The sequence below is a fragment of the Enoplosus armatus genome, chromosome 24, assembly GCF_043641665.1.
Source record: "Enoplosus armatus isolate fEnoArm2 chromosome 24, fEnoArm2.hap1, whole genome shotgun sequence".
NCBI classification, from domain to species: Eukaryota; Metazoa; Chordata; class Actinopteri; order Centrarchiformes; family Enoplosidae; genus Enoplosus; species Enoplosus armatus.
In genome coordinates, this window is record NC_092203.1 from 807,846 (window position 1) to 872,301 (window position 64,456).

Sequence of the window (64,456 nt, forward strand, 5' to 3'; positions counted from 1 at the left end):
CGAAACATTTTAGACCCAACCAAATTAGGATAAAAGACGAAATGACTGGACAAGAACCAACACAATCCCAGAACAAAATGGAAACATATATCGTCCTAAACCTGCATAACCTTCCACAGCCCCCTTCCGTGCCCTGTTTTGTTTATTTATGTTCATTATGACTGTATAGTTTGATATGCTTTGGCAACGTTGCGTTGTGTGCAGTCATGCCAATAAAGCCACTTGAATTGGATTGAACCGAAACACTGGCATGTAATACGTGTAGGGCTTTATGATTTAGGTCTACAAAAGGTAAATAACGATCGCACGCGGCAGCAAAGGTGTGAGTGCCTCCGTGTACACAAAATACCCTGAATACACACCACCCGCTCCACCTCCCAAGGAAATAATCCCCAAAACAAACACCCGCCGCTCGAACAAACAGTCCTAAACAATAGATGCTTTCACCGTGTAAAATTAAAAGAGGAAGTGGATTAGGGCGTCGGAGAGCGGGGCGCTCAAAAAAATAACCAGTCAAATACTGTGTCCGCTCAGATTACCTCCAGCCCAAGAAGCACACCTGCTCTTGATCCAATCAATTTGATTTTCTAATTAAGTCTGAAGGTGAGGGTCTGCGCAACTACATGCAGATAAACCTCCGCAACACCTGGCCAATATCGAGTGACAGGCGGGAAGCACTTGATCCCCTCCTTTTCTGCCGGCGCTGTGGGATAATCAGCCTCGCGCTCCGGCCCACGGTTTCATTAGGTTGCTTTGAAAGGACTACCTAATCATCAATAATACATGGAGGTAATGCTTCCTTTTGAAAACGAACAGGGGAAAACTAGGCCGCAGGAGCCGCAATCCATGCCCCTTTCTCTCTCAAACTATAAAGACACTTGAAGATCTTTAATTCAAAAGCAGAATACACCTCAGCCTCTGCTACAGAATATATTTTATAGTGAAACTAAGTGCCTCCTGATTCCCCTCTAAGTCACTATTTGCCTTTCATCCGTACTTCCCCGCCATTTCCCCAAGGCCTCCGTGCTCTCTTTCACACCCATAAAATATTGATCTTTAAATATTTACCCTGCAAACATCCACAGCACCTGACCCGTGTTCCCAGTATGTGTGAAATATTCACCTCTTGCTAAATAATTGATGGCGGCGTCCATGTTTCAGCACCTTTGCGAGCCTTTCGGAAGGGGCCCAAGCTGAGCTGTTCGAGCGTGTTTTACCAGAAGGATCGAGCCTCGGAGCGTCTGCAATTTCTCGGCAGCGACAAAGCGGAGCGAGCGTTTTAATTGGGCCCTCGGCTGAGAGGCTGGTGGAGGGGGGGCGGGGGGGGGGGGGGGCGTTGTTAGAGATAGTGGTGTAAAGAGGCCAGCATGATGACCTCTGAGATGTTGATGGGGTTGTTTTTTTCTTTTTTAGGTGAATGAGACAGCGTGGTAATGGGGATTCGGATGACGCAGAGGATGGAGTTATGGGTGGGTGGGGGAGAAGGTCTGCCTCTGCTCCTGTGGAAGTCACACTGATCCACTAGCTTCTCCAGCAGCTGGTATTGTAACATGGTAACCCCCCATCACCACCCACCCTCCAGCTCCGCAGTCACAGCAAAGGTCACGGTAGCAGCAAATCCTAGTCAAAGCAGGAAGCCCCACAGGATACCTGGTGTCCTGTTCACTTTCTCATGTTAGCAGAGTGGAACAGCATTGTATTTTGTGAATTATTCACGACAGCCTCAGGGGTGGAAAGTGCCCAAAGATCCAGCTCAAGAGGAACTGTTGCTGAAAACTTTAGAAATATTTGTAGAGCGCTGCTTTGACATTCTGTACGGGCAGCAGAGGGTTGGGGTTCAGTAGCATTTTGTCAAATCGGAATCCAGCATCGAAAATCCGTTTATTAGAATCCAAATCCTTTCAAATCTCTTGTGGAATCTATCAATGTTTGGCTTTCAACATTTGCAAGTAACTAAAAGTATAAATGGCTACTACTCCTGGGAACTGGGTAGTTCCCAGGAGTTCTTTATTGCTTGCAAGAGTCACACCCCGTATGTATATGGGAGAGACTGTCGGACAAACTGTTACACCACATATATATATACCCTGCATCACAAACAAGCCATAAGCAAGTCACAAGTTTCACCACCTTCGGCTATCACCCCCATCTTGTTTATCTACTAGGGCAACAGGCTCTGCACCGCATGCGCTATACCTTGTGATACAATAGACACAGTACTTCTCTTTGTCTGGCACATATCCACATTGGTGATACTTACGCTTATGCCAGACTTGTGAGCACGACTATACTAGACATGGCAGGTGGAAATGTGAACGAAGTGGGAAGACTTTAATGGCAGCAGTGTAACAAAAACACAACATGGTGAGGTGAAGACCATATATGAATATAAGCGCGTTGGAATCGTACGTTCAGCATGTTAAAACTACCGACAAACAATAAATGCGCTTATTCATTTTCTTGACTCATTTTGACTTTGAGCTCATTCTTTTAAGGTCAAGAGGTGTGAAAGTGAAGTCTTATCTCTGCACTGACTCCCGCCCTGACTCACCCTACATGCATATTACTGCTTATTTATAGCCCCTCTTAGAGTCACTCGAGTGTGGACAAGGAATATATTCCATTATAGGTGCCTGTGCTCGCCTGCATACCCCTTTTCTATTATGTGCCCTCATGTGTGTCTGTACACCTCACTTTATATATGTAAGAGGCAGCTAATGGATATACGAGCTGACAGCCGGGCCACTGTGGATATCGTGGTACGCGGTTGCCCTCGGCTCCCTGAAGGGCAGAGCCAAACCGGCCCAGTCACGCCTGCCGGCTACCAAGACTCCCGATTCCACAGATTCAGGTAAGGCAGTTAGGACTAGCTCTGACTTGAGAACTGCAGACATGACGTTCCATTACCTGAACCACGTGCTTGTTACTGTAACCACGAGGACAAAGGTCTCCTAAACCACGACGCTTCCCTAATCTTAAGGAACTACTTTTTCTTAACCCAAACCAATCTTTCGCCAGTCACTCCGCTTTTGTGTGTAAACCTAACTGACCCTTCATCATAAAACTGATCTGTGATAGCATATACTTTGTTGTTCAATGTAGAGGACTTGGTCGGTCGTTTTCGAGGCGTTTCCGGTGCTCAGAAAAGGTATTCGTCATTCAGCGGCTGTTTATTTTGTAGTAATTGCATGTCGTGGACTGAGCTGCAACACTTGCAGGGGGACTGTCTTTGGCTTTCTCAGGAAGGGAAGCAGCCAGCGACGAGACGTGTGCAGCTCATTAAGACTCAGAAGAACTAGGAGTGTGCCTGTATCTGCTGAGTCCCTGTCCTCTGCCTACGCTCATGGACTGGAACTGAAGAAGAGCAGAAAGAAGAATCACTTTCCCTCTTTTCCCTTTGCATCATCCCATCATCGACACATGCTTTATGTTGTCATGGAGACGCCTGCTCAGCCTCCGACTCTTGAGCCTCACACCCCCTCTCTCTCTTCTGTCCTAGCTCTTGGTGTCCACTCGTCTCTCCTTTTTCATTACCCACTTATCCGTCGCAGGGTCGCAGGGCGCTGAAGCCCAGCCAGGTACACCGTGGACAGGTCGCCGGTCTGTCACAGGGCTGACTCAGAGACAGACAGACCATTCACACTCACATTCACACCTACACGCAATTTATATTATCTAGTTCGCCTGACCTGCAGGTCTTTTGGACTGTGGGAGGAGTAGCACAGATCCTGATTTTCATGTAGCCAACGGAAACATAATATGTGCCTACACGAAAAGAGGCATCTGGATTTTATCAACACTTCTACCGCAGACGCGAAATGACATGTGGCAAGGGGCCCTTTGTGTCAGAAGTTTTTGTGTGTCCCTCTTCCAGTTCAAGATGCCCCCCCCCCCCCCCCCCCCCCCCCCCCAACCCTAACCCTAACCCCCCCCGGTTTGCTGTGGAAAAGCTTGACCTTGGCCTGCACAGAGCTCTGGCCTCAACCCCATCAAACACCTTTATGGATGACTTCACTCTCACGCTCTTGTGCCTGAATGAGAAGAAAATCCCTGCAGCTCTGCTGTTTTTCTTCTTCTTAACTGGCTGGATTTCTCAATAGTGGTAGACGATGAATAGTCAAAGTAGCTAAATGTATATTACACGATATACATGCAATGTGTATGGCGTGTATGTGAAATCTGGGAGAATGGACGGAATGTGCTAAATATGCATTCATGCAAACATTCCAACAAATCTTCACTACGAAATCTTGAAAAGTTGTGTTAATTCCCGCTCAAATAGCGCGCCTGCACCTTGGCCTTCACACGGGAACACTCCGGAAGAAGACCGGCGATCCCTTGGTATTCCTGCGGAAAGTTGGAAGCGACGTCAACCGGACCGCCGCTTTGGCGACTTTCGTCAACGAGAGCAAACTAAATACTCTGAGCAAATGCCCAAAGAAATGATGGAGTAACGCTTAAAGTGTAAATGAACCGTTTGACGGAATCGCACCACAACCCGGTAGCGTTCATGAAAGCATCCACGTTTCATGTGGTTAAAGCAGCTAAAACTGAACATGGAGGATTCTTACAGCATCTGTTGTCCACGGCTGCTTTGTACTGTATGAAACGCTTCTCCTTCAGTTCGCCAAATCCTTGCAGCCACCTGGAGGCATGTTGATGAAATCTGCAGCCTCTGATTTGAGATGTGCGCGCGATGATTGCTATTGTGTCGTGGACGAGTATTTTTTAAATCACCACACCCCCCTCCGATCTACATCCCGCTTCATTGCACACCTCTCAAACTGATTATATTGGACAGGTGTCTGACATGCCAGGATGACCATCATCACACGGTGCACATGGGGGGGGGGGGGGGGTCTCAGCGTTTCTTCTCGCGAAAATACAAGACCTGTCATTATTGCACTTCTGTTCATATTCATTTGATTACTTCTCATCCACGGACGGCCCCCCGCCCTCCTGCGCTTTCTCGCCCCTCTCTGTTTGATGATCAACCCATATTCACACTCATTTAGTTGACGGAATCAGTTGACTTTCTTAGATGCGGATCAAGGGGCTCGTCACTGGCCACATGCTGATTCCTACAGCGGCAACAACTATTATTACTTTGCATTAGGACATTTTTTCCTAAATGCAACACGAAGATCTGTGAGAATGTAGAATTTCCCCGCGCGTGGCATTTATCCATGCTGGCCCATCACTGCAATTCGATTTTTAATGTAAAACCTAGCAGCGGCATGCCCTTTGATTTCAGAGTAGAGCACTTCAGCGGAATGATTCTCGTATTTCTAAAACAGCCCAGAATCAAATTCTTCAATAAAACATGACAACAAGGTGTCTCTGTGAGACTGTGAATTCTGGAACGCTCTGTGTGCGAATGACCCTTCAAATATTGCTACTCATAGTGCCCATCTAGAAATTCATTTATAGTCCCTTACATCTAAATTACATTTTCCAGGGCTGGAGGAGTGATTACTGTACATCAGGCAGGTTCATGAATAATTTCCGTGAAATGAGTTGTCAGAGGAACAGAAGATAGAGAGATGCGGGTAGGTTGTCTCGTAACAGACTCGCTCCTGGACTTCAGGAGGAGGCCTGGAGGGTATAATGCAGAAATGGCATCCACGCGGAGTACCAGAAGTGGGCTGCGGTATTCTTTGTGACATCTTTGTGAGATTCTTGTGTGCCTTTTCAGATTGATGAGGCAGTTTTTGGGGCGTAGGGGACCATTTCAAAAGCATGTATGGATGAGGAGCCAAGGCACTTATCATGTTCAGTCTAAGTAGGGTTGATCGCCTGGCCTAAATCGGGAGACCAAACCTGACCAGGGTATCTGGGGTGTCTTCCGCCAGAGAATTGTGAATTTCAGAGGCTGTTTTCCTGCATTCTGGTAAAAATGTAGGGAGTCATTGTGTCGCCGAAATCTGGAGTAAGGAGGACGGGGGTGGGGGAAGGGGACTTTCTTTAGAAAAAAATGGCTTCTAATCTACTTTTATTCAGATTGCGACAGCTGCCGTGACAGAATCCTGTGATTTGTGGCCTACGTGTCGTCACCGACGTTGCCAAATCAAAATGTGATGCAGACCCTTCAGTTCATTACTCCTAAGTCTGAAGCACACGGTGCTGGATGCCCTGTCCAGGAATTCTATTTACAGTTAAGAATTGATTGCGACCATGAAAAAGGGGTCTCACGACCACAGTTTCAGCTCCAGAATTTGCAATACGCATTAGGTCTGCTGATCAACTCACTTTAGGAACGGCTGTCCTATGTAAAGGACATATGTAAAGGGTCCTATATGATAGAAGTAGCTCAGTTATATCGTAGTCCTGCGTGCAATTCGAGCAAGGGGACATATAAGGCCGTCCAAGCAAGCGACATCTGCTGCCAGAGCCAGTTCCGTCAAAGAGCTCAACTGTGGAACGGCAAGTAACGGCGCACCTACACTGTTTCTACCGAGCGTCAAACTCTACAACGGGTTCTGAACGACAAACAAGCACGTCCATATATGGATTATTGTCGTCCCCGATTAGCGATCTGCACAACCAGCCACGCCGAACGGCCGAGCTGCGCGTCAACTGTCGCTGCCGCAGCGTTGGCGACACAGGACAGGATTGCGAGCCACTGGGAGTCATTTTAAATTAATGAGTGGGTGACATGGAGAGAGCTGCCTGGGTCTGACGGTTACCACATCTGACATTACTGTCGGTGCAGTTGGAGGTTTGGGGGAGGGGGGGTGGGGGGGTAGAGTTAGAGCCTGAGTTGGCAGTGTTCTTGGGGAACGAGGCGATGCGGTGCTGAGGGAGGCCATCCAACGGTAAGGTCAAGGGAGATGATGAAAAGGATGAAATGAGGAAGGGCTCCTCGCCAGGAAGTGACAAGACATAAAGACGAGGAGGAGGAGGAGGTCGGGATCTTCAACACCTCCAAACCACCCTTTTATCCATCCTTCCATCACACACACACACACACACACAGAGCCTGTTCTCCCCTTCGACAATTGCCAATTATCAGATATGCTGACTTGGTTCTGTGCACTTAAAGCTGTCAGTCACTGCAGATGGGCGGCTAACTGGCCCATTTATCCAATGTTGTCAGTCCTGCAGGTGGGAGAGAACACCCTCTCTACTGTTTTTTTGGTTGTTTTTTTTTTATCTCCAGCTGTTTCTTTCTAACATTTCCATGCGCTTCAGTGTGTGTCACCCAAATTCTTCAGTGCGTCCTAATTGGATCTCGTGGTATTTACCATCATAATGAGAAGCGAATATTTACCAAAAAAAACACGGATGTTTTTGGAGAGTTAAATGTGACATGCTAGCAGTTTGCATCGGCTTCAACATTCATCGCAACCTTCAATGCCAAAGTGTTCGACAACAATCGACATAACCCTTATTCTTGGACTTGGATTCTTCTTTTAAGGTGTCGCTGGCGTTCCCCTTTTAGGCTCTTTAACCCTAACCCTGACCAAGTTCCAGCCCAGTCAATGAAATTAAATAAAAAGCGGTTTTAAGGTCAGGCCTCTACCGTATCCGGTGCCCCGTCAATTGCAATCATGTAATATATAATTGGGGGCAGAGTGTGTCCTTGTGTGTAAGTCAAGGGGTTGCCTATTGCTCATCTGTGTACCAACCTATTTTGGCAAGTAAAGACTTGAAATTTTATTCTACCAAGATCTGTGCTCTTGAGTCCTGTTGCCTGCGGTTCTCCGGTCGTAATAGTACAGTATTCTTTAGGGCGTGGCTACCTTTCTTTTTTTTCCCCCCGCAAGTACATATACAAGCTACCTTTGTCAGAAGCTACTTCGCACAGCGTATCCAGGAGCCAGGTGCAGTCAGGTTGCCGGCGTACTGTTCTCAGATCCCCACCAAGATGGCGGCGGCCAAAATGCCAAAGTCGAGGCTTCCAAATGGTAGTCCACAAACCAGTGGGTGGCGTCACGGTGGCTACGTCCACCTCTTTAATGCAAGCGTGTGGTTCGGGCATCGGTTCGGACCTTCATGTGACGCAAAGGCCCTGAGAGTTTACAGCCGCTCTAGTGGCAGTTTCTCCTGTTTATCCTCATCGTGGCACTGGAGGAAAAAGTCAGGGCACCACCGATGTCTGCGCCAAACTTCGGCAATCCATGCGGCGTTGGCGCATTTCAGTCTGGACCGGAATGGTGCACCGACAGAGCTCTTAGCGTGGCTAAAAATATCGCCAGTTATACTCCAAATGATCTCGCTGTAACTTGGAACACACAGGCTCTGTTGATCTGTCATTAAAACATCTTTTTGACGGTTTGCTTCATTGCATCCGCCATATTTGATACATCTCAATCTTTTTTTAAGTTTGACTCCCTTTTTTAAAATCGTCCCTTCTCTCTCATACACACACACACAGAGCGTCTAGAGACCTAACCGTATAATTAAGAGTTCCAATTCCACTCAGCTTCCCATGGAATCCCGCTGCGTCTGAAACTCTATTAGATATCACTATGACAGATGTCTTTGTGAATTCAAACCCATAATCCATCATGGGGCACTGCTGGTGTCTGGAGAAATAGCTTCCTTGTTACTTTGAAGCAATCACTTTGGTAATTCGCAGCAGGTCTCGGGTCAAGTAGTGTTTGGATTGCAAATAGCTGAAAAGTAACAATATGGTTTGTGCTGAGACTGTCTGATGTGGATGTTGAAACTTTCCTACACTTTTATCAGTTCTCCGCAAGGTTCCTGGCAAGTGGCCCGTGACACTACTGCCGTCGCGGCCAGAAAACAGTGAATGGAAACGAACCAAAAGGTAGAGTAAACATCAAATCAAATAAACAAGTCCGCAGTCAAAAAAGGCTCTCACGTTGGTAAAGATCCCCTCCAGATATGTTTTAACGTGCATATAAATTGCTCCTCTTTAAATATAAGAACCGGCCGGACAACAAGTGTTTTTCCTACTTTCCTACTTGTAAAGTCACGTCTCCGCGTCACACTTTATTTTTTTTTAGCCCGGATTGGCTCCCCCAAACTATTTGTCAACGTCACGAATCGCGCTTTGCAGGCCCACCCGTGAAAATGGACGTTTTCAGCGAGCACGTAGGGGACTTTGAATATCGTGAATCACCCTGTTAACAGTTTATTCAAGGTCATTTGTCGAGAACTCGAGTATTTTAGCGGCCAAAACTTAACCACTGTTTCTAGGAGTACCATGATAGTGGTATTTGTGCAGTCAACTATGTGTTTGACAACTCATGAATTGCACTGAACTGATTTGGAACCAGCCTGATCATTCACCGGCGTCCGAAAAAAAAGTGCATGCGCAATACAAACAAAAAGTGGCTCACGACTGCGCTAATCGCATTTGACGTAGCGTAGCATAGAGTGTCGAACCCTTTTTGCCCGGGCGCGGTTTCGTTTGGCAAGGTTCCATATCTGCGATGGGTTTCGTTACAGCCCTCAAGAATCTACAAACAAAAGCCGCCACCCCCCAGAGTAACAAGGGACAGCCCCATATTAAGTGGTAACTCTGCACCCTTAATAATATTTGGACAGCGCACATATATGGGTAAACACGAAAGCTGTTACCGAGCTGTGAAGGCAATCAAGCCCCCCCCCAACAGGAAAGCTCGAAATTCGCTTGAGGTAAAACAAAATGAAAAGCCTTCGTTTCTGTCTCTTTCTTTCCTCAGCATCATGTGTGTTTTTATTGCACCCAATTACCATTAGAGGAAACAACATCACAGATCACCTGCCATCTTTCAGGCTGGAGCCCCGTCGCCGGGGCAACGGGACGAAGCGCGAATTTGCACACAAACCGCCACCGCGCACATACTTGTACATGCAAGACGGAGACAACGAGACAGAGGCGGACTTCCTGACGTGCCAGCGCACACACACACACACAAGCACACACAAACACACACACACACACACACACACACACTCGCTCCTCTCAGATACTGTTTGCTGTGGAGGAGATTATATTAGCCACCTGTTGCTGCCTGGCGTTTTGACAGCGTTTTTTCACAATGAAACAGCTTCTCACCGCAGTCGTGTCGCCCGGGCCCAGTGAAGAGAAATGAGAATTAAGGCGATTATTCCAAAAAAAAAGATCAATCGCACAGTTTGTGGCTCCACTGTCGCTCGCTCTTTTTTTTTATTTTTTTTTGCGCACGCGTGACTGATCATACGCCAGATGCCACAGAGTGTTAACTGCGGTCGCTGCGTTTTAACGTCACCCTTCGTCCCTGGCAACAACAGACAAACAACTCTTCAATTGTCAAAATCAAACTCTCCAGGCGTTAGGTGTGAATATTCTGCATATGCGGCAGAGGCTATTAGACACACACACACACACACACACACACAGGTCTTTGGAGGAGGGATGACAGGTGGAGTAATTGAGGCGACTGTGCTCCAGACAGCTCTTCCAGGCTGCGCCGAGGGACGCGGCTGCATTACGACTCCGACTGTAGGCTTATTATTCCTGCTGGGCAAAACGCACAGCCCACTCCGCACCGGCGTCCCAGTGGGACTAATTTACCACTGCATCATTTACAAGCCCCTGCTCTCCCCAGACGCCACAGCAGGCCCGGCTACGGCGGATGGGGCCTGCGCTGCTGAGCCGGCCGGATCGATGATTGATCGGCGGATTGATTGATTATGATTCATTGCGTTTGCCCGCTGCGTTTCAGGCCCGGTGTCTCTGCGAATGGCTGGCAGCTCATTTGTTAACATTAGGGGCCTCCGTCAGGGTAAAGCTACTTTGCATTTTAAGCAGACCGCAGTTGGCAGCTCGCATCAGCAGCGGCTGGGACGCTCACCAAAGGCTGTCAAATGGAGGCGCGTGTTGTTGTTTTTTTTAATCATGATTTAGTTTAAATCATGTCAAATGTCAGGCAGTGTTCCTAAATCTCACATTTACATCCCTGTCTATGTTGGTATCGTCTCTTAACATTGCATTATCTGTAAAGTCCCAGAGATAATGGTGTCAGGGAACCAGGCGCAGGCCGGGAAAGTCCCAAAGATACCCGTGTCAGCCATGTCCCTGGCAAGTGGGAAGTACCTTAAAATCCCAGAGACCTCTGGTGCTGGCACTTGTGTCTTTGTCCAGCAGGACGGAAGAAAAGACACCCTTATTCACATCGGACATAAATTTGTTGTCTTCGACGGCATCGTTGCAAACGGTGATAATGGCAGGCGGGCGCCTCTCTGGGACATTGACTCTGCCAACCTCAGCGCCCTGATATCTGACCTTTCAAGTCCACTGCATCACCGTCTCTTTAATTGTCGGCGTGAACTTTGAGCCGGTTCATTATTCCACCGCCTCACAAGACCCTCTGCACACTATTATTTGCTGTGTACGTCTGCCGGCGCTGTAGTCGGCTTGTTGAGGTCTCTGTGTAGTTTTTATCGTTTTTATTCATTATATCTTGATTTTTCTTATGTCTCTTGCCATTGCACTATCCTGTACGCTGCTATAACAATGCAGGGATTAATAAAAAGGATTATCTTATCTTATCTTATATTACTACTACCATATTATACAAGGGTGGTGGTGCGGTAATGTGCAAAACCAGCATAACAGAAAGTTCTGTGTCGTTTATTTATGTGGTACTGCGACGGAGCAGGCTGTGGCTGGGGGTGGGGTGGGGTGGGTATTGTCTTTTAATGCAAGGCAAGGGGGGTTTATTTATATGGCGCAATTCATACACTTCAAGTGCTTAACAAATGAGCAGATAAAAGAACATAGTAAAAAAAAAAGTGCGTTAGGTCAGCTGAAAGAGCATTGCATTTGATCAGTTTAACAAAAAGCACCTGAGAACAGTTGGGTTTTAAGTCAAACAACACGTAGAGGTGATTAAACGGGGCCAGCAAGTCCTCGACAGTCGGACAGATATTGACCAAGGGAGTGAGTTGGCCCTTGTACATGCTGTGTCAGGCTGAAGGTGTCAAGTAGTGCATTTAGTCCTTCGGCATACGGAAAGCATGTTCTTGCTCTACGCAGGGCGCCCCGCCTCTCCGACATCGCGGGGGGTACCCATGACGCTCTCTCCGGCCCTGGCCCAGCGCTCGTCCCCAATGCCGCATGGTTTCGCCATCTTAAGTTTCCTTGAGAAATGCCGTCATTTCCGAGCTTCACCGCGGCATGGAGGTGGGTGGCGTCCGATGACGGGCTCGGGAAGAAGAACAAAAAAAAAAAAAAGCAAAAAAACAGGCGTACCGGTTCTTGTCAGACTACAGTACATGATTTCCCTTTACATGCAGAATGTGTACAGTATACATCTGCTTTTATACTGGGTGTACATTTCCTTTTGACCTGTTTCTCCCCACCCCACCTCGAAGCAAGTGCTAAATTGACGGGGTGCCGAACAATCCATTAGTATTGATTCTGGCTGCTGTTCTTCTCGTCCGTATGTCCCCTGCCAGTGTTTTCCATGTGTTCAGGCCTCTCCATGTCCCTCTGTGGGCATTTTGAAGCACAGCACCGAGCAGGTTCGACCCTGCGAACGCGCAGTATCAAGGTCACGGTTCACCGTGGGAAACGTGTACTAATAAAGCCCCTGCAGCTAGAGCTGTGATGCAGAGAGCCTTCTGCGAAGATTTCCCAGCGCAAAGCCAAGCAGCTGAAGGGAATCTGCTGCTTTGTTTTCTCCCTTTCTAAATAATGTCAGCGTGAACTAGAATTGCGGCCCGTGGGTGCAGCCATGTGGTTCTTGAAATTCAGAACGAGGCAGGAAGTGAAAGGCGGAGTGGACGAGATGGAGGAAAAGCCCCGTGCTGCGCTGGTTATTGTTGACTCGTTGTGTCCTCCCAGTCAACCTGCATGTGTATGTGTGAAATCTGGAAATCGCCAAATTCATTTCAGTCATCAAATAGACCTCAGAACTGATTTACCTAAAATCCCACCAGCATGTCCACGCCCCCACCAGGGTAAACAATACCCTGGACCATGATGTTGACGCGAAAACATTCCTGGCAGCTACAAAGCCCTTCTCCTGCCAACCAACTCCCAGCTGATTAAAAGGGTCAAACCATCATAAAAAAAAACTGTTAAAATGTGCAGAAGGAGCTACAGCAGCTCTGCAGGACTGCTTTCAGCGCACATGTTCAGAGATGCTGCCACCCGGGGAGAACCACCATCAATCTTACAGCGTACATCAGCGAACGTGTCGGTGATGGGGCAATCGCAAAGTCATTGGAGAGGCCAGGGCCCTATCCAGCACCGTCAGAGGTGGTCCTCCATCGAAGACAACATCCCGGCTAAGATGGAGCAGGGGGACCAGTTTTAGGTTCCTGAGAACCAGCATCACAGATTGTGAAGGAATTTTCCCTCTTTAGGCTACAGTTAGTACGACAGAGTGGTCCCTCCAGGCCACATTCAGGTCAGTTGCGCACCTAAAAAGCACCAGGGCATGACCTGTCTCCGGCAGCAAGGAAAGGCTGGTCACGGAGGAGCAGCTGTCCTGATAAGGCGAGGCTGTCTCCATCGTCTAGGAGACCGAGGTCGAGGGCGACAGGCACGGACATCACAAACCCCCCTGCCCCGGCCATCTTTCTTCAGGAAGCTCACGAAGGCAAAGTTCCTGCGCCTAGTTCTTGTTATCTTTTTTTTTTCGACAGAGGAAACAATCCAGAGCATCCAGACTGGAAGCGTTACAACCTGCCGTGGGACAAGCGCGGCCCGTGACCCGGGAGTGCTCTGCCTGCGGGTGACTGAAGACCCGCCCAGGTATCCGCCGCCGTAACCTCCATCCTTCACCGGTTTTGCATAACCCTCATTCCCACTAATACCAAGCCTTTCGATTTGCACTATAATTTAACACCCATATTACACTTTTTCTATGTACGTATAACTGTATATATAATTGTTTATATTATATTGTGTGTGTGTGTGTGTAGCATGGAAGGTGCAACAACGGCATTTCATTGTGCAATCCTGTATTGGATGATGACAATAAAGTAGGCTGCTTTTTGTTTCATACAATGATCATTGTGTGGAAAAAGATACAGAGTTCTTATTGAAAAGGATCATTCTGCAATTATGCCAACTGACGCATCACACACAACACAATGCCGCTCGCCTCCCTCCTCAGTTCGGGGTGGGGCTGGCAGGAGCGCAGGGCTGCCGATCCTGAAGCTGTAAATACAGAGGCTTGCTGGATATTCGCGTTTCGCAGAAAACAAGAAAACATATAGAAATTACTTCCTTAGTGCATTGTAAATAAAATATTCTATTAACAGTGATACTTTTTTAGAATATAATTGATATCGAGCAAAAAGTCGCAGGTCCTTGGAATCGCCCCAAACCCCCGAACGGCGTCCCTGACCGGCGGTTACCAAATGATTCGTGTAAACATATATAAAATGTGATTTAGTTTAATTTGATGACCCCCCCGTGCCCACGCATATCAACTGATAGGTGGATAATGTCCAATTTAGTGCCAAGGACCTCTAAATCCTGGAAGCTAGCTGTATTGAGAAGGATGTTTGGGAACATGGGGTTGCTATGTAATGCTATAATATGATGACTTTTATTTGAAACCTTTTACGAGGCCATATCTGTAACTCCAAATGAGTCCAGTACAGCTACCCCTGATAGAAAACTGTTGTGGATTGATTGAGGCTAGTAGTTCACTCGCTTCAAATGAAAACTAGAATAAACTAGTTTCATGTCAGAGTCCTCTCAATTATTTAAGCTCCCAAAATAATTCAGTCTCACAGCTTCAGTCTCATTTTCAGATTTGCCTTCTGTCGTGGCTCCATGTTGCATAATGACAGAAAAAAAAGAGTCATTGCAGAATGAATGCTGCTATTTTGTTTCTATTTTCGTGATCCTAGAGAAAGCCCCCTCCCCGCCCCCCCAAGTTTTGTAACTCAAATACACAAACCTACATGTCTTTTTCTTTCCTCCTGAAGACCTCATCCCGACTCCACCAGGTGGTGTGATTGATGATCAGTGGATCAAAGGGGCTGACTCAGGGTCAGTTTGATCAGGGAGGACCCGGACCCTTCTCTCAGCAGGCAGCAGGAGCAGTATATCTTTGCCACGTGCTTGCAGGTCTCAGCGCTGATGGCGTCTTCACGCAAGTGTGGACGCAGGAGTGTTCGCCTTGTGTTCAAAGATGTCGACGCGGAAGAGGTGTCGGCTGAGCGGGATCCCTGACAGAAAAACACAGGGTCGTCGGCAAAGATGTTGAACCTAAGTCCTCGCTCTCTATGACCCGAACCCCTTTTGAATGTCATTAAACTGAGGCAGGTTTTGTCACCCTCTTGTATTCATCTTTAAGTTGTCGGATGGGTTCGAAATCGTAGAAAATGATTTGATCAACATCTGTCCACCTGTGTTAACAGCAAGTAGTATTTCAGGTAGTCGACACTGCTTTGCAGCGATTGGCCAGGTACGCAGAGGTGTGTGAAAGTAGGCAGGGTTTTCTCAGTCAAACTCTACTTTTTTTTTCTTCCATTCACACCACTACCATAAATGTCTTTGAGGGGGAATCTGTGTTGAGAAGCACACTTTTGGTCCCTCGGGGCTGCTGCTTCACGTTTCCTCTGATTGCTGCCATTAAATATCAGTCTCAAGTGCAAAATCACCGCACTGTATATGTAATCACATAAAACAGGGTGGATGATAACATATGCAGCCTGCATGGAGTAATAATGCACAAGTATGGACCCTGATCCACATGTCTCTCATCTGAATATGCGTTGAACCGAAGAGCTTTTCATAGCAAACATCAGAATATTGACAATCTAGAATGATGCTATTTACTCAATGTGCTTAAAGTTTGAAGGTATTATTTTCTATTACCGCTGGCAATATTTTGTAGCCCGAAGAGCTCAAACCGTCAGTCACTAAACACTGCCTGTGGAGAGAATGAGGGGGACTTTTACTTCTGAAACCAAGGGGAGGGGCCGAAATAGCGCCTCCCACTTGTACTGGCCAATAGCACAAACGCGTGCCATGGTTCGCCAAAGTTGAATTTGTGTGTGAAAAGCGACGAAAAGTCACGGCAGGTGATGACGAGCCCACAGGCCAGAAAGAGCTGCATGAAAGATTTGATTTCTCAGTTTCAATTTCATTTCAGTTTTATTCACGCAGCGACCAAATCACAACAAAAGTCATCTCAGGACACTTCACATACAGTGCAGGTCTAGACCGCAACGCTTTATTATGTTATTTACAGAGACCCAACAGCTCCCACCTTTAGCGAGCATCCAGCTTTCATTTCTTTTTTCTAAATGCTTGGCCACCTTCGGTTCAAATTGCATATTCGCATTCCGCGGCTCTCCCTTGTCAGCCTCCACTGTCCAATGTGAAAACATCCACAAGGGCACTTTAGGACGATGAGGCCATATGGACTGTTACATTTAATGAAGCTTGGAACGAAAGGAAATGTCCTTAAAACAGATTTAAATATCTGTAAAGAGGAAAGAGGTAATAAAGGAAATAGAATTTACTCCTCTCTATCTGGTATAGTTTAGATATCATTATGCAAGAAATGTTCCATTCTTTTTTCAAATTTATCTCTGAGGTACAGTTATCTAATGTGCCTGTCTTTCAGAGGTGCATGGGTAGACCAACGTGGCAATGAAATTGCATCAAATTAGATTCATGTGGCGGGCGCTTCCGTGTGAAACGACTCACGATAAGTGGATTCAACCAATCCACGGGAGCAAGGGATAGATTCTTTCAGAGTCGTTAAAGATTTGAAGCGCATCCCACCGAAAACAAACAACGAAGAGTGGGCTGCAGTCCAAGTGCTCGGATACTTTGAAGGAAACACAGTTGTGAATTGGCACTGTCCCCCACCCGACGAACGAAACCGACAGAATCCATCATTTCCTCTAGCGGCCGTAGGAATCATGACGACCGCAAGGGAGAGGATGCCGCTGTTAGTTGCCCATTTCTAACTGTGAGTATTGCGTTGGTTTCTTTTAAGCATGGCCACCATCGCTCCCTGACCTTAACCACCATGGTTATTATTGTTACCCTAACAATGAAGGTTCCCCTAACTTTGATGCAGTAGTAATTTTATCACCTTTGCTGGTTTGGGTTAGCCGTCCAATCTGGCGGACGGAGGTCGAGTGGATTGGGCAAAGGTGTGGACGCATCCAGATAAGGGTATACAGCCAAAATGTGCTTAGCGTTACCTCTATGAGAAAGTGTTTTGTTACCCAGACATGCAGTCTGACTCACCGCACGTAGGCCGTTGGGATAGGTCTGCCATTGACATCCATTGTCATTAAGGCCTGTCTTTTCAATTTGGTTTTAGCCTTGTGGTTAACGGTGTCTGTTGTCTACCTCCGTGTTGGTCCACGTTGCCTTTTATTTCCTTACCATCGATTCAGGTCGGCATCTGCAACTGGTGGAGAGTTTTGGATCGCTCCCACCCACCCAGGAGCAACCGTGGAGCGCTTTTAAGATCCCGGGGGACCGTGAAGACATTCACCTCAAAGTGCTGTGACTCAGCGCTGGGTAGTCAGCAAGAAACGGCAGAACAGACGCTTAAATGCCAAGACCAAACCTCTCTGACATCGGTCGAGTCATTATGTAATCATGAAACACGCGGTTCTGAAAATGTGGAGTGCCATTGTCTGATTTCGGTTCGTGAGGTCGCCTCTTTGTTCACTGAAGGGGCAGCCTCACCGCCTGCAAATGGAACACCAACTGTTCCAGCCGTTCCATTGTGCCCGAGGAATTGAAAGGTTTTTTTGGGGGGGGGTTTTGCCTCCCAGCATCAGGGCATATGAGGGGTGAAGTGGTGTTACAGGTTTTTTTTTTTGGGATTCACAACTGCCATGATACAATTGCAATTTTCTAAATGTTTATAGACTGTAGAACCCCACCTCCAGCACTCTATGTTTGGCTAAAACAACAACCGTCAACTGTTAATTGTCGTTCCTTACAGTAAGAGCATATTAACGTATTAGCAATGACATTTACAATACTGTGGTTTTCCTATGCTAGCTATCTTAAAAGCTTCTCATCGGATGTCTACGAATTGCTGGACAGATGCGCTTTGGGCTTAGAAGCAAGCGATCACATTAAGATGGTTATCTGGATCTGGGCTTTGCAGTATTAGACGCTGCAATTAATGGAATGAGAGACTTCCGAATCTTAAGTTAATGGAGGCTTGAGCAAGTAGTTTGTGACAGCAACTGCAATGACTCCTTAAGAAAGGATGTCTTCGTGGCCTCGGATGGACAAGGGGAACGATTAAAGAGAGCAGCAGAAAACGGGACGATAGCAAACGGCAGAACAGGTGATTGAACACTTTATTATTCGATTATTATAGTGCTCGCGTCACCCTGTTATTCCCCCGCAGTGTAATTAACAAGAAGGCATTAGAATGAGCTCGAGGAAAACATTGTATTCAGTGTGTTCAGTAGTCTGAAGTGAAACCAGGGTCAAAAAAACATGATTCATCCAGGAACATAGACCGTCCAAATCATGTATGAGACATCAAGTTTTGATTGAAGGAAACATCCCCTTGATATCCTGATAATATATATATGTGTGTATAAACACCATGTGCATAAAACAGTAGGTAGTAGGCAGGAAATAGTGGGTTTTTTATGGACTCTACATGTCATACATGAAAGGCAATGGCTGTTCATTTCCCCCTGTAGTATGGGGATGGGACTGCTCTGGTGCAATAGGTGAGTGAAAAAGCTCCAGAGCGCGAACCACCCCAAGTGAAATCCTTCAAATCACCCAGTAAAAATGAGCTGTTTTTCATTAACAGTTTGGTTTACAGTTCGTCGCCAGTCGGCCGGCTGTTGCATTCGAACCAACATCATTCGTGTTTTACTGAAGTGAAGTGCGTATGCATTGTGGCGCATACCATTGTGAAATGCTTTGGCAATATGATACCCCATCCATCCAGCCATCCATCTATCCTCTAAACCAGTGGTTCCCAACCTTTTTCCTTAGGGGCCCCCTAACTTTACCATTGTATAATACACTGACGGCCCCCACCACCCTCGTAAAAAAAAGGGGGGGAAAGTAGCCTACTTCTTTCGAAATATCTTCATGTATATTGCATTATATTCAATAACAGCACGCAACAATTAACTTTACAATGAACCTAAATAGAGAACCTGCAGGAAGTTTGTATAAAACTATAAAATTCTGAACAGACTATTTCCTGTGGATAGTTTTTTTACTTGTATCTTTAGGTTTATGTCTGTATTATGAGTTTCTTTTAAGTTCGCTATCATGCAAAAGTCCAGGCAGCCTGGCTTTAATATAAATAAATAAAGAGATAAATGTCTAAAATGACCCTCACATTTAGTTGTTCTATACATGTAAGAATTCTTACACCCTTAAAATCGAGAGGGCTTCACGACCCCCTGACGCTGGGGGGGTTTACTGTGTGCCGTGTTCGTCGCGTGGGGGCTGGGCAATACTATATGTGCTTTCCAACAACGAGCTGGGTGGTGATCATGGTTCCGTGAAAATAATTCCTAGTTTAAAATCAGAGACGATTATCATAACCCAACACATTAAAGCAGGTGCACTCAAACCTTTTGCTTTGCAGGTGTGTGTACACATAAGAGTTGGGTATGGTGTCTAAGTCCCACTTTCAACATTGTGATGACATGTTATTTATATGAAAGTCTGTGGTAGACTGATTTCTTAACAATTACATCTTGTGCTATATTTATATATTCTATTTTTGGTGCAGTCCGGAAAAGGCTTGTTTTAAAGGGGTAGTCCAGGGTTTTCAGTGCTGCACTTCTACGAAGTTGTGGGCCGAAATGGTTGCATCAGTCTGAGGTTGACCCAGGCTCCTCCAAGAACCACAGGGAGACCAGATTAACCAACTGTTTTCACAGGCCGAACAGAACCGTGATGGGTAAAACTCACCTTGGTGTGTCAAATCAAGAATTCCCCATTACTTAACTTGGATGTCCACACACGTACACTTTAAACAAAACGTGCATTAGAAATTAAAAGCGCTCATTCTGAAATGTAGTCCCTTCACAACATTGTCTCTTTGTCAAGCACCTTGGATCTGGATCTTGGTCCTCCAGGAGCCTCACCTGCCAATGTGTTCATCGCAATGTACGGCCTTGCCTCATGTTCCAGACATAAACGTTAATCTGGATAGTGACTCGTCACTGTAACCGTCAGATAGATATAGTGGAATTCCTATGAAAAAAGGTCCAACTTCCTTGGTTGGTAGTTTTTGAATCATTTCACAGCATCGTTTTGATGCATTCTGCATGGAATCGCTCAGGCCGTATAGAATATTTACGCCACTAATGATTTTTCATTCAATTATAAAACTCTACGGACTATTCAAACTAATCAACTAAACATGGACCCTCACGGAGCCTTCAATTAATTCGCACTCAGGTGGTTGACGAGCAGGCAGAGATTTTCACAAGGACTGGCTCTGAGCCCCAAAATCATTGTAATAGTCCTGCAGCGTAATTACACTGCGTCCACCGTCCGGTCCGATGTTGCGATGAGACAACGGCAAAAGTGAAGAGAAACGAGGGCATTAGAGCAGGCCAGCTGCTTCCCCTCAGATGTCCCCAGCTTGCGGCGCCGGTCCGTCCGGAGGTCACTGGGTTCCCGCCGGCTGGATCAAAGTCCAATTTCAGCACACTGAATTGCAAACAACATACTGGTGGTAGGTGGCCAATCAGCCAGGGGTGTACCTTTAGCAGAACCATCCCATGGATCTTACTCTCATACCTGTCTCCGAAACAAATACGTCTACTGATCACAAATCTCCTTCCAACAATTACTGAAACTGACTACAACAGTGTCTCGTGATTAAAGAAAAAATGTTTGCATACTACTAATTTCCTCCAACTACTGTTTAGAGGAATCATAAATATCCGCCGGGATTGCGCTCACTTAATTTCTTTCCATTCCAGAAAGTGTGCCTTCCTGAATGCTTCGGTATGCTCCCGCTGATTTAGAGTGACTACTGTGATTGCTCCGATTAATAAATGTAAATAAATAATGCTTTTATTCGGGATTGACAGTTGAGTTTGGTTTTGAACAACTACCACTCTCTCACTATCCGAATAACCCGCCAACCATTGACTTCAGACCAGGTTTTTGTCGATGTCAACGGCGCTATCATTTCCTGCTGCCTCAAGATGGCAGCGCTCCAACCACGCGCCTGGCCGCACCTCATTTCAAGACCCAACACGCCCATGGGCGCAAGTACATTTGCATTTTAACGTGGGCGCTGGGCTTGAAAGTGACATCTGCGTGGGTCGGAAACTAGCGATGATACCCTACGAATTGTACAATGGGGACAATGGTGCACACTTCCAGTCTCTCCGTCAAGGTGTTGTAGACACTGAAAGTCATGGGAAATGCTTCGATGTCATGTGAAGTATCAGTGATTTGTGGTAAATAGGCAAAAATGACACTGACCTCCCGAGAAAGTTGTTTCGGCAAACACCCAATAACGACGTGTATTTACCTTGAAGGGACAAAGCCCTCTCTGGTGGCCGTAGATGACCTTTGTCCATCAGGAGTAACGGAGGGAAATACCATAAAATTACCACAGAACCAAAAAGAATCCAGAGTGAGGTTTGACTTTGACACGGGAGGCTGCTTTTTGTTTCCGTTTCCTAAGCGACCCTGCGTCGGGTTTTTGTTTGACCCTAAACTTCACAAGGTCGTCATTTCAACCCAAAAGAACCGTTTCCCCCAGCCAAGTAGTCGTTTTAACCCAAGCCATACCATAAGTCGCTTTTTGTGCCGAAACGTAACCAAACGTCAGCCATGGAGACGGCAGATCAGAAAAGCACTTTGAAAGTTTTTGTCGCGGCCGTTTGGAAGGGTTTCTGGAACCACCAACAAGCGAGGTCGACCCAAACACAAACACAAGCAATGTATTTTTCATCTAATTTTGAGGACTTGTTGGCCACAAACGCACGAAACCACTGGTGTGGGTCCTTTTAAGATGGCTCCTGAGTTGTGATCTAGATTTTGAGGCCCCGTCTTGTTAAGGGGTTTTAACAAGTTTTAACCATAAACCAGCGGCAAGGCAGTGTAGGAGAACTTGTTGTGTTGATTTTTTTGGGGCTGTGGGATCATGGATCAATAGTAAGATCCCTTTTGCTTAACCATGAACGGAAGGAGAAGCCTTGTTCGGGATTCCTGCAACGGCCCTCGCCTCTCGCGAGAATTCAAACCCTGGTCTGAAGTCTGGTTGAACAAAAAGGTCTATCTCGGTTGGGATACGTAACGTTGCCAGACACCAAGAAGAACACGAGCACCGCTGGTGGACGTGGGCACGCAGGACTACATTTCGGGCATGTTAGGGGCAGCCGGCTGAGGCGATCTACTTGGGCCAATTCCCAAACCTTTGGTAACTATTACTTATTATTTAGACCCCAAGATTTCTAAAAAAAAAACTAAAAAAACATGGCCCAGGTTTAAACGTACCAGAATTTCCCTCTAATCCGACCCTGGATGAACGATAAGGTATTTCAAAATCTGCGGTTTTGACAAGTAACCTGCCGTCATGAGGCTTTATTGCAAAAGAAATTGCAAAAACAAACACACACACACACAGATATGTTTGATTCATTAATACCAGGCATCCATTTTTAGACATTTTGTTGAGGTGCATGTTGCGGCACGGGGGGATTTAGAAATTCAGCTGGCATGAGTCCCATGATCCTTTGCTGCCATCACCCCTGAGTCACTCATTTACATAGACAACGAGTGATGCAGAAAATTCCTCGGGTCAGATACCTCGGTGCTGCAACTGATGAGGGAAACTATTGAGGAGGGCTGAATGTGAGCTGAGGACAATATTTCCCAAAGTAAAAGAGGTGGGGGGGGGGGGGGGAGGGCATTTCTGGAGGCCATTACTGCTGCCTGGGTTCCTCGCAGTTTAGCTGCATATATATTAACTCGGAAGATTTCACATTCGTCTATTAAGGTCCCAGCTACCCAGGGAGGGGAATGCAATCAACTGGCTTTGCTGCCGAGGTGTTTACCTGCATTTTAATTCACGTTTGGGGACCACAGCAGCGGTTCTTGCTGCAGCTGCTCTCAGCAGGGCTTTGTGCGGCGTTCATAGTACCTAGAAACACCTCACCCCTCTTTCCCATTCCCTAAACTAAACACACACACACACACACACACACACACACAACCTTCATCTCTGCCCACTCCTATTTGGTGCACTACCTTGTCGCTGCGGCGATCGATACGCCTCGGTAATGGCTGCCTGGAGAGTGGTGCACTTGAATGACAGTTCTGGGGGCCGCGGGTGAGTGATGGAGCGCTGTTGCCAGCTTAATTAACTTCTAGTCGAGTCTTCAGTATTCACATTCAGAACGCCACCAGTATAACCCCCCCCCCCCCCGCGCCGTCATTCTCCCTGCATCAATCCACGCCCAACTCCACCCCATTTACCCTAAGCATAAACAACATGCCAATTAAAAGGGCGCATGCACATTTACGCTGCTTTGTTTGCACAAAAGTCTCAAGGTAAATATTCATCTCAGTATGTGCAAGGCTTGTTTGCTGGATCATACATTATTGACCCCCCCCCCATCAGCATGTACTCATGGGGGAGCTTTTGCAAATGTCAGGGGAGATTGTATGGAGATGTCCACTGCGCCTGAGTAACTGCAGATTACTATTAAAGATTTCAATTTTGCCCCTGTCACTTCGGTTTTAAGTCAAAAGCTAATTTGCTTGGCTCGTTGCAAAGGGGATCAATAGATTGAGCAGTGAGGGGGGGTGAGGAGGTGGTGGTGGGTGATTTCAAGGCAGTTTTACTGAATACAGGGTGCCTAGAGTCTGGATACTGGATACTTACTATTCAGCTGAGAAGCCTTACGGAAGCACACGGCGGCGATTCGCAACAACCGAGGGGATTCAGCTTGGCTGGCAGAGCCCGAACTGTTTGCGGATGCAATGCGACGCCTCGAAAGTTTGAAGCGCCAGATTGCCGGTATCGATCGGTGGTGAGTCAAAACTCAAGCGAGAACTGAACTGCCGCCTTTGAAAAGTTGAACAAAACAACGCACCCCCAAAAAAGACTTGTGCTTGGTAGTCAGACCACGGGATACCCACCTCATTTAAAAGACTTCTATCTTGTCGAGCTCAGAGTCTTTTCCTCCGGCTGTTGAACATTAAAAGATGGAGATCTTGGTTCCCTGACTTCCTCTTTCAAAGTCTCTCCTGATTGTAATACCAACGTACCGTGTTTCCTGAATGAACTGAATATTTCGGTGTCCAGCAATAACGTGAAAATATCTTGTTATATACCCGGGGAGAAGTCGGCGTCGCCCCCGGTTCGCCTCGACAAAAAGCCGACGGGATTTCGGACCACCGCAGAAAAGTTCGCGATACTCGCACGTTTCTCGTTTGGCAAGACGGTCTCCGCAAGTGAACGCCACTTTTTATGATGTCTGAGGCGTAAGCGGCAGATCGGCGGAAGCAAAAACGCTAACGTTAGGGCTACAAACGAACTACAACGCGGTCGCATTACTTCAACTTCACCACCGCTACGCTTAACTTTTAAGACAATATATATAGAGAGAGTATGAACACAACGAGGCTGTTGTAGAGTAGATGACTTTCCGTGTTAGCAACCCGCCCTTTTTAAGACAAGTAAAAGCTTCAGAATTAGTGGTTGATTTTGGGGGCGTAGAATATGTCACGGCGTAAGAGATTGTGCGTCTAATGCTCGTCGTAATAATCATTTCCTCTGCAAAACTTGTGAGCCCAAATGAGAAATTCAGGTTTGTGCATGCATGTGCATAACTTAAATGTGTGTGAACGGGTGAATTCAGTGCCACACGACAATGCGGGGACCTTCGACTTTCGACTCGGGACTCTGCGTTTGCGCTTTCCTAGAGAATGGAATGAATGCTTCTTTGTGCAGCTTCCCTGTTAATGTGATCTATGAGTGTTTTAGAAGCAAAGCAGCTTTACAAAACGTTACGTAGAACCGCAGGCTATAACTATAATTATTTCTGAAATTCACCCTTAATTTAGCTCATATGCTAGACTATTCCTTTTCATGTTCTTTGTGTCCCGAAGTGCCTGTGGGCATATTTGTGCACAATGACCACATTAAATTCCCTCATTTGTTTTTCCCTGCGTTCAGTGATTTGCCTCCTTTTTTCTGTTTCTTTTTTTGTTGTTGTTTATCTATTTATTTATTTTTGTTAAATGTAGATTCACATTTAAATCCTATCAGGAAATGGAGATTATGCCCTTTTAAGCTGCTGGCTTTTAATGTGAAACTGCGCAGGAAGTGTTAGCATGAAATCAGAAAACGGGGAGTAATTTTGCTAAAATATGATAAAATGGACAATGAGGAATGGGGGGGGGGGGTTCTCCCTGCAGTTTAGCTAAGAGAGTCAGAAACTGACGTGCACAGCCATCCAAACCCATCTGAACACACAGCGCCCACGACAGTCCAACCAAATCCAATAAAACCTTCCCATGTTTCTTTTTTTTTTTTTTTGCTTTGTTGTTTTTGTTGTTGTTGTTTTTTTTTTTTAGAAAATACTGTGATATTTTATTAAAAATGTTGCAGAAAAAGTTTATACAGGTGTCCAGCCAGAAATATCTCTATTATCACTTAAGGCAAAACCGAAAAAAAACAAACAAACATAAGACAAACTAAGGATTTTAAAACTCTACATTAAAACCCCCGTTATCTCGACTGGTTTGGGGACCAAATGGCAAGAATATATCTTTTATAGAATTTACAAATGTAGCTTAAAATCTTCTGGATGTACTTCCATTTTTTGTTTTTGTTATTTTTGGTTTGTTTTGTTTTTTTTGTAATAGGATGCAAAACGGAAAGAGAGTTAATGGTTACTTTTGTCGTAATTTTATAATAATTAGTATCATTAATATTTACACTCATTCACTTGCTTATGTAACCCAAAATATCACAAGCCTGGCACAATACTTTACATATTGCTAGCATATGACAATTTTGAAATATCTAACATATATTTCTTTACAAACATATCCAACTAATATTGATACAAAATATTCACTGCCTTTTTTTTAAATTATTATTATTATTATTATTGTTTCTAAATAATACATTGCTGGTCACATTGTAAGCTCAGGCAGTGCTGAGATTGCAAGACAGAAAAAGCCCACAAAGGAAACTATTGGAAGCGTAACAGGATGACAGTAGGTGACGGGATCAAGTCAGCCCTCATTCTCAGACAGGAGACGATGTCTGACAATGGAGAGTCAAAGCTCTTCGTGGACATGCAATGTTGTCTAAAGAGTGGAAACAGAGGAACGCACGAGACAGTACTACATGTGATGACCTGCGTGATGCGCAAGCTCTCTCCGAAAGATGGGATTGTGTTCGCATTTTGGTCTGTTTCTGTGGGAAAAATTAAATTAAATTAAAAAAAAAACAAAATAAATAAAAATAATAATAATAATGAAACACAGGTTGTAATCAGAGAAACAATGAAGAATGTTCGGATATATTTACAACGCACCTAAACAGAAAGCACAAGCTGGAAAGGAGGGGGGAAAAAAACAAAAAAAACTCAGCCAAAATAAAAAAACAATTATAGGAGCTCTTTATATATTTTTTTTCTTCTTCTTTGAATTGTAAAATTTCAACGCACAACTATATACCTTTTTTCTGTTTTTTGTTTTTTTGTTGTTGTTTTTTTTTTAAAACAAAGTTTTCATAAATACATTTCAGGCTGGGGTGTAGAATTCTGTGCCCGAGTCAGGTGGTGTCATGACGCGTCAGGATGTCCCGGACGTTCAGTCGCTGCTTTTCTTTTCAAAAGACCGTCTTCCTGTCCGGAAAAAGGCTTCTCTGTCACACTGAAACGGGTCATTTTGTGTTGTAAGAATATTAACAGTCTTTTCCCCTGGTTCGCCTTGTCTTTTGGTAAAACTCCTTGAAACCTTCCATGAAGCTTAGCTCCAAATAGAGTTATTACTATAGTAACATTCACTTGTAATATTTTCATGAGTTCGTGATCAATTTATGCCGTATATGCTTTTGAAGAAGGCGTGGTAGCAAAATAACATCTGCCGAGTCTGTGCTTCACACAGTTTTATCCCTTTCACGTCTGCCTCGCGAGGTCAGCGGCTGATCCAGAGGGACTCCCGGTGCCTTCCCGTCCCAGGGGAGCTATACCCGCGTGGTGGAGTGGCCGTGGGGTAAGTTGGTACTGTTCTGGCTGCCACCGAAAGTGTTGAAGTTGTGCAGGGGCTGCATGCCAGCCAGCGAGTTGGGGATCATGGTGATGGTGCTGGGCGTCATCAGGGGTATGTCGTCGGGCGACCGGCGCAGGGTGAGGGTGTAGTCCGGCGGGCAGGTCAGGCGCAGTGTGTCGTGGGTCTGCATCGACTCACACTCGTGGTGGTGCTCGTGCTCCAGCTGCTGCTGCTTCATCTGCAGCGACATCAGCTCCTCGCTCTGCAGGTGGGCCACGTCGTTGGTGGTGGAGGGCGTGTTGGTTGGGGCGGAGTTGCGCTGTGGGGTGGGGACGCGCCGGTTGGACTCGTGGCGCCGCTTGTCTTTCTTGTAGTAGAGCGCAGCGAAGGCGAGGATGTTGAGAAAGAGCAGGGAGGCTCCGACTGCAATGGTGACACTGAGCTCGGTGGAGTAGTCCCTCTTGGTCTCGATCACCACAGTCGACTCATCGGTCAGGTCGCCACTCTTGCGCTGGTCAGTGGTCTGTTTGGTGTTGGCAGGTGGGACCCCTGGGTGGCGGGTGGTGGACGGCCAGTTGTTTTTGCCAGGGAACCGTTTGGTGTACGGGTAGGGGGTGGTGTCCTGCGGCGGTATCTTGGTGGTGGTGGATACGTATTGGAAAAATTCATTTATGTTGTGGAGATGTGGAACCAGCTCTAACCAGAAGGCGACCTTGGTAGCGCGGTAGTGGTCTCGGACTCGAGGTTTGAGGCCAATGTGAAGGTAGAGCTGGTCCTTGGGGTTGTACTTGGTCCAGGCGACCTCCTCAAAGCGGTTGGGTTTTGTGTGGATGAACTTTGTGTCCTGCGGAACTGGTTGGTTCGGATCCCTAAAAAAGGGATGAAAGAGGAGATGAAAATCAAAGAGATGCAATCAAAGCACCGAACAGTTTTTATGTATGCAGCCTAGGACCTCTCTCCAAATCCATTATGACACAGTAAACACGCATTAGTGGGACACACAATAACAGGAACCATACAAAATTTTGTGTATGTAACTGTCCAGTAGATTCATTATGTTAAAGTCAAACGGCTTTCTTCGGGGCGACTCCGGATTTGAATGCACCAGCTGCCAAAATGCTCTTGCGCGTCCTTTACGCACCGGCGAAACGGTCCTTTTCCAGGTCTGTTGTCGGATTTCTCTTGAGATTCGAGCTCACCGGGGGCGTTTCTTTTGTCTGCTCTTGGTTTGGAGCGATTTCATTCAGATTTCATTCACTTTGGAGAGGTGGGGGGGGGGGGGGGGGGTGAAGGCTAGGCAACGACCTTGGAGCCGACACACTGGAGTGTTTGTGTATATATTGAGTATATCTGACTACTCAATAGGAGCAACTCATCTTGAGCCACGCATTGCATTTTGGGGGCCACCGAGGAACGGATGATGAACTCCTCCTGCCTCTGTGTGAGAGGCAAACAATCAGTGAGGGTGTGTGTGTGTGTGTGTGTGTGCACTGTGCAGTCTATGCATGGAAGTGTAGATGTGTAGATATGGACGCGCACAGCAACATTTTGCTGCGTGTTTGTGAAGTTTAACAGGCAAATGTCATTCCAAAGTTAAATACTGACTGCAAAAACTGTAAAAACAAACAAATAAATAAATAAAGGTCGGTATCCATACTATTGGCAATCAGTATGTAGCATGGTATGGAAGTCCGGGGCTGCCAATACGTAAATGAAATCATTTAATCACGTTGAAATTCAATTTCCTACTTGTGTGCGCACGATGCGAAACGAATCGAATTCTCTCTTAATTAAAACAGTAATTAAAACCAACCATAATTATTGCCAAAAAGAAACGGAACGAATAAAAACATGAAACACTGCCATAATGACAATGCTCTTGAAATGTGAAACTAGCTCACATTTACACATTTCACATTTCATATTTCTTTTTTTCTCTCTTTGAAATTTATTTTTTAAATTTGAAGTTGCAAATCATGTCCTTTCATCACACTTACATGTAGCCGTGTCCTTTGTATTTATAATGGATCCCGTCAGTCCTGATAAGGTAGCATCTTTTCCCTTTGGTGAATGCAATGCACTTCCATACTTTCTAACAACTTGGTAAACAACTGGGATTTCGTGTCAGTGCCGGAGATCAGTGTCGCGGGCAAACAGCCGATCCAGCTCAGAGGACGTCAAACCTAAGCTGCGCCGTAAATGAATACGCAGAATAAATACTGCATGCATTCTGTGCTGTTTCTAATAGTGTATTGTCTTAATATGGACCCCAGGGAGAGCAGCAGCAACTTGTGATGGAGCTGTTAAAGGTGGGTCAAACGCATGCGTGTACACGGCTCCACCTGTGGCTTTGCCTAATGCCTCATTAAAAAACAAAAAGCTGCCCTCCAACTGGTGGCTGCATATGGAACCGTACATATGCCGCTGCTAGCATGTGGTGGGGCCTGCCACCTCAGCGGTAACATATGCTGGAACAATATACCAGTCATCTGCGACTGAATTTGCAGGGGGGGGCGGATAAAAAATAAAAATAAATGCGGCCTTGGGGCCCTCATCGCTCACTAAACTAGCATTGCTTTGCCCGCTCGACCCCCCCCCCCCCCCCCCCCCCCCGATCTGCCGACACCAGCGAGCGACTCTTTGCCACAGGTTGAGGCGCTAATTCTGTACTCCCGTCTCCGTCTGACAGGTGTATGCAAAACTGAAGAAATTCACAGTCGCGGTGCGTTGTCAGCAGCGCATGGCGGAACAGATGCCTTCATGTACTTGGATGAACTGTGATGTATTCGGCGCCACCGCGTACCGTCTGGCGAACGGAGCAGAGCCTCGCATGTTTGTGGGAGCAGCAGCTTGTGGAGAGCGCCGCGGGACCTCGTTCCCCGACATACAGGTTGGCGCAGCGCTTTTTCAGCCCCTCGACTGTTATTTCCATTCACGCTTAGCTTTCGTTCTAGGCTATAAAAGTCCAGAGCCTAAAGCAACGTCCTCAAATTGCTTATTTTGTCCGACCAACCATTGTAAAGAAAAAAAAAAAAAAATGTATCCAATATACAAAAATATGACAGTAAGAAAAGTGTAAACTATATAAAAATATATGTAAGTATTGAAAATGTGAAATGATTTAAGCCGTTGAGTCATTAGCAAAATTGCCGGTTTAAAGAGTCCCCCGGCCTTTTCATGTGCCACTTCCGCAAAGTTGGGGGGCTTGCAGCGGACAAATGTTGAATGTTAATGCCTGCAACACAAGTGTAAAGGTAAATGTAAGCATGGAAGGGGGGGGCAGCAATCATGGTAAACCAGACCCATCCTGCAAAACTGAGCCTGAAAAAGTTAGCTAGTTAACGGCTGAGATATCCTGACTTTTAACCCCTAGTATAGGTTAAAAAAAAAACACTACACCCATAATGCAAGTCAACATATTCTTCTTTTTTTTTTAGGTCCTCCTGTCTGGTAAACACCCGCATATTCGAAACTCCTGAGATACAAATTGGTAAAAGCGTCCTGGGGGTGGGGGGTCCCGAAAGGTCCAGGCTTAGTGTGTGTCAGCTGGTTTGCGCTAATTGAATTGAACTAAAAGCACCATCGCAACTGACACGATAATGGCTTTAGATAATTAAGATAAAGCCCTGCTTTCATTATCTGATGACGATGGGGTCCCCGCCCCCCCCCCCGTGTCAGAATAAAAAGATTTTAAGACAGATGCCCCATCACTACAACCGCGATGTGGCCAACTTCCTTCGCAGTCCATCCCTGATGAACTAACTTCTGGTGGTCAAAAAGGGAAGAATTACAACCTTAAACTGGATTAAAAAACCAACTTGGGAGGAAATACACTATAGCATAAACAATTATCACAACAACTAAAGAAAAACATTTGAGTTTTGGAGGGATAATACAATTCAATTGCTTTATTTTCAGGTGATGCGTGTTAGGTGCGAAAGCCTAATACTAATGTTCTAAATATATTAATGTTACGGGTATTTCGAGGTCCAAATCAAGGTAAACCGAGGCAACGCAACACCAAAACGGACGGCGTGGAAATCATTTAACGATGTGGCTCTCCGAGACTTTTCGTTTTCATTTGAAAAAAACGCGCTCGCGAATCATTTTGCAGCTGTTGAAAAGCTGTTGTGTTGCATGCTTTCCTATTCTGACATTTATAGAGAAACGTTTAAAATGTTAAATGTCACTTGAACATTTTTAAATGCGTTTTGATTGACTTTTTTTTATCTGCAAATGGACAAATGGAGTCCCCCCCCCGCGGATGGGAGCCAAACAGAGAGGAGGGGCGTGAAGCCGATCAAGATTTTGTTTGAATTTTCAGTATGACTGGCATTTGACTTTGTTTCATTAACCTCCAATTGATCTTTTTGACTCACGAGTCGATCAATAATAACACTAATCACAACAAAACTTATATATATATATATATTTTTTTTTTTTTTTTGTTGATACCGCAGCCCGAATCCAAGTCTTTGCAATATCAAGTTGCTTACATTCTTTGGATTTTAAAGGCCATTTTAATTGGAAGAAGCAGACCAAAAACAAGAAACTAAATGGAACCATTCCATTCGTTTGCAGGCTTATTGCATTCACACTACATGCCTCTACTACTACACCTACTGTTATTTTCAGAATAGTCAGTGGTACTACATACGTACTAACACACTTATCATTAAAAAAAAAGTGATTTGCTATTTGAAACTATCTGTATTTTTTAACACTGTGTACCAGGTATATCTCTGGTGGACCATGTTAATGTTAAGGCTGCAGGATTTATGGGCGCCAGTCCAGTATGTAGTCCAAAGTGCTCAGGTAGGTCAAGATTCCGGCCATTAACCACATCCATGTCACGTATTGGGATCGAAAGTCCATCACGTTTGGCACGGTGGGTTAGCGTTTGGATTCAGCCCTTCATTCAGCCGTCGGCTACACCCCGAGGCCCCCCTTGTTTCCTAAAGCTTTTTTAGCCTGCACGGGGTAAAGTTCACCCGAGCTTTACATTAGCAGCTACATTAGCATTAGCAGTTCCTTGTTTAGATCGTAAACCTAGACCACCTGCCATGCACGCCAAACAGCATTCTCTCTTTTGTCCGCCAGGAGACGCGACAACGCAGCCGGATATGGAAAGCCACATTTAATTCAGTTTCATCTCTAGTTCTTCATGTTATTGTTTGAATGGCTATTTCACCCCCCATTTTAGTTTTTATAGTGAAATAGAGTTTTGTGTTTTGTCGTTTTTATGCTCTGTAATCAGCGTTGATTGATTAGGATGGGGGAGCACTGCAATTTCCATGATTTTATGGATGAATAAATTGAACCTTGAACCTTGCATGGATTAGCAACAATCACTGGATTACTGTTTATGCTAAAGAAGCATCAAAACATGATCATTATTCGTCCCGTTTCTTCCTCGGTCGACAGTGTAAAGTACGTATTTGACTCAGTTTGGCTGAGTGAAGACTCTAGGGAGAAGAATTTTAGACGCAAATTCTAAGGGAAATGTATCTCACATACTGTCTGAAGAGATTCTCATATGAATAATGGTATAACATGAATGAAAATGCAAGGAAGGGAAAGGAGCACTCACCCTGTTTTAGCAAAGTTAGTCCAGTAGGTCATGACAACAGCACTCAGCATCACGTCGTTCTTGGAGAAGTTGCAGTTGAAGAGGTCCGTGGGGCCGATCATGGGGATTCCGAACACGTACGGTACTTCATCGCCGTGGGCCGAGTCGGCCCAGCTGGGCTTCATGTCACTCTGACAGTGGTGGTAGAAAGCGTAGAAGTAGGTGGGCGAGCCATACTGGGCGTGGAGGTCAGCTGTGGCCACTGCCGGCGCCACCCACTGGTGGTCAGTGAACAGGGCCACCAGGGTCTTGCGCCGGGTCTCCGGGTTCTCCTTGTCCGCCCAATCTGTGTACATGAATTTGATGGTCTCGCGCAGCGTGTCCTTACCCTCTGGGTAGCCGTAGAGGTGGTCCACAAAGTCCGACACGGCAAAGTCGAAATCGTTGGCAGACACGCCGTCCTCACTGTCCACGATGCCGTCCACAAATTTAAACCCCTCGCCTTGATTGACCCCCAGCATGATATCATAGTTGAGGAACTCCCCTTGCTCCATGAGGATCTGGGGGTCATCCGGGATGACGTCGCCATCAATCACAGGCCCGAAGGCGATGTGGTACTTCGCGGGCGTGATGTACTGCTCGATCAGCTCCTTGTAGTTCTTGTTCTGCAGGCACTCCACCAGGTCGATGGTGTCCAGCATGTTGCAGCCCACCTTCTCAGCCAGGGCCCGCGTGTACTTGGCAGGCTGGTAGTTGACCGCCCAGCTGGACAGCGCTGTGCCACTCTGGATGATAGCTTTCTGGAACAGATCTGAGATCAGAGGTGGTATTAGTGAAACGCATACATACACACACACACACACACACACACACAAAATGCTGGCAGCAAAGAGTTCATGCTTCAAGTCAGGTGAGATGCAGCAAACATTTGCTTTAGTTAAAAGCATCGAAATGGGTTCTCTATTATTAAAAGGATGCAAATGTGCTATAGCTGACTAGCTAATTAGCGACCCAGCCTGCAAACTGGTGTCAGCGGTGACCTTTTCCCTGGTGGATGTCTGAGGCTCTTGCGTTGTGTCTCACTTTTGGGTCAATTTCAAAGCTCTAAACCTCTCAAAACCTCACCAACCAAAAGCAAAAAGTGTCTCCCGTAGCTCCGGTTGGTAAAATTTCACCACTTACAGGATGCAACATCAACACGAGCCGTTGTTTCAAGCCAGCTTCGTTATGCAATGTAATGAAAACAGCTAAATGCAGTGTTTCAAAGTCACCCCTTGGCAAATAGTAGCGGAAATGGTCTACATCCAGTTTTAGAAACCCCGTATATCATTGTCAACGCTTCTGGCTCCACAGTAACGAAATACCACTGCATTCACATTGAAATATGCTGCATCTATTTTGAAGCACACGGGGAGCGGCACGGCACTTCATGGAGTTAGTATCACGGCCAGCAGATCAGATCAGCAGATTTATGTACCCTATTAATGGACAGATCAGTCGACGTAAAATTCTTGCGCTCCATCTCTCGTCATACCAGCAAAGACATTTCAAGGCAAATAAAAGGATCCGGAATATTGACACATTCCGCCTGTGTGTCCCTAATGAACAAATCCCAAACATAAAAGATAGCTGCTGCTGCTGCTGCTGCTTATGCGGTAACAACACCTCAGGCAGTTTCCACATCCCGGAACAATATCGGCAGCACGGCTTCATGGGCTGCCACTCAGCAAGTAGGCCACAATACACTAGGAACACTGGAGTTATGTGTATGTTTTTTTTTTTTTTGGTTTCAGAGAGTGCTATTTATACTCATGCAAACACACGGCGGTGGTGACTCAACCAGGCCGACTTGAAAAGTATGTTTTGAGCACACTGAATACATTCCCCACAAGGCCTGCTTTAGCTGTGCCGCCGCTGTTAGTCAGACGTGGAGCATCGGTTAAACCTCAAGCCCCGATGTTCAGCTCAAAACCGTAGATAAGAGAGTGACTGGCAGTTTTGACCTTCCTAACGCACAAGCTGACGGTACTTCTGCCTCCATGTCAGCTTTGCAACAACGGAGCTTCAGATTTACAGGAGCAAATTTAGCTTTCTCTGTGATGTTTTATACGTCCCTGAGAACGCTTTGACAGGGCATAGAGTGTTTGTTGACTCTCTCAGCCATGATTGCTGCCCATCGCAACGTAAGGACCTTTATCTAAATGTAAAGTAAGTTCCCAGTTCCCAGTGCCTCAAGAACGAGATGAAGAAAAAAGAAACGAACCTAATGACGGCGACGCGAGACCAAAAGCGCTCCCCCCATCACCCTGATTGCCTGCAAAGGTAAACCCCGAAAGGACCCCTACCCGCAAGATAAAAAGGTGTTTTTTTTTTCCCCCACAAAGCCTGTGTTCTTCCCGCGTGGGGAGGAAATGGCCTGGGAAGTGCGGCTGCACTTTTTGAGATCCAATCCTCTCAAAATACTTTTTTTTGTTGTTGTTTGTTTTTTTTCCCTGACAGATTGGTCCTTGCTGGTTGTATACATTTGAGTTGCACGAAAACTATGCATTTGTGAAAGCCAGGAGCTCTGTGAGAGCCAGAAAACATTTGAAATGTCCATTAATAATATATATATATATATATATATATATATATATATATAAAGATGTAAATACAGTATGATAATCCAGAATCTGTTCCCATTCATCCCTCCTCCTCTAATGCTTTTAGACTGAGGCAGAATACACACTTGAATGAACACATACTTTGGTTGTTGTCTCCCGTACGATACCATGAGTAATCTGATGAAACCTTTCCAAACAGGCTATTTAAATAACCGACGCTACTGAACCCAATTCAGCTCATTATCATGCTTACTACGGAGGCGTTTTGCTTTCCGTGCCTCTGGTCTGGGTGTGCTTGTGTCACGCAAATTCAGTCACTTTTCACCCTAACATTTCATGTCAAAACGTACAAAGGAAAGGTCTCCACGGGGTGGAATGACGATGAGGGGTTGATAGGAAATAAGATGCTAATAATATATAATTTGCTTTCTTTACTGGAGAGTTTCACCGCCTCAGCAGGACATCATTTTAACGTAACAGTCAGACCCAGGGCTGCAGTCGAGAGGGCTTAAGCGGAGCGCGAGTAAAAATCGAATCATAGCAGTTTGAAGAGTCGGGCTCAAACCCAAAAAAGAAAAGACCACGACATGATAGACTCAAGGCGGAGACCTGACTTGAGCACTACAGCCCCGATCTTTTGCTCACAGCTTATAGGCATGTGCAGCCTGTGGTAACAGCTGGCTGGGAAGGTTGGGAACTCGAGTGCTAGACGGAACAAACTAGCTAACAAAAAGCCTCGTTTTAGAGCCTCGCCAGCCATTAGGCTCAAAGCGTGAGGTTCCTGAGGATGGGGCTGGACGAAAGATCGTAGGGTAATTTGAATTAAAGGGGCTCAGCAAATTTAATGGCAGTCCACCCATTAGATTATATCTTGTGGGCAAGTTAAATTCCATGGTAATTTGCCCAACATATACTTTTGAAGTTAAAATGTCTTCCTGTCATGAATGACATGAATGTCCAACAACTTCCATGGAAGCCCGGTCGTGCATTAAAGTGTTTCGAAGGGATGTTTTGACCCAGTGGTTGAGCTCGACAAGGTAGGCCTAAGATTCCCCCAAAATCTCTACAAATCGAGGACTACGATGATCTGTGCCAAATGAATGAAATAACATATTTGTGTTTCCATTCTCAGGCCTTGCCGCCAAAACCAAAAGGGGGGGGGGGGGGGAGCAACCGATTCCAGTCCCATGTCACTTTAGCAAAGCACGAACTGCTTGTCTTCGCCTTCGGCTACAAATGCCCTCTCTACTCCACTAAGCACGTCGCCAAATGCCTGAACATGTGAATCAATCCAGACTTCTTTTTTTTGTTTGTTGTTGTTTTGTTTTGATTTTGCAATTTTAAGCTGGACTTTCAGAGCACAACTCCTCATAGCGTGACCAGGGTTAAAATGTCGCCGTTCACACCTGCCTCGAATGAAGCGAAACCAATGCTCTGAAGATCACTGTGAATATGTTCTAGGTGTGAAGCCCATAATATATCACACATATCACACATATATATATATATATATATATATAGCATAAAAATGACAAAATGAATGCAAAGGCCCTTTGCGTGTGAGCAAGCAGACATACCTTCTGAGTAATGCGAGAGGGTGAGCAGGCTGACGCATGATGCTCCGGCGCCAGAGCCAAAAATGGTCACTCTCTTCGGGTCTCCTTTGAAGGCCTGGATGTTTTCTTTGATCCACCTGAGAGCCTGAATTTGATCCAGCAGGCCGTAGTTGCCCTTGGCTGCCTGGTCTCCTGTGCTTAGAAACCCTGGATTGATGAGAACAAAAACAAGAGAAAGGCAGATCTCAACTTTACTTCTGAAAGGTTTTTGGTATTGATTTAATCTAGAATGAGAGGTCAAAATACTTGGGGTTTTTGTGTGTGTGTGTGTGTGTGTGTGTGTGTGTGTGTGCCCGTGAAGTGGAGTGCCGAGTCCATTCTTCCGTTGTCTCAAGGCCTAAAATCTCCCCCGAACCTGCATCCAGCAGTGTGTAAGTGAGTTAAATTGGTGAAATTAAGAAGGGATCATAGCTCTCATCTGAATTCATCAGGCCGCTCTTCAGTGTGTCATGGAAGTAGCAGACGAGTTGTGCTTGAAAAGCCAGGACGCCGTGAGCTATGTTAACAAGCATTGTGTGTGTGTGTATCCAAAGCCTGGTATTTTGTTATTTCTCTATGCCATAGAACTCCATTGTTGTCCAAAACAAAACAAAAAAAACAGTTTATTTCGACTCAATCCCACATACACCGTCCTGCTGCCAGAAATACTCCACCACAACACAAAATGTGGATTAATCTTCATATTCGAAAACAGTCTCCAACAAATGCACTATTTCCCAATGTTCTGGACGGCCATTTGTCCGAAAGGCGAACACTTTTCCTGCAGCTGTTAGGGAGCAAAATATTGACACACCAAAAAGCACTGAGCCACTTGCCGGCGCACAGCGCATCTACCGGCGGGCCGCACCAAATAGGCAAACGAGCCGTTTAGCCGAGTGACTTCAATGGGGAACGAAAGAATGACAGAACAGATGACATTTAATATTGCGCAAAATGTATTTACAGTTTCGATATGTGACAAAGGAGGTTCCCGGATTCCAATCAAACAGGTGCCAGTCTGCTTTCATGTACAGGAACATGTACAGGAACATTGAGTCAATGCAGGTGTCTACAACGGCTTGCACTTCACTTGCACTACTGTGCCCGGACCCATGACACAGGCAGGGCCCTGAAGCTGCTGCCCTGCTAAACAGGAAACAGGATTCGATCATTTCCACAGCAAAATATGCCAAAGTCATTATTTACTGTATGCCCCGTAACTGTCTCCTTCCCTGCATTGAAAGTCCTCTGAATCAGTCCCCATTAAAACCCAGGGCCGTAATAATAACAATAATTAGTTAGCACATCAGCCGTTGAATTCTGCTGCCTCAAGTGCCAACACACAAGTAGTCAAGTATGCAAAGGCCTTTGAATTTGATTTCACCCGTGGCTCCAGCAAAATGGTCGGCCCAATAGAGATCCCTTCCAGGCAAGTGCCAGACCAACCAGCCTGGCAGCGACCGCCACATCCGAAACTTGTTGACAAATTAGCAAATGCCCCTAAACCCATTAAGTGGCTTTCTAAATGCTGCCACTGGGGGAACTGGTGGCTCCTCGCTGCCAGGCCTGTGAGCTTGGCGGCCAGGCCTGGCAGCGACAGCCTGTCCCTGCGAGCTGACCAAGACCAAGGCAGTGTAAATGACTAATGGGATGAGGACTGCTGGGTAAGAAAGGAGGGGTGGGGGTGGCGGGGGGGGGGGGGGGGGGGGGGGGGTAGCCTGTGGCTCTTTGACAGAGAGCAGATCCGGTTTGTCATGGTGAGGTGGAGGGGATGATAGAGAGAGGGAAGGAGGGCAGGGGTGGGGGAAGATTACAAGGCCATTGGCAGCCTCATATACCCTGCAGGATGACCACGGGCCCTGCCATTGCTCCCCCCCCCACCCCCAGTCTCTCTCATTTCTCTTCTGTTACCCTTTTTTTTCCCTCCCTCTCCCCTGTCATCCCTCACCACAAAGGAGCCGAGGAGAGAAGCATGCCTACCAGGCGTTCCCCAGGATCTGTGAAGATTAGTCGGAGCTTCATTTCAAAGCCCTATGTTCCAAAAATAGACTGCACACATAACTAAGCCTACCGCCTAAGAGACACATTACGGCCAACGTCTGAAAAACACTTATCCGAAGTACTAGGGAAACCGAAGACACCTGGAAATAAACACATACGAACGTTTCGTTGAGAAAACACTGCATACTTCTAAGAATCGCTTTTATGCAGGAATCAGCAAACCCCAGGAAGCTTTAGATGCTTTCACAAGTACCAGCGGAACCTACAACGTGGGCGACGTAGAGCTCACAGTGTTTCTCAGCATCAACTCAAGATACTTCAAAAGGTGGTGAACACCTCCAACTAATATCCGCAGTAAGAAAGTGGGAGGTGTCGGGGTCCTCATTCAGGCCAGGGCGACTTTAAGCTAATTTGCGATGCCCATCCCTCGGTGGGCTTTTAAAATACATAACACTCAACAACGGACCCACCAGAGACACGATATAAGACACATGCTTTGTGGATGTCACCCCGTCTGATATCCACACTTCTGGCGTCTTTGCCTATAACTCTCGAATTGGAATAAACTCCCACGCTTGGCCACCAGATAGCGGTTCTCAGACACCTTTTGTCCCTCAGTCTTCTTTTGGCTTGACCTCTGTAACAGCCACAGCGGAACTCAACTCCCCCGTCGGGGACAGCGGAAGCCCCCCTGTTATCGTTATTTTTTTCTTTAAGAATTCAAACAATTATTGAGAAATGTCAAGAATACCACGCATGTAAGATCTTATAGTAAACGTGAGTTAAATCTGTCATTTCTTCTACATTAAACCAAGCTTATTTAAAAGTGGACCTCCATTATTTTCCTCATATTGTTCAACGTTTATGCAGGTGTACATAGTTGTGTACATGTGATGGATGGCAGCCACTATAGATTCAGTATTGTGCTCATAGGCGTCAATGATCACACAAGTACGTCCTTGATAATGAAGCAGGTAACCTCTGATATCAGGCTGGTATTTCTTGAAAAGGAGCCATACAAACGGCTGAAAGTCCTTGTTTACATTCCAAGAAAGACAGAGAGAGAGAGAGAGTGAGAGAGTGAGAGAGGCCTGTGCTGGCGCTCTGACGGCCATTCATTCCACTGACAAGCTCATGATTTAAAAAGATGGACTACATTTGAAATGTAGGCAAGGGAGAGAATGAAATATCACTTAAAGTTATACTTTATTCCAGCTGTGTCGATCAGAGGTTCACCGGCGAAATTAGAGCCAGAGGAGAGCTGTCAATTCTGAACTATAAAATAACACTCTAATGGTACACATTTAAAAATACTCTGCGGGGTGAATTATATGACGAAAATGCTGTCTGTCTTTTCAGCTGGATTGCAAACACGAAATTCAAATGGGATCAATTTTCACAGTTTCAGTTGACAGGCGCAGATAAGTGCTTGCTTAATGGAATGTTATAATATAACTTGGATTCTCTTCAAGTAACACTGAGGAAAGAAGACTTTTTGGGCACAAACTGAACTCTTCATTTTAAGGGTCCCATAGTTTCCCAATGTATATCACGGAAAGGGACATTTCTGTCCTGAAAAGGATGCATTTTGGTGTATTATTTTTGGTATATTATGATTATTATTAGTAGTATTATTACTTTGTGGTAGTTACCCATTTAGCTTTGACACACCAGTATCATATTTGACCGTTTTTGAAAGAAGTCAATTAACTGTAAACCACATGGCAGCTTTTTTTCCCTCTAAGTTGTAAAGAACTGTATCGTCTGCATACATATAGATTCTGCACTTAATCAACTGCGTTTTAAGGTCATTCATATATATATATATATATATATATATATATATGCATTACAACAGTGGCCCAAGTACACTTCCCTGTGGCACGCCGTAACTGTATGGAGATAGGCTGGATAATTGGAACAACTTTCTAGATAAATCATCTCCATGTCAACTCAGGAAACACTGTCCACAGCCAGGATATGTATGTGACTGACAGTTTTGGGAGAAAAAAACAAAAAACAAAACAAGTTGTGATGAGAATTCTTAGTCAAACTGCTATTTCCAAGGTCAAGAAAGAGCCTTCAAGCCCACCTTCCCAGTCATCCCTAGCTGAGCACTGGTGAATGCCAACCAGTGTCCTTCAGCCATCATGCCAATGCTACCCAGTTGCCTTTTCTTCCTAACAGGAAACACCAAATACATCCTGGCACACTTCCTGTACCAGAGGATTTTTCTGATGTTGAAATATACAGTAATGTTGAGTCACTTCTTTTATATAAATGGGCGACACAGCTGTTTTATAATAATATACGGAAAGGTCACAAATGATTATTTTAGCCGAGAACATGTATGTCTGGACCAAAAAGTCTCCGATTTGAAAAGCTAAGCACACAAGATGTAATAGCTGTTATAGTTTTTGGCTAATAACTGATAGGGAATCACTTTTTGTTTTCAGATAAGGTGTTTTGCCTTTGCTGTCAGTGACACTGTGATATCTCACTGAGCACAGAGGAAGCCCTTCATCATCATCAGCACTCCCACTGCTCTGGGGGTGGGGGGGGGTGGGGGACATTAATCCCTTCCCTCCTCTATTTGTATTAATGCTGCCTTGACAGGGGCTAGGAGCTGAATGTAGGTCAGTCATGACAAAGCACAGAGCGGCCACAACCGCAAGGCTTGATCAGCCCTGAGGCAGTCAACTTTTAGCTATTTCAGGTATCATTGTTTGTAATCCGGCAACTGACGGTGGTGTTGTCCGCGAATAGTGAGAAAAAAGACAATAGTTACAGCCGTGAACAGGGAGGGGGCTGAGCGCACAGCCCTGTGGGGCTCTGAGTGAAGGGCAGCAGCGGAGATCGCGTCCTCTGTGGATCCGTCGGTTCCGTATGCAAACTGGCGAGGGTCCAAGCTGGCTGGGGTGTTGTTTGCGATGCGTTGGAGAGGCGCACTTCATCAGAGCGGAGGTGAGGTGACATAGACTGGGGCGGTAAGCGCAAGCTAAGGATGTTATCAGGCCCCGCAGGGCCATGACTCGTATTCACTCTCAGCAGGGAAGTCAAACTTTATTACAGTGTCGACAGATCACAATATAAGTAAGAAGTATTCACTTTAAACGCAGGGCTCTGGCTGAGCATGCGCCCAACGTGCTTGTTCAGTAATCCGTCCATGCGTTTTACCTCCACACCTCCTCCTTGCATTACGGCCGCATCGACCGCATTGCGAGCTTTTGTTGGATCCAGCGTGTTTAGTTTTGAAATTGGCAGTAAAAATCCAAAATGGCCAAAATAACACATTGCCAACATCAGTATATACAGACAGAGCTGCGTTTCCCCATAACCCGCAAACTCTACTGGATAAAGTCCAAAATCCATGTGGCCGAATAGAACAAGCCGATGAAATGAGATTTCCGCCTGCCAACCGTTGTTTGCAGAGCACAAAACTGCAGAGCGCAGTCACTCAGTCCCATTTTGGGGGCCGCTGAGCTGACTTAATCTTCGCCAAACATCTGAGTTGAAATTTAAAATGAAACGTCCGTGAAAACACCGCCGGAGTGTTATCTAAATGCCACGGGCGTGTTGTCACGTTTAAAAAAGAAAAAAAGAAAAAAAAGGTGGCAGCATCAGATGACAGCGGAGCGGCTTTTAAGTGACGCGAATCACACGGAGTGGAAATGGCGGGGCTTCGAGCGCTTTGAGTGAGCCATATGAGCCCTCCCTCTACCCTCCAGCCTTCTCACGCCGCCGTTCGTCTCAAGTGTCGACTGGTGTGGCCATTCCCCCCCCCCCCCGACTCTCAACTCGGGTTGAAAGGGGCCTAAGCGTGACTCAGTGATTCAGTGGTCCGGTCCAATACCTGTTTCTGTTAGCACCTATGATAACACACCGGTGGCTCCAGTGTCCTTGTTTGAACTGACCGTCACCATATTTTGTACATACTTTTAGCTCTAAATGATGCTACTTTTACTCTTGAATGGGAGCACCGGTACTGTACAATTTCCCCCCCCCCGGGGATCAATAAAGTATTTCTGATTCTGATCTGCACTACAGGGATAGAAAACAAAGCTGCGCCGCTTTTGACGAAACCCAAGCAGCTGCCATACCTTGGAATCAGGTAATTTTGTCTTTCTTTTTTAATAACAAAAATGAGAAAACAATTTAACTTGCATTGCCTTAAAATGTCATCATTTGTGCTCAACAAGCCTTTCCCGGGTGAATAACGTACGTAGGAATGTAGGAATGTACGTAGCCTATTAATATTGCGCGCTGACACAAATCTGCACATTTGTACGTCGCCTATAACTCCAATACAGCAGGGGAGAAAAAGAGTGGAGGTCCTCTATCATCCTATGCTACGGGGAGAGGCAGGGCGCACTGACAGCATGACGGTAATAGCACTTAATTGTGCCTCTCTGTCCAGATAAAAAAAAATGTCTCCCGCGGCTCCCAGATGAAATGTTAATTATCAAAGGGAATGATGGGAAGGGAATGGTTCGGGATAAGCCCAGCAAGGTCAGCTCAGCTCAGCTCACGTTCAAACCTCCTGCCTGTCAGACGTGAACTCGCCCGCCAGTATCGGCTGCGGTTGGCTGGGCTGCGTCTCTCCGCAGACGCCACGACAGCAGGTTCTGCCTCCCCACCTCCCTGAAGTGCCAGAAATCCATTGGAAAAAAAGAGCGTCTCGCGGAGACACAGTGACTTGACTAATGTCATCAATCATGTTCAACAACACGTTGCTCCGCAGTTTTGTCTTGCTGTGACTTTATTACGCAGCTAATTACCAGTTCAATGGGACTATTTCAACTTTTTTTCTTCTCCATTACTGTGCACTGTGTTACTTACTTCTGGCGGCAGCGAGGAGGCAAAGCAAAGCAAGCAAAACACACACACACACACACACACACACACACACACACATGGTGATCTCTGCACGCTAGACGTAACCTACAGGGACCCTTTGACCCCCAGGGACAACAGACCCTCAAGAGCCCCGGAGGAATTATTTGCAAATTAGTTTTGGTAATGCGCACCATTAAAGCAGGGTTTAAACTAAAATGGTGTAAAGTAGTTAGTCCTTCTGACTTTAACACACTCTCTCAGGATTTTGTCGGTTCTGAAGATGCAAAATCACCCCCCCCCACCCCTGTTTTTCCTGCCTTTATGCTAAGCTAAGCTAGGCTAAACACATCCTGGATCTGGATCCCCCGTACTGAAATTGATTTCGATCTCCTCATCCTGGAGTGAGAGTCGTCAACATACAAGGAGAAGGGAGGGAGGGGGGCGGGGGGGGGGGGTTGCCAGAGAGATATTCTGCTGCGGCGAGCCCCTCTTCGCGACTGTGGAAAAGTGCAATTGGTTGCACATCCGTTCAGCCGGGGCAGTGATCCACCGGCGTATGTTCATTAAATTCTGCAGAGCTAATTAGAATCTATTTGACATCCGTGGGGAGACATTTGCACAGCTTGCAGCACCGCACAAACAATTCACGGGCACAAACAGCCGTGCACACTGCTGGCATTTCAAATGTGTGTGTGTGTGTGGGGGGGGGGGGGGGGTGGCGGCATGCCGTTTCAGCACGCAAGGTAATGCAAATAAAGCATGCGACCGTACTCGACATGAAGCGTCTCATGAGCCGAGGCTGCGAAAAGCGCTCTTTGGCCATCGCTCCCCCCTAACAAACAAACACAGGCGGGCCCTGGCAGCCGATATCTACCGCTGTTCATTTCTATTGGGTTAGGTTATGGGGCTGCTGACTCATCAGAATGTAAAATCCATTGTGTAATATTTTAAAAAGGCTTCTTCAGTCCGATATTCATGCTGCTGCCATCCTGAGTGCAGAAGGGATTCACCGTCATCCTTAAAACAAGACGATTTTCTCCTATGGGAGACAATAGGAACCTTAAAGGTCCCGTATTATGCTCATTTCCAGCTATGTATTTTCTATTCTGGGAGGGGCTGAGTGCGGTGACTGTATAGTTGTGACATCACAACCTTACGGAAGTCCCGACGGCTTTATAATCAAACAAGACATGGAAATCTCCCTTTCTACAATATGGGACCTTTAAACTTTAAAGAAAATGGTCTAATGAGTAGCCAATCGGTGACAATACAATTTGCTGTGGGCCCCAGTAGACCCCGTTTTTCGTTTTATTGTCGACTAATGTCAAGTACGCACTACTGTAAGTACATTTTGACACAAGCAGTAACGCAGGACTCGCCTGGGTGGCCCTTATCTTTGGTGACGTATGTTCCAAAATAAATCGGCAATTAATCCAATTACCACAAACCAGCTGACACACAGGGTTAGCGGGCCCCAAACAATCAAACCAAATAATATACACACTTTACACTTTAAGCTCTGAACGCACTGTTGCTGCAGATGGAGCATGAGTCAAGTCAAGTCTCATCCCAGGTTGTTTGTGTCACGTTGTGTGTGACTCAGTGAGCGCTGGTCAAGGTAACGAAATCTACAGTTTACAGCGTCGTAAAAAAAACAAAAAAAAAACCCCGAGGCGGGGCAGTGACTCCGCCAGAGTGTTTGCCGCTCCAAAAATGTCAGCGGCAGCTGTCAAACTCTGTGGACGACCGCGTGTCAGTCCAAGTCAGGGCGACTTCCTTTTTCCTCCTCTGCTTAACTTCTAACTTCTATCTGTGACGGCATGGGGCCCGGGGGGGGGGGGGGGGGGGGGGGGGGGGGGGGGTTGTCTCATCACACACAGGCTAGGTTAGGAGGCCGATGCAGATTCTCTCCCGCTAAACAGCCAGTTAGGACGAATCAAATGTGCACCCACGTGCCTACAGGGTGTCTTCCCCTGCAAAGTATTCATTTTCTCCTCCACACCACTCACCCACTCCCACCCACCTCCCGTCATGGCGACTGACTTGAGTGGAGATGTCAGCCGCCATCCCCCGCCCCCCCAACCCCTCCCCTCCGCCCCCCTCTTAGTTTCCGAAATTGCTCCCGAAACCTAGCCAGCCATGGCAGATCTGCATTCGGCAGAGGACGGAATGAGGGCACGCGGAAGAGGAATAAGTTTCCGAAATGAAACATGTAGATGTTTCTGAGCACGATGCCCCCCCCCCCCCGCCGCCCCTCGGGAGGGAAACAGGCTTTTTAAACAGGGTGAAAGAGTCACTTAGTCAAACCGGCGGATAAAAAAAAAAGCAAGAGAGAGAAAGAAAAAAAAAAAAAAACGACCTTAAGGATACTCGTGCAAGGACGAGGAGGCGGTTTCCAGTGATTTGATTATTACTGCACCAAACATCTGTGGGCACTTTTTTAAGTGTAAAGGGGCGTCTTTGATGAGGATTCAGGTGGGAAGCAACCGAGAACATTCACTCAAGTGCCGTCTTCCTTACTATTTTATACTTTCTTCTTTCCCCCGATTGGCGATTCCTGGCGTCCTCCTACTCCCGCTTTGCCCTACTTCCTTTCACATCTCCCTCCTCGTTTCTCTTCCGCGCCGCCCTTTTGCCACTTCTTTCCCTCCTGCTTTCCTTTTCTCTTCCCGACTTTCTGTCTGAAATGACAAAAGAACTCCTCCAGAGTTACCTCCTTGCCTTTCTTTTCCTATTTCTTTCCTTCCTTCCTTCCTTCCTTTTTATCGTCCCTCTTCCCAACGCTCCTCGTCATATTGGCCATTTAAACTTTGATTTGGTAGCGAGGCTTTTACTCGTAAATGCACTGTGTTTTTTCCATGTGACACTTCTGAGGATCGGGAGCGGTCCTCTGCAAATGTGGAGACAATGAGGCGTAGATTTTCACTTTCAACACTTTGCACTTTGTCATTTTTGGGGAAACGGCAGACAGCAAAGGAGGAAAATTGGCGGAAATGTGAGGCTGTTGAGACTTAACAAGCTTTCTGCTCTGACCCCAGCTGCACTGCCCCCCCCCTCCCCCAACTCCCCACCTCGAACTCCTCTGCGATGGTGTACATATTGCAGAGACGCATAATGTGTGACAGAGCTGTCACAGGTATCAAGCCTGTGTGCGGCAAATCCACCCACTTGTGGCGAGGACAAGCGGGACGGAGGAGAAGTAATGGGGGGGGGGGGGGGGGGATCTCTTGAGTGACAGCTCGTCCAGGTGGGGGACAGCTGGGTGACAGTGATGGAGGGGGGAGTAGCTCCAACACACACTGTCATCACGTCCCTACAGTCACTGCTATTCTTTGCTGTCTTTTTATATATCTCGCTGAAAACTCAGGAGTGTTTGCAGATGTGTGCAGTGAAAGCAGATAATACAGTGTGTGTGGAGGCTTCACACACACACACACACACACGCACGTTCACAGTGAAACCCTACTACAGCCCTGAACACTGGACCCACATCGCTGGTCAGGCTAGATCTGGGTCACAAGGCATTAAATCCCCTTGTTCATCAGCTGCCCTCACACACACACACACACACGCTGCAACCCGCTACCATCACCTCACCACACACCATCTGTCCTCCAAAAGCTGGGCTATCAAATCCATCAGGGTCGAACGGGTCAACCTCCGCCGAGCTGCCAGACGAGCGCGCGCGCGCCAAGCAGCCAGCTGACAATGCCCACGCCTCCGCTGACAGCACCAGCGTGCAGCCGGCGAAGAGCTCGAACCGGCTCTGCCTACGAACGATACATCGAATACAACGCCCCGAATTTTAGCTTTAATTTGTAATGTAATAGTTTCATGAAAAAAATCCACCCAAACAGATGCCAGATTTGTCTTCTCTCGCGTGCGTCCTTCTGTGTTTTGTACATCACACATGTCCTCGTGTGTATTAATGTGCTCATATTGTCTATATACATGTGTGTATGCACCATCTGGTGGATGAGGGGAAATCAAATGAATAACATAAATAAAATAAATGTCGGGATTCTATATCCACCCAGATTTCAATCCCTCCGTGATGAAACTTGCTCCTTCGTTAGAGCCATTGAAGCCACATTACGGCCGGAACAAACCCCCCCCACACCCCAAAAAAAATGGATAAAAAAAAACATATCTTTGCCATGGTTTGCCATAACATTTTGCAGATATTATATTATTATTATTCTATTCTGTGTGCCTTGGTCGCTGTTTTTCTACCCGAGTGTACGGTTCCATAAGGTACCCTGACTCAAATCGGTGAAGCGAGAGAAAATGCCAACTCAGTCCGATTACAGGCCGGGGTGAGTTTCTTGAATTTTGTTTCATGTGCGTTTAAAGCACGCATGTTTTTGAACAGTTAACTGTGCGCTGATTATAATATAAGCAGTAATACTATTAAAGAGCATTAAAGAGCATTCAAACATTTCAGGGGATAAGCTTTGGGTCTCCACTGACCCTAGAACCGCCCCCTGGGTTTAACACTTTGGTTATTTTTTTTTATTTTTTATTTTTTGTAAAGATGCTGGTCTTGATTAAATATTGTGAGCTAGCATAATTGCTGTCGCAAATTAGCAGGACACGTGGTTGCAGGTATTCTAGTTTAGTCTTGGTTCATTTATTTTGGCACAATTTAAAAAGAAATACACAAAACTGACAGGATTCGAGGCTCCACCTAAAGAATGTTAAAATTTCAGTTCTCAAGGACACAAAATGTGAGTATGAGATTCCCTGCGGTGAATTTTTTCGCACCAAAAATGCTGAAACACCTTGAGTATTAATTGGCTTTGTCCGGCAGCAATGGTCTTCCATACAGGGGAAGGCCTCCATATTGCGACCTTACCATTCTTGGTCAGACTGCTGTAGGCAGACTGACTGGCCAACTGATGGAAGTGACCATAAAAAGGAGAACAAACAGGTCTCGGAACAGGTCAGAGAGAGAGACAGAGACCGGGGGGGGGGGGGGGGGTGAGATGCTTTCTGTAGATAAGAAAATAAAGACTGTGGCTGCAGAGGGAGCGCAACAGAGATCCAGAGGAAACCCAAAATAGCCATGTCAGGTGAATTTTCAGATAAAATCGGCACAGCCGGTGGGTTTTTTTTCCACCGCTGTCAAACTCCGCCATAAAAAAATGCTTCAGTCGTTTGATGTCCATTCTAACTTCAGCGAATCAATCAAGGGAGATGAGAAAACTGACCTCCACCACAAAACAAGGGGGGAAGAGCAGCGGGCCAGGAGACATCCTGTTCAGCCAAGCATTAGCCTGCATTTATTGGTTATTCCGAGCAACAGGGGGGGCCGTTTTTTAAACACCGCCTGAACAGTTCTTGGAGCATCCCGGATCAAATTGCAGCCATGTAGTGCTCAAGCCCCAGCAGGTTCATGCGGAGGGCGAGGGGAGAAATTCCATATAATAAACAATCAATATCTGCGATCACGCATCAAAGTGACTCCCGAGGCCACTGATGACAGAGCGCTGTCGCCCGTGCCCTGGCTTTTCCTCCCCTCCCGGGCCGCGTTCCATCACCTCACCTCAGTCGTCTGCCAAGTCCGCGGAAGTGGGTCGCGGAGCAAGAGGAGGAAAAAAAAAAAAAAACGACATGAGGAATCAATGCTAAGCAAACGCTGCTGTTCAAGCATGTCAAAGCAGCCCGCTAATCCTCTTTGTCAAGAGTGCCACGGCTATTCCAGGCAGCGGGCTCCTACAGGTAGAGGGGGGGGGGGGGGGGGGCTGACAGGGCTTGATACGGCGGCGCCCACCCCCCCTGAAAAACAAAGTGTGAAATCAATGCTTTATTAATGCAATATGTAAAACATGTGGAAATAACTGTCACCAGCGTTACTTCTACTCTTTGCTTTGCCTCAAGAAACCCGCTCAAAGTGATTTACTGTACTCCGGAATAATGGTTCTTAATTGCCGGAGTGGCAAGGCCCGCTCTTTTAATGCATTGCCAGTTGTCATTGTCACTGTTATGGGAAGGAATATGTAGCCTTTTCTCTAACATTACATCTTGCCCTTTATAGCCGGGATGACTCGAATGAATTCCCACCGAGTGCGGCTGGCTGCTTGTGTAATTATCGCGCATAAATGCAGTGAAGAGAAGCGCGGCGGCGTGACAGGTGGCCTCCTCTGGGTGCTGAGGGAGAACAGGACTTCCATCGCCCATCTCAGGCACGCGGGGGGGGGGGGGGGGTCTCATGGGTTGTACAGGGTGAATCCAGGTGTTGTGGGACGTCGGGGTCACCGGCTATTTTTTATTAAGACGCCAAAACGTCCTCCTGACGTATACTGCTAATGTCCCAAAGGAAGGGAAGAGCTTCGATTCCTGGCTTGAGCAAGACACTGAAGCGTATGGAGAAAAGAAAAAAAAAATGTCTGTCAAAATAGCCTAGACAAAGTTATCTATTTGGTCCGACCAAACAAAGACCCAAACAAATCGTCCAGAAATGGTCTGAGGTCAGATTCAGCCTTAAAGCTCCCACGCTCACGCTCATTTCCAGCTCTATATTTTTCATTCTGAGACTCCACTGGAGTAGCTTTGCATGATTCACAGTTCAAAAGAAAAAATAAAGTCCTTATTTATCTTCTGCTGGCCCTTTCTGCAGCGCCCTCAGTTCGCCCTCCGTCTGAAAACGGTGACTGTGTAGTTGTGACATCACAACCTTACGGAAGTCGAGCGTTTTGATACTTTCACAGTATTATATACGGCGCCTAGACCTGCTTTACAATCAAACAAGACGTGGAGATCTCACTTTCTACAATACGTTATATATATATTTAATAATGAACGCATTCGTAGTAAGCAACCACCAACAAGTCAGTCTCCTCAGTCAACGCATCGGAGACGGTGGAGCAATTCGTAGGTGTTTCCTGCCAATAGTCAACGCTATGAACCGCCATCTTTTCGCCATTCCTTAACCGTAGTTTAGTTGCCTCAATCATCATGTGGGTCACAATGACAAACATGTTGAGTAGTTTAATGTATAACAAGCTGTCGTTTTGTTTTTCATGCCAAGGAACCTTGAAGTACTTGAGCAAAATGTGTCTTTTCACCACCGCGGTTAATCTTGAAAATATGGTTAATTCGCATAATTTCTTGCCTTAACGCTAAATCCAGTGTTTTAACTAAGTAAGTCTATTAATTAATGCCTGTTCCCAGTCTTTAGTATTTATTGTAACAGCAGTTCTTTGCATTTTTAACTCAAGAAACCAAGCGATTCTGCCCTCCAGACCCCCCCCCCCCCCCCCCCCCCCCCCCCCGAAAAAAACATTGTGAAAAAGCTCACTCAGATGTGGGCTGCGACCCCCCCCCCCACCCCCAATTAAGACACATTAAAAACAGACACCAACTGCCATAAGCACAGATACAGTTTCTAACGGTTGCCGGGTTGCAGTTGAATAATCTCGGTGGGGAAGAAGTCAAAGATCCCACGTTTTTTTTTTTTTTTGGACTGAAAAATATATGTAGAACAAATTACAATGTGTGCTGATGCAGAAAAGGTCACGGTGAATGAAGACGAATTATTACAGGCGAGAGAAAGTGGTTTATATGAGTGGAGGAGCTCTTATTCATGCGCATTCATTAGGATTCAGATGGGTTAATTAGGGAGAGAAGCAGCAGCCGACGCTTCCACACTCGTGTCTTCAGAACATCAAAGCAGCGTCGGCCCCGCTTGGTGGTCGGCCATCTCACTCCTCCTCTCTCCGTCTCTGCCCTCAAGCTCTTGAGCGACATCGCTCTTTAATCAGCCCCCCCCTGCATCTAGGGAGCGCTCTGCCCCACAGATATCATGCAAATGGCAAGAGGCCTGACGCATTCTGGCGGTCTGGTGCTCTGCTTGGAGTACACCATTGCGTAAGATTGGATCCGCACGGGGCCTGGCGCTTGCTTTTTTTTTTTTTTTTCCCGTCGGCCTCACAGTTAAGTTTGCCTCTTAACCCCTCAATTCAGTTCTGGCAAGAATCTAGCTGTTTGTGTGGGCTTCCAGATGGATGGAGCTGGAAAGTGATCTCTTCTTTTTGGATCACGAGGTACCCGTGGGTGTGCGCCTGGGTCGCTGAACGCGTTACTTCTGGCTACCGCTCACCGCCGCTTTTTCAATAAAGTCCTGACGGCTGGCGTCTGTGGGATGCAAGAGTGAATCCCAGTCGAACACGTAATGGATCTAAACTGTACTGTGGCACTGCTTTTAAAAATGCAGGAATCTGCCGAGAACCGACAAAGAAATCCTTTTCCTGCTAGAAAGGTTCTTTGAATGGATAGATCATCACCTTTTAAGTTGATATATAGTGAACTTGAAAGCAAACATTCGCTCATTTACGCATTCAGCAGTTACGTGGCGACATTAACATTCATTTGGGGTTGTGTTTGAAACAGCCGCTCTCTGTTTTAGCTCTGTTTTCGGTCTCCAAGGGAAATGTCTGGCTCTTTGGCTGCTAAATGCTCCGCTCTGTCCACCAGCTGGTCTCTTGACTGTGTCTGTCTGCTCTTGCAGGTAGTGTACAGTCGTTTTTTTAGAGCTTTTTCTCTGAGAGCAGCTGCCTGCTGCGACGGAAAACCACGCCGTGAAGTTGTGGGGCCGGACGAACGAACCATGAGCTGAAACTCACCATAAAGCGCCGCAAAGCCAAGAGGCGCTGCGGATTCGGGTGACAATCCTTTTCACATTGTCGACAAAAATTGTCATTCGTTATTGTAAAAACCAACCTGCTTTAGACGAAAGAACTGTTCATTGTTCAAAGGAAACACACCTTCTTTCGGATAATTCTACGGGCGCTGTGCTTGTAAGACCTTCATCGGGCAACGATTACTTTTGGGTCATTGAAAAAATGAGTATAGTAGCATAATAATCATTTGTGCTTTTGTTGCCTGTCTTAAATGTCCAAGAAAATAAGTTTCTTGTTTTAAAGTTCACGGTAATAGAGCTCCCTTAAAGATACACTCTTTGATTTTCTGTTTTGGCCACTCAATGGCGCACCCAAATCCCAAAGTATCCTCCGCTGCTGTTGTTTGGGGGTTCGGGTCCCTTACATGGAGCAGTAGCGAGGGAGTGGCAAACCGATTGGCAGCAGCAGAGCGGGGTGTATGGTTTGACCATGTCCTGGATGTAGGATGCTCTTGAATCATATTCGAGCAGCCACCGAGTAGCCGGTGCAGAAGAGCGGTGTAGCACAGCAGTAGTAGTAGTTGTAGTAGTAGTTGTTGTAGTAGTAGGGACAGTACTTGCCTTTCTGCAAGCGTAAGGAAGTGCTGTCTTTGGAGTACTAAGTGTCTGCAGGAGTTGAATGAAGGTGTACCGAGACTTCGCGGCAAGTCTCTCGATCCACCACTTTGGTCCAGACTGAAATATCTAAACAAGTACTCCAACTAAATTCAGTAAATTGGTTGACCCTTCCACTGTAGCGTCACCGGCACCAGCGGTTTTCGATTGTCCAGTGAAATGTAATAACATTGGCATTGGTGTCCGGACGATGAATCCCAATGACTTTGACGTCTCGACAGCTTTTGGACGGACTGCGATGGAATTTGTTTCAGACGTTCATGTCCCCCACAGGACTCGGCTCCAGGTCGCGTGGGACATGCCACCTCCTGAAGCGCTTCCGCGCGAGGCTGCGCTCCAAAAACAAACTTGAACTGCTTCGTCTTTAGCGCTAATTAGCAAATGTTAGCATGCGAACACGTCAAACCACCAAGGTAAGCATTGTACCCGCCACACGTCGACACGATAAAGTCGGCATTTCACCCAGACATACCGGTTGTGTGCGGATAGTATATATGATTGAATAATTGCTAATCTGGGGTTTTGCGGAAGTGCCATTGATTAGCCACCGACTGATATACGTAAGACGCATGTATTTCCATGTGTTTTGACGTTATTTATTCAAAGTTTTGAATAATTATGCCGATCGACAGTCAAGGTGCGGTAGCAATCTCTCACAGTCGAGGCCCGTTTCATACAGAGGGCAACCATGCTACAAATTCATGAACTTAACGGCAGTGGGAGGCACTTACCCGCAAAATAGGCCGGCCATTATGTTAACAAACTCATGGCGGGGGCTATTTTGAGGAAATTACATATGGGCATTTTTTATGACATTTCCTATTTCCCATTTGAAGGCGATGATTGAAGCGAAATATGGCGAGGGGGGTCACAGGAAGTGACTCGTGCACTCCCAGTAGGCAGTGTAGGAAGGGACGCGGGGGGGGGGGGGGGCAAGCCAATGATGGCACCAGCTCTGTAAACTCCAGGATAACAAATCAACCATCTGACACACTGCTATCAGAGATTAAAAGCTAATGCGGCTATCTTTGCTGTCATTCTGCTCCACTTAGCCATCTCTGATTTAGGTGTTTTGGGGATCTTTCTTTTTTTTGTGTGTGTGTGTGTGTGTGTGTGTGTTTTGTTTTGTCAAAGCGTCTATTTGGATGAGCTATTTACTGTTCCCTTTCATTATCCTCCAGACCTGCTGCGCGCTTGCTTTTCAATTCAGGCAAAATGAGCCGGCCATTTCACCAACCGTAATTGCAGAAAATTCATTTTGCAATGTGCAATTATCTTGACTATCCTTTGCTTCTAACCGCATTTGGTCAAAGGAAAGTATATCACACTCATCCGACGCATTCTCTGTGAAAACAGCATGGGGCGGTGGCGGCAGCGGCGGCGGCGGCGGCGGCGTCGTAGGGTTTGTTGTTGGCGCTCCCAGCCGTCATCTGTCATTCCAGGCCAGGGAGATTGAAAACAAGACAGCCTCGGATCGTGGAGATTTACTCAGCCCCCAATTTTGAACACCATCCTACTTTCAGCCATTTTATCAGCCGTTATTATCCGTGTCCGTGCGCAGGTTGAGGGCCGAGCAGGGACATTCATCTCCTCCCAGGGAAAACCCATCTGGGCACTGGCAAGCCTCTCAAATCCCCCCAGTGCATCTGTTGCGTTCTGCAGACGACAGTGTGTACGGGTGCGCAGCTCCCAAAGCTAATAAATGCTTGATATTGTAACGTTCCCTCATCCAGCAATCACTCCTCCAAGCAACATTTTGTGTGTTTTTTTTTTTTTCTTTCTATCCCTCCCGGTTATTTCAGTCACGGCAGAGCTGGGAGAGTGTACACACGACCTCAACATGAATATCAATACACTTTCGGTTTTTGTTTGGAATCGCAATGAAGGCTGGAGCGCAAGGGCTGGTGACAACGCTGACCTTTGAAAAGGCAGGTTTGGTTAGAGAGCACGGAGGCTGGGGTTATATAAGGGAAAACTTTCCAACAGGTTGCTTTTTTTTTTTTTTTTATAAAGCAAATGGAGCGCAGCTGGAGTCAGGTCGTGGTAAGCCTAGCTTAGCATAAATAATGGAAAGTCAAAAGATAAATAAAAATAGAAATACACCTACCAACACCCCGAAAGGTCACTGAGTAACACGCTGTATTGTGTTTGTTTAATGTGTACCCGGGCAGAAATGTGAAAACAGCAGTTTGTGGTTTTTAAGCGCTACCGTGACAACAAGACTCCAGGAAGCTGTTGACAGTGTGTTACTGTAAGATGGAGCTGGATTGTAATTAATTGGACGGGTGAAAATGTTTTTTTTTTTCGTGCCTTATGATGCTATGATGATGATGCTATTTTTACAACAGATCATTTTGGGGGTTCGTCTAAACAACATTTTTATTTTTCAAGTGTTGTCCTAAGGGCCTATTTGGGACCAGGCTGTGTCTGCGTGTAATATTAACATACCACCATTACAGACTATTTACGTATGGATTAAAACTTGTTCGTTCGGGAGCTATGCTAAGCTAACCATGCCTCTAGCTCCGTACCTAACACACAGACGTTAAGGCTCTCATCTCACGGTGAGAATTTCAAAAGCAAACAGGGCATGTTCCCCAAAAATGTTGGGGGTAAAAAATGCTGCCACGCGAAGGCGGAGGAGGAAGGGCTGATGATGATCATAACAAAAGCGAGTGGACATCGCTGATTAGTCAGGACCGTGGCAGTGGCACACATCGTCAGAAGCACACGCAGAGCACCATTTGTCATGATAATGACTGTCTTGCCAAAGCGGCAGATGACTCCGCTCAGCCTCCTCCGCCCCCTCGTCCTCGTCGCCATGTGTGCCAGGGCCAAGGCGAAGAGCGTTGTTTGTCTTCTTTCTTCAGCAGGGTGACTGAGACGCAGCTGCAGCCCTCTGCCTTTCTGTGTCACGTCAGAAGGCATCACCTCATCCCCCAACTCCACGGCCCGAGTGGATATCTGACGCCGCTGACGACGACAACGACGACTGCGACGCGTTTTCCCGCCTCTCGCTGGCGGGGGAGGGATTTTGGAGCGGTAACGACCTCCTCCCTGCCACGGCTGTCCTTGCAGACGAAGGGAGTCATAAAGGAGGAGGAAGAGAGAACCGAGTGCCTGCCCTCTGGCTACTAGAGAGGCCACTAACGGACCAGAATAGAACAGAATGATGCAGAGCAGAGTGAGGGAAAACAGCTAGTTTGTGCTAAGCTAAACATTGCTGGGACCTACGTTTGTATTAACCACAGACTGATGGGACGACATGACAACCCCCCCAAAAAGTGAAGCCAAAACGAGACGTTTTATTATTATCGCCCCCTGGTGGCTGGCTGCAGTATAGGTCATAAACCCCACCCCCTCCAAAGAACGTTTCTTTTTAAGTTTGGTCTTAACGAGTCATTTGATGCTATGAAAAGGGGTCTGAGACGCCATGATTGACGGCTGTGATTGACTGCGGTGCGCTCTCGATTGGGTCGGGCGGTCGTATGGGCGTATCCCATTAAACCTGAGGGGGTAATCGGAACTAAATCTCATCTTAGACTAGCATCAGAGCGGAACTCATGAAAACTCATTAATTGCGGCTGCGTTCCCGCAAATATTCCAGTGAAATGAAGCAATTGGGGGGGGGGGGGGGGGGGGAGTGTGCATTAGTGGCACAAGCCCAGATATCACCAACTGCACTTCCCATCAGCCGTGCGAAGCCTTTTAGCCTCTTGCAAACGTGAACCAGATCGGATATTAGTAGACAGGTTCTACCCGGACCTGAATAAAGCTGTGTGTGTGTGTGTGGGAGTCCCAAATGTTTTGCAAATTCCCGACATTGAAAATGGAAATGGAAATAGAAAGCGACATGGTGAATGTTTGTATTAAGGTTCAATACCTTCCAGGCCAACTGTGTGTGTGTGTGTAACTCGAGACATGTTATATTAAATGTGATTTAATGATGAACACTCATGGTGAATCAAGAGAGAGAGAAAATACAGAGAGCGCCGCGTGCGTCTGACAGATCCCAGCGCAGCGTAATGAGGGCTCACCGTCACCCCGGCTCATGTGACAAGCTTCCTGAGAGGCCAGATGGCCGCTCATCCTGGCACCTCCAGCCGCCCCCTTGCTGCTGGAGCTGAGGTAGGTGAAACTCGCAACCTGTGGGGCCAACTTGCCGGAAAAGAGCCAAACCTACACCGGGGGGCCCCTGTAGACGTACTGTGTTGGCCTTGAAAGGTCACGCCTGCCCTCCGACCTGTCGGGGAGGGGCGTCTTACGTGATGCACCGTGGGCCTGTAGCGGACTCCTCTGTGTCAGTCCCCGGATTTAAGGGGCACCACCAGGGCGCACAACTACGACAAGAGCCCCGGCCCCTCTAACTTTAATCGTTAAGGCAGAGGCAGGCCCTGATTTACAGGTGTCCCTGCCGTGGTAGCATCATGAGCAAGTTTGAGAATCCACCAGGCAAGTGTTCACGGAGGAAACCTAAGACCAGCAGAACCAGTCGTTCATTGCGCCTCTCCCACTCTTCGCCAGAGCTAACCCTTAGCCTGCCCTCGCCACCATCGCCCCTCTGCCTTTCCGCCTCAGGTGCTTAGCCGGTCAAAAGTGTCCTAATTGTGTCCCCGATGGGTTGTTCTCTGGTTTTTCCTGAAATATTGGGTCTCACTTTTGTGGTTCTCGCGCATCATTTCCAGAAGTTATGGTAAACGTAGGACTGGCACAAGGCTACGTGAGTCGAACGGGTCAAGAAATGCGAGCAGTCGTGTGATCGGAAAGGCTGAAACACAAACTTCCAAGTCAGCGCTCAGCAATTATTGTTTTGAATTTCTGAACAAAGCAACAGAGTTAGGCGAGTTCAATGTCGCCATGACTGGCAGAAATGGTGGAAACCGCGGAAAAGCTCGCAATAAACTGGAATTATTAGAAAGCATTAATTACGCCTCTCCCCATCAAATTACCAAACGCCGACAAGGGGCCGACACTCCTAGGTGAAAGCACGTTTTGGCAACAACTCCGGCCGATTGCGCCTAATGATACGACACCAAAGGGACCAGAAAGACCACCGAATACCAACGGGTCCAGTTCTGTCCTGATGCTGTTTTCGGCTTTACGGTCCTTCGCACGGACCGATTTTTCCCTCCATAATTTCCGTACGAGCACACGGGGTGAATCCACCGTGTGTCAATTAGTCGGGATGGCACACTCTTTTCTGTCAGACACACACACACACACACACTCGGGTGTGTTTCCACATCAAAATCTGCAGCCTGACACGATCACCTTTTTCTACATTGTCGCTCTGCCTTCCTCTGTTGTCTCTATCTGTATCCTCATCTGCATTCTCTCTGTCTATCTCCATCACCCCCCCCCCCCCTCCCTCTCTCTCTCTCTGCAGTGCACATTTTTCCAGAACACCTTTCCCCCCCGGCTCTCAGGCAACTAAATATAGTGACTGGTGCAGACAGCTCGGCCTCATAACAAATGGTAGGCAGACCGAAGCAGAGCAGCGCCGCTTCAACAGACAACGAACCGCACTGCAAAGAAGCAATCGTACCCAGACGGAATGCAATTTGCGCGTAACTGGATGCCGTTAAGAACCAGCAAACATTCAAATGTAGCGCTGGATTCCCCGCCGAGTGTTTTATAATTACATAGACGAATATCAGCCTTTGGTAAGCTGTGCAAATAGAATAACTGGCCTAGGGTTGTAGTCACGTTGCAGTTTGCATCCATGTCTGTCCAGGCTCATATTATATACGTAGTGAATACTTGGAAGGAGCTGGATAAAAGGGAGGTAACGCTGATTAATGGACGATCATCATTGGCTAAACAGGTACACACGTCCCAGGAGCCTGTAGGTGAAACTCACTCGCAGGGTCACGATTAGCCCGGCGCGCTCCGACACGCTGTTTGTAGCCCCGTGATTCAGGCGAGGCTCGGAAAACTCTATCGAGGCAGGAAGTGAAAGGCGGGATGGACGAGATGGAGCGACAAAAAAAGCCCCGTACTGTGCTAGTTATTGGCCGACTCGTCGTGTCGTCCCAGTCAACGTGTTGTGTCCGAGCGGACCTTTGCGCCAAAGATTTCAAAGCTTTAAATGTTAATTTTGTATCAGTGTCTATTATAAACTAAATAAGAGCTGTGGAAGCCATTTTGGATTGACCACATATGCTGTGTGTGCCCCCTTTTCTGTCCTACGTTCATTACCGTCTCCCGCAACTCTTCTAAAAGCCGTGACATTATAAATTATATAGAGTATACCGTAAGATTACGCATGGTAAAACAGAGTTTCACGTCACCATCGCCCCTGTCCTCCCAAGTTCCCAATTACGATTGATGGGTGAGAATATGCTCGATATATCATGATATATTGATATTGATTTGATAATGATGGTTTTGGGAAAGTCCGGGAGTTATCAGGTGCAAGCGAGCTCCCAAAACTCCGGCGTTGAAATGTCCCCAAAAACCTCACCGCTGAGCTTTTTTCGGCGAGCCTGACAGCATTATCAAACTGGCAGACAAGACAGAGAGAGAGAGAGAGAGAGCGTGACAGCTGTTCTGAGGCGTGTTTGATGGTTTTCTTCAACCAACATTTTCATGCCTCGGCGGCTGAGGACTCTCACTTTCGTCACTTTCATTCTCAGCAGCGTCCCCCACCCGTGTCCCTACACACATCCCACAACGCCGACGTAAACCATTCCGCAGCTCTGGCTGGAGGCGGTCACCGAGTGGGGAAAAAATTTCTTTTTTTTTTCTGAGAAACACGTTCAAATGTGTTTTTTTCAGCCACCACTGCTTCAACTTGGACTTGAAGGGGAGCAACGACGCCCTGTCGGAAAAAATGGCCACAGCTATGCACTCAATATAGACTCTTCCCCTCGAAACGTTTGATGTTATCGGCCTCCTCTCAGGCTCAGACGTCTTCTTGGGCAGCAGACATTCGGAAGGCCCGAGACCCTTTATGTCAAAGGCAAGATAAAGAATCCCTGTGCGAGCCAGAAACCGCTTTCATCTCCCCGAGACGGGGACAAAATCAGATGCACAGCACTGTGGTGTGGATACCGGCTCAGATCACAACGGATCAATTTTTCCTGCATGGAAGTTTTTTTTTTTTTTTTTTGAGGCCGCTGGGCGTTTGATGCTCAAAGCGGCTGGAAAGGCTACGAGCGTTAAAGAGTTTAATTTGCATGTGCTTATCGCGGCGCTTGCGGGGTGGTCGCATTTGAATGCAACCTGTTTTGAAATAAAGAGAAGAAGGGCGAGAAAAAAACACCTACGCCGCCATTAGCGGCTGATTGGCGCCGAGGGAAAACAGGTAGCTGCAAGCCCAATCAAGAGCGCGAACGGCGTATCAAACGCCTCGGCATGAGTGCACGCGTGCGTCGGTGTGAGTGGATTATCCCACTTGATTTGCTTCGGTGTAAACGATACCAGGAATCCATCATGGCACACAGATCACGAATGATTAAAGGCATCAAAAGCCCCACCCCCACACTCCCCAGATCGGTGGACTCACCCAGAACTCCGAGCCGGTAGTTGATCGTGATGACGATGACGTTCCCGTAGCTGGCCAGGATGCTGCCGTCGATCATGTTGCCGGTTCCCTCCATGTAGGAGCCCCCGTGGATGTAAACCATGACCGGCTTTAACCCGTTCTCATCATGGATATCTGCAACAAACCAAAATCCAGCAGTCATTTGATGTCAAAAAACAAAAATAGTTTGTTGTTGGGCAGGTTTTGTAACACATTTACATATTTTAAGGCCACTGGCGAAAAGTAAACCGACTTACCCACATATTGTTTGAGCTACTTCTACCCTAGTATCTCAATCTTGAGTTACATTGTAAGGACAGGTGAGGTAAAAGGGAGGCAAGCCTCATTAACCCCCACGCAGGGAAAGCGGCAAAGAAGGCGTGAAACGTGGACGCATGCATCGAGGCCATGCGTCAGGGCCATTGAGGGGCCCCCATGTTGCAATCTAGTTTCTGGTAGTTCCTGGAATATTTCACTCAATGTTATGCTTGCATGGTGCGTTTTCTTAAATAAGAAGAAAAAAAAAAGGCTCTCTCCGGTTGTGATTAAGACGGGTGATTAGTACACATGTAGGTGGCGATTATAAATTAAGAGCATGAAAGGAGATGGAAGAAGATAGGAGCCCTCCCCAGCAAAAAATAAATCAGCCAGCAGCATGCGTCTTCGTCGTCGGGGGGGAGCCCTCGGCTGATTCTAACGACGCGGCCGTCCTCTGGGTGCACTCTAACTGGGACTTAAAAAAATAAAAATAAATAAATAAATAAATATATATATATATATATATATATATAAAAAAAAAAAAAGATCATCGTTGTCCTCACACGGCCCAGCGCGTCTCTGATCTCCTGCACTACCTTAAGCCTCGGTTGCCTGGAACCAGCAGCTGAACAAACCCATTATCCCCGGCCCCTGCCGACCAGGCTGCTTGGAGGTCTCTCAAATGTCACTCAGGATGGAATGGGGGGGGGGGGGGGGGGGCGTCTGCTGAGGGAAAAATATCAAATTGAGATGCGGGCTGGCCAGTTTGTGTGTGTGTGTGTGCTGCTGCTGCTGCTAGTGTGAGAGTTTTACAGCCACCCACTGCAGAGAGCCAGGCCTTTATTCGAAACGGGGCTTATATCACCGGCAGGAGTTTTTTATTGCTGATATCCGCAAATAGCTCCTGTTTTACTTGCTGTTTCTCCTATCCGTGCCAGTAAATGGATTATGCCACTGCACCCCCCCCCCCCCCCCCCCCAAAAAAAAAAATGGAGGCAACTGGAAATAAGCAGTGAATGTAAACGACATGATATACTGAGTGCTATGACGCTACAATCAATTCCAACTCTCCTAAATGTGGATCGGCTTTTATTTGCTTTCGTATGTTTAGCGCCTACGCCATTTTTTAAACGGATTCCGCTGGTAATTCTGGTGCCGCATGGCGGGGGGGGGGGGGGGGGGGGGGGGGGGACAATCTAAAGAGCTCCAGCTCTGTGCTGTGTAATTGGTTTCAAAGAGGACGCCCCGCTGCCCGCACCAATTATTGCTGTCCCTTCCAGTTGCCATAGGCGAGACTGTGGCGCGATGCCACTGGAGAGCTGGCTGTACTCTATATGTTGCACGACAGTTAGGCTTGGCAGAGAGCAGCAACACAGCCAGGCAGGGGAGGCGCAGGGCAGGAGGAGTGTATCATCACCCCCCCACCCACCACCACCACCACCACCTCCTGCGCAAAAGAAAACAGCAAGGCAAAGGAGTCGAAAGCAGCCCACAGTGACAGGTTATTAATCTCCGCTGCGCTCTGAGTGGGGCGCCTCGGCTTTGCTAATGCGCCTGCATCTCTCTCACAACTCCTCACCCGCAACCCGCAACCTGAGGTGGAGCTCGGGGGGGGGGGGGTGAGGGGGTCCTGGACCGATCCCCCGGACAGATTCACAAATCGGGGGTTAAAATACAGGGGCCTGCTAATTACATAGGCAGGCCGGCGGAGGTGGCGTCGACGCGTTCCTGTTTATCATTCAGTTCCCACATTATGAGAGAACAGTGTGTGTGTGTGTAGGGGGAGGGGGGGAGGGCGGAAAACAACCTTGAAGAGGCAGATGCACATAAAACAAGAGCGCCGCCATTAAGTTGTCATAGCCTCTAACTGATACGCGTCTGATGGCCGCTGCAGGCCTCCGCGGGCTCAGGCAGAACTATTTCGACCGGCGCTCCATCAAACAAACAGGCAAAATTGACTGTTACTGCCCATCTCTTTTGGTGTAGTGTGAGTCAGAAGTCGGGGGGGGGGGGGGGGAGGGTCCACTCAGGGGCAACTTTGATTCAACAGAGAGATGCCCCGCAGATTTAAAGCCTGTATTTTTTTCTTTCTTTTTTTAATGGCTGGGGGAAGGAGAGGGTGGTCTCCGGGGCACCGTGTCCCAATCCTGTCAGCGCAGAGTGCACTTAAAACTAAAGAAATCAAACTGCTTCAAGTGCTCTTCTCTCTCTGTCTCTCTCTCTGTCTATGTCTCTCTCTCTCGGGTCTGTGAGAGCGTCCTGGGTGACTGTGCAGCGAGTTCGTCCGGACATTCATCACTGCCACCCGGCCGGGGGGATAATGTATTCCTCCACTGGCTGCGCGGCGTTGCACACATTACTCATCTTTATATGGGTGGGGGGTAGGGAGGGGATGGAGTTTGAGGGGAGAAAGGGAAGGGGGGGGGGGAGGGGTTGTTCGAGGGGGGGCCTATATCTGAATTTTCCATTGCGCTTTCTGCCGTTAGCGGGACGAATACAAATGGAAGTTAATGGGGGCGACGTAAAAAAAAAAAGAAAAAAAAAGAAAAAAAAAGCTGCCTGTCCCAGCATGCTCTCCGCGGACGCCAGCCTCACTTCCTGTTCAATACAGTTCTACTGGCGTGCCAACAAAGAGCCGGCCCCCGTCTCTCCCGAGCCACAGAAAGTCATTATTTGGCCCGAAGTCAAACGCAACAAGGCAACGGCTGAAAACAGCACGGCGGGCGCATTATCAAAGACCAAAGGAACGGATGTATATATTTACCTACAGTGGATCCGTCATCAGCTTTTCACATATATGAAAAACTCTTAAGTTAGTTCAATAGTCATACATGTATTTCAAAATACTGTACATGTATATATATATATGTACATATATACATAAAACATGTATTTGAGATATATATATATATATATATATTATTACATTATACACGTGACTTAAATGTTTTGAATATTGGTCAGAGACACTGATATGGCCATTCATCTGTTGTTGTTTGTTCTTTTTAAATATATATGAATATACACGTGCACTGTATGTACTACATGCAATACTGTGTATGCAGCCCTGCGGTTTGAACTCTTTCCACAGTGTCTCTTTTCAAAGGAGGAACGCAATTCCGGCAAAAATCTCATAAAAGCAATTCTAGAAACGCCCCTGAACGCGTCTTGTCCTGGGGGGCACAACTGAATAATTGCAATCAAGGGCACATTTTGAGGCGAATGTCCTGACAGAAGCTCATTCGGCGGGAACTTTCGGGAGGAAGCGACGTCCGGAGAGTGCCCGCACACAAGGTCTGAGAGAGGTTGTCCGCAGTGCTGCGAGGTGTCTCTGCAGCAGCCGCTGAGGTGTGCTGCGGGTGGAACCACGGGGGGGGGGGGGGGGTTGGGGGTGATGGACCCACGCGGAGTAATTCATTGCCACTGCAGATGTTCAAACAGCCAGAGTGCATCGATCCCGTGCGCTCCTCCTGATCAGGGACCTTTCACCGTGTAGAAAGTGCGCAAGTGTCCCCCCCCCCCCCCCCCCCCCCCAGCCCTGCAGCTTCAAAAGCTGACATTTCGTAATGTTCTTTTGCTTCTTTCCTGCATCTCTATTAAAACTGGACACGTAATGCCCGAGCAGGGAACACGTCCGCCCGCAC

The 64,456-nt window shown here is 46.8% G+C and overlaps 1 protein-coding gene across 3 annotated transcripts; it reads right to left on the reverse strand.

Annotated features, from left to right (window-relative positions):
- Positions 1-26,540: 26,540 nt before the first annotated feature.
- Positions 26,541-60,672, reverse strand: LOC139306445 (neuroligin-4, X-linked-like). Of its 3 annotated transcripts, none has more exons than XM_070930304.1 (5): positions 60,537-60,672; positions 36,880-37,065; positions 32,721-33,510; positions 27,678-27,999; positions 26,541-27,641 (listed from the first exon to the last, which is right to left on the reverse strand). In XM_070930304.1, exons 1-5 carry the CDS (start codon positions 60,655-60,657, stop codon positions 27,105-27,107), a joined length of 1,956 nt encoding a protein of 651 aa, XP_070786405.1. In that variant the 5' UTR covers positions 60,658-60,672; the 3' UTR covers positions 26,541-27,104. The 3 variants fall into 3 exon arrangements, with proteins under 3 accessions (XP_070786405.1, XP_070786404.1, XP_070786403.1); XM_070930303.1 differs by having other exon boundaries at positions 36,853-37,065; XM_070930302.1 differs by having other exon boundaries at positions 26,541-27,999.
- Between the last annotated feature and the right edge of the window lie 3,784 nt (positions 60,673-64,456).

Coding starts and splice junctions, on each gene's coding strand:
- LOC139306445 (XM_070930302.1), bottom strand. CDS start 60,657: ATGGTTTACATCCACGGGGGCTCCTACATGGAGGGAACCGGCAACATG. Junction 33,511..36,879: donor CCTCTCGCATTACTCAGAAG/GTATGTCTGCTT, acceptor CTCTGATCTCAG/ATCTGTTCCAGAAAGCTATC. Junction 28,000..32,720: donor ACTAACTTTGCTAAAACAGG/GTGAGTGCTCCT, acceptor TCCCTTTTTTAG/GGATCCGAACCAACCAGTTC.